This window comes from Daucus carota, chromosome 7 (genome assembly GCF_001625215.2).
Source record: "Daucus carota subsp. sativus chromosome 7, DH1 v3.0, whole genome shotgun sequence".
Lineage (NCBI taxonomy): Eukaryota > Viridiplantae > Streptophyta > Magnoliopsida > Apiales > Apiaceae > Daucus > Daucus carota.
In genome coordinates, this window is record NC_030387.2 from 22698428 (window position 1) to 22770516 (window position 72089).

The 72089-nt window shown below is 35.8% G+C and overlaps 4 protein-coding genes across 5 annotated transcripts; 2 read left to right on the top strand and 2 right to left on the bottom strand.

Moving 5' to 3' along the window:
• Nucleotides 1-5936: 5936 nt before the first annotated feature.
• On the top strand, nt 5937-16370 carry LOC135146736 (agamous-like MADS-box protein AGL27). The gene is made up of 7 exons (XM_017360202.2): nt 5937-6191; nt 11708-11786; nt 12490-12545; nt 12636-12747; nt 14719-14760; nt 15944-15985; nt 16071-16370. The coding sequence occupies exons 1-7, from the start codon at nt 6007-6009 to the stop codon at nt 16155-16157; spliced, it is 603 nt and encodes a 200-aa protein (XP_017215691.1). The 5' UTR covers nt 5937-6006; the 3' UTR covers nt 16158-16370.
• Nucleotides 16371-22519: 6149 nt separating this feature from the next.
• LOC108196005 (uncharacterized) lies at nt 22520-25809 on the top strand. 2 transcript variants are annotated; one of them, XR_010285587.1, is made up of 3 exons: nt 22520-23315; nt 24670-24782; nt 25409-25809. XR_010285587.1 is itself a non-coding variant. In XM_017363053.2 (2 exons), exons 1-2 carry the CDS (start codon nt 22955-22957, stop codon nt 25423-25425), a joined length of 378 nt encoding a protein of 125 aa, XP_017218542.1. In that variant the 5' UTR covers nt 22533-22954; the 3' UTR covers nt 25426-25809. The 2 variants fall into 2 exon arrangements, 1 of the variants encoding a protein (XP_017218542.1); XM_017363053.2 differs by lacking the exon at nt 24670-24782 and having other exon boundaries at nt 22533-23315.
• Nucleotides 25810-26233: 424 nt separating this feature from the next.
• On the bottom strand, nt 26234-26768 carry LOC108196008 (uncharacterized). Its single transcript, XM_017363055.2, has one exon. It carries the CDS (start codon nt 26588-26590, stop codon nt 26381-26383), a length of 210 nt encoding a protein of 69 aa, XP_017218544.1. The 5' UTR covers nt 26591-26768; the 3' UTR covers nt 26234-26380.
• A 673-nt stretch (nt 26769-27441) lies between these two features.
• LOC108196006 (nuclear transport factor 2B) lies at nt 27442-29545 on the bottom strand. Its single transcript, XM_017363054.2, has 2 exons — nt 29012-29545; nt 27442-27785 (listed from the first exon to the last, which is right to left on the bottom strand). Exons 1-2 carry the CDS (start codon nt 29303-29305, stop codon nt 27708-27710), a joined length of 372 nt encoding a protein of 123 aa, XP_017218543.1. The 5' UTR covers nt 29306-29545; the 3' UTR covers nt 27442-27707.
• Nucleotides 29546-72089: the final 42544 nt, after the last annotated feature.

Genomic DNA, 72089 nt, shown 5'->3' on the forward strand with positions numbered 1-72089 from the left:
AGACTTAAATATGACTTAAATAATGGTAAAAATAATAGTAAAAATTAAAGAGATATTAATATTATATTATATTTAAATAATGGTAAAAATAATGATAAAAATTAAAGAGACTTAAATTAGTGTTTAAATAAAATAATAGTAAAACTTAAAAAGATATTAATATTATATTATATTTGTCATTAGTATACCAAAAGATAGAAAGAAGTAGTAATAGATTGAGGCCCTAAATTTTCATGGGCCCTGTGCTGTTGCACTTGTTGCACTCCCTCAAAACCGGCCCTGCCTATACAGAGAATATACGAAGCTGTAATATTCCAAAATCTTTACGTGATTTTTGGGAAAGAAGGCCAAATCGTGATGTAAGTATTCATCTTCTCCATCTAAAGTATATATTCAAAAGCATGCAAAACATACCACTGAAGTTGTTGGGGTCTTGGGGATGATTATGAATATGTAGTCTTACCATTTTCATATGTACACATATAAGGCAGGTGGTAAGCTGGGTTTGCAGCACCCAACTGAAGGATGAAACAAGGCTGAGCGACGTAGAGGACAGCAAGTGATAAAATCATCAACTGGAGACTTAAAAGTAAGAGTACAGCAAGCTAATCATACTCCTGCCTCCTGGACTTCTTTATATTGCTTATCTGCAGCATGCACTTGACAACACACGTATTTTATTATATAATTGCACTATAGCTGAAATGGATTATGTGACCCATACTACATCTGGAGCTTGCCTAGCTCTCCATCTGTCCTCTGTCTCACACTCTCCCTCTCTTGGTCACGGGCGGATCCAGGGGGTCACCACGGGTTAGTTCTTGGCTAATCTTCAAAACAGAATTTATTTTAGGGTTGAGTTTAAAATAAGTGCTTCTTACTTAAAATAAATAAGTTGAGTAGATATTAGAAGCAAATTAAGACTTATAAGTGATTAAAGTGCCCCAGTAGAAGTTACTCCCTCCGTCCACCAGGTTCTTTACGTTACTTTTTAGCACGCATTTTAAGACCTCTATAAAGTATGGTTCCATAATGTCTTTTTTTTTTGAAAAAAATCCTAAAAAAAAGTTTGACGCTTAAACTTTTATTCAAAAAAAAATAAATTAAAAAAACATTATTGAACTATACTTTATAAGAGCCTCAAAATGCGTGCAAACAGTGAGCGTAAGCTTCCTGGTGGGACGGAGGGAGTACTTTTTAAGGAGTGATTTGGCAAATCTGAACTGAAAAGATGTAATTGTTTATTTTATTTGAATGATGTGAGTTGATAAGTTATCTGAATCCAAAATCAATAATATCATTTGACAAATATTTTTTGAAATATCTGAATGAGATTGATTTACACTTTTATCTTGTTAAATAAATAAAGTGTCTACATAAAATATTTCTGTAATCTAATAAATATCGTATTTAAAAATATTATTGAATTTAATTAATTTTGAGTTAATAAAAAACTAAACTAAATTAAACTATAATTTTTTTTGCTAGGATCAGAATATTTACCTAAATTAACATCTGATATTATAATATACCCAAAATTTCAAATTTTATGCTAATCTCCATGTTTTACAAATTTTTGATGTTAATATTAGTGGATTAGTTTTAAATATAATAATGATCTTTTTGTAAGTATACATTATTGTGAATTGCTATTTGCTTATGTTGCAAGGTTGTGTAAGCAAAAAGTTGCAGCTGCACCGCTGGCTGTGATTTTATAACTGCACGCTTAAGCAGTATCTGATTCATGCTGCCTACTTTGAGAATTAGACCCAAATAAAATGAACATCTGATGTAGGTCTGTCAATGGATCGGGTTTGGATCGGATCGATCTAAATCCATATCCATATCCATTTAATTTAACGGATTTGGATTCGAATCGGATCAGGATCGGATTTTTTTTAACCCAATCCATATCCATATCCATTCGGATCACGGATTTCGGATCGGATATCCAATCCATTTACTTACTACTTATATATATTTCTTATAAGACTTTAACATTACCTAAAATACAAATAAAACCGGTAAATAACAATGTTAAAATTTAAATTACAAAGTCAAACATTACATCTCAAATCTCAAAACAAATTACAAACTAAACTGTTTATAAATAAAATTTAAAAGGATCCGTAAGTTTTCAAACCAGTGACTCCAAGACCCAGGTCACTAAATATACTAGATGACTAGCAAAGACTGGGCCTGTGAATTTGTAGTTGGTCTTATATTCAAATAATCAGTTTGTAATGTATGTTGTGATTTGTAAAGACTATAATGTATAATATATATATATATATATATATATATATATATATATATATATATATTAAATATATATTTAACCGGATCGGGTTATAAACGGATCGGATCACACTAAATCCATATCCGGTCCATTTATTATCGGATTTTTTTTAATCGGATCGAATTTAGGATCAGATTTTTTTTTTACCAAATCCTTATCCGCTAAAATGACCTCGGATCGGTTCGGGTCGGATCGGATTTTCGCTCCATTGACAGGCCTAATATGGTGCGGTTAGGAGATCGCTCATTCAGCACTGGTAATAGCATTCACATCCGGCCCCTAATCCCCAACTCCAAAAACTTACTAAAAATAGTAATCACTCAAAAATCTTTACAAATTTTAAAAGTTTCTTCCATCCCATTCCCCATATTCAATCTCTATACTCGTAAAAGTATAAGATAAGACTTGATATTTAATAAAATAATAATGGAATGATTATGAAATGGAGGATGAATAGTGTATGAGGGATGAATAGTGAAACCCCAAATATGAGGATTTATTTTTAGTCCCCAAAACCAAACTCTATTTTGGGGTTGCGGATGTAGACAATATTTTTACAAAAGTTAGTAGATTTTTTTTAAATTATGATTTGGGGTTTCAAATGTGAATGCTCTAAGATTCAAACAAATGACCCTTAAATCTTAGATATTTCAAAATCCTAACTGAATCGCTCACTTCGGATTTTTTCAGATGAACCACAGTCCAAAGCCTTGGATAAAAGAGAGGAGCTAACACTTGGGTCTGGAACTCTTGTGTCATAGATGTAAATAACTATTTTTTTTTTGAAGAAAAAAAAACCTATTACCCGATACGTATCTTTTAAAGTCTAAAGCATAAATTAGCGAGTTCTTAATTACTTTTATTTATTGTGTGAAAATCTCATACCAGTCCTTTATAACAAGAGCGACAGTTGTACACAAGTGCAAATCTGGGGTGGAGCTTCCCTGCATGTATATGCAGTACACACATATTCAAATTGTTGCATTATGTACTCAACCATAACTTTCAATTGGCTATAATAGAGTGAAAAAAGTTTTCAGTTGGCAAAAACCTCCAACAAAACTACCGAAACGCATGCACTCATCTTCTCTATCTAACTTGCTCCTGCTCTCTCCCTCTCTAAAGTCTTTCAACTCCATGCCCACATTCTCAAATCAGACCTCCAAGTAATCCCTCTCATTTCCCCCAACTTAATCAACTTCTACTCCAAAACGCAGCTTCGCCTCAACCAAGGTTTTTCAAGAATCGCCTGTGAAATCATCAATTACGTGAAGCCTGTTGGGCCATAGTCCAGACTCCAGAGCCCCCCAGGAAATGAGATATAATTAGGGAATGAAGACAACTAGAGAAGGGGTTGGCCATATTGAGAAGAGAGGACATTGTAGTAGTAGAAGGTTAAGAGTGAGAAGACATTCCCACTCTTATCCCACCCAACAGAGCCCATGAGGGTTAATTCATGATTGTGTAAATTTAGTAAATCACTAAGGGGCAATTCCCTTGTGAGTTGCAACACTGATCGATCTTTCTAATAATTTAGCTTTAGAGGGCCACACATATTAGTTAAAGTAAAGAATAGTAAAATTTAGTTAAATGTATAATAATTTCATTCCTTTCACTATTCCATTCTTATCACCCTTAACTAGAGTTCAAACCCTGAAGCAACGCTTCATTCGTTATTATATCTATTTTTCATTCCTTATTATATTTGTTTTCTAACCCAAATCTTATCACATAAAATTTGCAGTCACTCATTTTATTCAAAGTTCTCCCTCATGCACTATACTATTTTCTTTTACTTATACTCATTCCATTCGATTCGATTCCATTCCATTCACCCCAACCAAACACAGCGCTAATATCCTGAATATCACGATTGAAAAAATGTACCCGAATACTATTTATTAACGCTACATAAAGTAGCGTTTGGGATATTCATCAAAACACTGCATCGTTCGTTTAACCTTCCGTTGAGATTAAAATAACAGAAGGCATTTTATGTAGCGTTTTGTTAGGATTGGAAAGAGCAGAACAATATATCGTGTAGCATTTTGCTAGGATTAAGCTACATAATCTACCGTCTTCATCTCAAATTGAAAATGCTAAATTGTTCGACGTTAATAACCTGTATTTGAGATCGTTTTTCACAACTCTTTTATTTCGCACATTATTTCCAAATTTTGTGAGATCCAAGTCCATTTTCAAAACTTGGTATACATCTCGCGCGCATGAGATTTCGAATTCGTTTAACTTGTAATTATAGACAGTTAAACCTCTTTAAAATAATAACGCTGGCACCAAAAAAAAAATTACTTTATCGAGTTTATTATTTTATTGAGAGTAAACATACACTATTTACATTATGTTGGGATTAAAAAAAATATTACCTTTAATGAGGAAATTACTTTAGCAATTATTATTTAATCGAGTTGTATTAATCGGGGTTCAACCGTAAATTTTGAGCGTCTAAACAAAATTAAGTGCCCATTTTGTGTGGCATGACTGCATGAGAGAAATTTTACGAAAAATGCTTCTGGAAACAACTAGTATAAAATATCTCCGGCACCACCCTTCCAAAGTATCTCTACTTTTCCTGAAAAGCCAGCACAAAGGTGCGAAGATCCAAGCAAAAAACCGGCATTATTTTTAAAAAAAAAAAATACTCCATCCGTCTCAATTTATACGTCCTTTTGAAAAAAAACAATATATATTAAAAAAATAGTTGGTTAGATATAATTTTATCTCATGTATCATTTATTAGTACATTGATAAAGGAGAATAGAGTTAAGTTTCAAAAAAATCACAATAAATATAGAAATTTAGTGCATTGAGAAATGAGAATAATATTGAGTTTCAAAAAAGTCATAATTAATATAGAGATAAATTTGTATTGAAAGAAGAGAGGGGCAAGTATATTTGGACAAAATTTTTTCTCAAAAAGAGACTTATAAAATGAGACGGAGGGAGTACTTTATCCCACTCATATAAAACAAATTATTATTTAATACGTATTTTATGATTTTGAATATATTTTATAACTTTCTTTTTAAAAAATTTATGAATAAAAATTTGAATATTAAATTTTATTTAAGAAATATATCAAACTAACTTATGGAACTATATATTGATTGAGTGTCAGAAATATTCATGTTTACTGGTGTGCGCGTATAAGCACGTGGTAAGTGCATAATTTTATAAATTTGATTATTTTTACTGGTCTCATACTTGACCCATACTTTAACGATTTTTCTAGTGTGTGCCCATAGACACATAATAAGCATAAAATTTGAAAGTTTTTCTATATTTTGATTGGCTTACACTCTTTTAATAATGATAATAATGATGGCCCCTTTGCATTCACACCAACCACCAATGAAAACATACCAAATTTATGAGTTTCAAACCCATAGGCACATAGTAGACAAACTCATACTTTAATAATGATGAATCCTCTGTTATAGAGTAACTTATACCATTACTACAACTAAAATTTCTCACACACGCTACACAAACCCTTAGTGTTATTGTCAATTTAATGATACTAGTAAGCAAATTCACCGCCCTGTTGATATACTGTAGCAGTTATCTCTGTTCATATCAATCGCCAAATTTTAATCTCAAACAAACCGACCATGTTAAAAACATATAATAAGTTGATATTTTTCGTTATCATCACCGGAGTTGGCTAGGGCGAGCTGAACGACACAAAAATGGGGAGAAAGAAGCTAGAAATCAAGCGAATCGAAGATAAGTGCAATCGACAAGTCACTTTCTCCAAGCGAAGAACTGGATTGCTCAAGAAAGCTAAACAGCTTTCTATTCTCTGTGACGCCCAAATCGGTGTTATTATTCGCTCCAACCGCGGCAAACTCTACGAATTCTCCCACGCCACCAGGTTATTTTCATCATCCTCTCTCTGTTTTAACAGTTTTTACTTTATTTTTCGTTCGAATTTTGTGTTTATATTTGCGCCTAGTTGATTCCAACGTACTGTTTTTCGATGTATTGAGTTGAATTGTTCCATTGTGTATATATATGTTATATATGTTGGTAGACCTGCATGGAGTTTTTTCAGATTTGATATATCATTTCTGTTAGGTCGTACTTGGCGCGATGTTCGAGTTTCCGCTCGTTTATCGGTTAGGTCAAGGATTTATATGTTTATGGATTCCATTTGAATTCCTTCGCTTAACATATTCATTGTACTTCTAAGTTGATGTTATTCATGGAGGATGAAGTACTCTGTATGATTGTACTTTGAATTGACACTTTGTAGGATATAAGATACTCTTATTGTATGTATAAATTGACATTTTGTAGTGTAGGATTATATACTTACTACTATTAACATAGAAATATATCAATTTGATCAAGTATTGACATGGGACCACTACTCCGAGCAATTTTTAGACTATGTGCCTGTTCGGCTGCCAAGACTTTTGTTTTTTACTTTTCTTGACCTGTTTGTATGAAAAGTCTGAAGTACCTATAAAAAACTGAGAATACTAACTTTTGTTTCAGGACTTTTACTTCTTTCACAAACAATTTAATCACTTATAAATCTTAATTTACTTCTCACCTCTAATTCACTTCTTTACTTAAGATAAAGAGCAATTTTTTTTCTGTTCAACCAAACGTCCCGTATATCAGAAAGTTGAAAGTTACTCGAGGCTATTCGATTGTGCCGTTTGGATTGGACCGATTCAAGTGTTTAGCCAAAGTATCAGATTGTACCACAAAACCCAATTTGAGTTGCTCTTGTTTAACCCGTTTATTTCAAGGTGCTTGACCAACGTAATTAGCTTTCCAAGGGCTTAAAACAATCCACACATGTGTTCATTTTATTTTTTTTGAGAAAGATATGTGTTCATTTCTTTAACCAATGATAATGAGTGATATTAAGCGCTTGATTGGCTACCCAGAAGCGGGATTTTTATAGTAAGAAGGTGAATTTTGATTTTCCTGGACCATTTATATGAAAAAACAATAGTACTTTGAAGAAGATTCAAAGGGAGAAGTAAAAAGTTGAATTCCATTCAATTTTTCCAGTAACACTCTTGCTTCTTTCGATTACCGATCATTCTAACTAAAATTATACAAATATTATTACCAATCATTCTAAAAAATATTATCTAAACACCTAAAGTAACTTACTGGTCACATTAAACCATAATCTTGTAATCCACTTAGTCAAACAGTTCCATAATGGTGGCTTACTTTTGTTTTCAATAATCACTTACTTTTCTAAACTATTTTAAGTTATTTCTTGTTGAGAATATTTTTTTTCTCGAAGACTCTATTACAGCTTTCAATTTATATTTCAATTATATGTTTATATTTTCATAATGTGATTGTGTACCAAATTTTCTATTCTAACTATCAATATGTTCCAATTATATGTTTATATATTCCTATTTCGTAATATGATTGTGTTTCAAATCTGATACCTACAAGTTTCATACAAAATAGTTAAATACACGGTAATTAAACTAAAATCAATAAATATATCAAAATGCCTTATAAAACTGTGGAAGTTACTTACTTCCAGCGTCCCAACAGGTTGTTTACTTTGTAATGTTTGAACGCATTTTGAGACTCGTATAAAGTATAGTTTCATAAAGTTTTATAATTTTTTATTTTTAAATAAAAATTTAAGCATCAAGCTTTTATTTAGGGAAATTTTTTTTTGGAAAAAATATTGTACTTTATACTTTATAAAAATCTCAAAATGCGTCCAAAAAAATAACCTAAAGAAACTGTTGGGGACAGAGGAAGTAACATTTTGTTTGAACATAAAAAATATGTGAGAAAGCGAAGATACTTTTGTTTAGAAGCATTTAGGACATATATTTTTATCTTAAATATTTTTCATTTAAAATCTTATTTATAGTTGCAGCATAATTTAATTATATATCCAAATTTTTCATCAAACGATAAATTCATTCTACAATTAGTTTATTTGACCCAAAGTACAAGTATAAAACAAAATATATAAGTTATTAATATTAAAATTTCATAACATACAACTTTAACAAAAACATTAAAGAGCTTAGTATTATTAAAACTGTCTGAGTTACCAGCAAGTGTATATTGTTTTGCTATATACAAAAGAATGATAATAATGTTGCTAAGACTTATGATTTTGTGCTGTAACAAGATTATTTTATAAAATGAGATAGTTTTGTAATAAGAAACTTACAAAAAATGATCTTCAAATATCAATGATTTTTTATGACATACTGTGGGACATGATGATTTACATTTGTTCACTTAGTAATTATGATGATTCAAAACAAGTTTCATTCCTCTCCTTATTTCCATTTACTCATAAAAGGTCAAAGAGTTGACCGTATATATTATTAGTCATTGTGAAATATTCGGCGTCAAGGACATTTGGAATTCCATCCACGAATTGGAATTATGATACATATAGATATAAATGGTCTAGGTTTTCGGTATTCACTTTATTTTTGAACGAGAGAGACCCTCCTTTTTCTGTTAGGATTGCAAATCCCGTATTTTACATATCGTCCTTTATTTATGATATTAGAAATTAGGACATCTTTATGTTTATTTTCATAGATGACATTATTAGTAATAGCTTGTCTTATATCTTGTAATGTTTAGTACAAAATAATTATAAAAATAAAGGAATTATGACGTTCAACAATTCATAGTGAACATAAATCAAATCCAGATAAGTTTAATTAATTTCATATTATTTACGAAATAAAACAAACTTCATGTAAGACATAATCACATATAAGCATTAAATTATCCAAATTGTAAATTTATATACAGTATTTCGACCATAACCATTTTTAGAAGTATAAATAACTCTATCACACAAAGTCCTTAATGACTTGAAGACACTAATGACTTCTGTTATGATGAACAAGTTCCTTGTCTATTGTCATTCATTCATATCTTACAAAAGGCTTTTAAGAACCAGTGAATAGAGACTAAGGCCCTTGTTTAACACTTTCAAAACCTTTATATAATTTTTAAATTATATATTACAGATATGATGAATCTTTCAAATTTGATACTCAAATTGGTTTTCTTTAAAATTGATCGAAATAAACACATAATAATAAATAATAATAGCGCTCCAATCTTGAATCAAATGAAAAATGACAGATAATTTTATTAAAAATTACTAGGTCATTTTAAGTTGGGTCATAGTGTCATGATAAACGAAAATTGTTGTAAAATTGCTATTAAGATGTCAGTAGATGTCTTCGTTTTTCGTAATACTATTCCCACATAGACAACTACTCTAATTATAGTAACACGAACAAAGTCGTGTCTTCATTCCAAATGGCCTCGAAACATGACCACCACACAATCATTCACACACATTCTACCATAGAAACAAAAGGAAAGAATAATAAAATCCACTAGTAAATACCATAAAAAAAAAGGATATTTATATGTATGCGTGTGTAACGCCCTTACATAAAAGATAATAATAAAAACACTATAATAATAATTCATATATCTTAAAGGGATGGTTATGATTAAAATCAACTAAGTTTGATATATAAGATCCTACATCAAATCTCATCTTTATAAGTGAAATGTTACGAGATCATGTATAGATTCCAACATAAAATTATACATACATTTTTTTTAACAATGAAATTTATACAAAATCATGTTACGACTAATCCAACTTTGTTATTAACTTCATGTTAGATTATAAAATTTTCAAAATAAGAGTCTTAACTATTTTCAAATTAGAATCTAAACGAAGTTTTAGGTTAGATTCTGTATATTCTTTACCCTTTGTTAAATTTTATGAAATACTATTATATAGAGTACTAATTGAAAATCAATATGTCTTGCTTATGTTCTACAATATTTTATATGTAAAATGTGTGAGTGTATGTATTCAATTAATATTCCATATATGACATATAATAATATTTTGTATGTAGAACATGTCGCAAGATATATAACTCTCCGGTTAGTGCTTCATTTAAAGTATTTTAAATTATAATAATTGTCAAGTAATTTTACTAATACAAAGAATATCATACTTACCTTGAAAATAATGAAATAGTTATATTTGAGAAGCATTTGAAAACACAACTAACAAAGTAAAATTTTGATAAGAATATGTGTGCGGGATTTTGGGGTGTTTCGAAGCCTTGCTCCCGATATCGTCGAGCTTAGGGTTTGGGAAAAACTTTAAACGCAGATATCTTTCCCATAAATGATAAATATTTTGCCCCCGGGTTGAAAATGTGAGAGAAGAAAAAAGATAAGAAAAGAAAATTCTAATATTTTCACATTGTCATTTCCACGTTATCGTGCTACTTAGATTTTTCGGAGTTTCAAAAAGAATAAAAAAGGTGGAAAAGTAAAATTCATAATATTTTGTAATTTAAAGTCTGTTTCTATTTGGGAATGATTAAGAGAGATAAGCTCACAAATTGTATATAAAATAAAATTTCTCTCAATCAAAAAATCTTCAACGCACATCATTGAAAAGGGGTTAATTATCAACTAGGTCACTTTTTACACTAGAAAATATCAAAACCGGATCACTCGAAAATTTTTGGTCTCATTTGAATCATTAAAGTCATAAAATGTATCAAGTAGATACCTCTAATATTTTTTCGAGAAGAAAACTTTATTTTTCATTGAGTTCCACACATTTTTCTTGGCTGCTAGTATAATCAAATGATGAAAGTTTATGAATTCTAGTATTTATGATAATATATTGAGATTTTAAGAAATTTATTTATTATTTATTTGATATAAATTAAACAAAATAATTTTAAAATTAAAAATAAATAGTAAATAAATTTTTTAAAATCTTAATATATTATCATAAATACTAGAATTCATAACCTTTCATTTGATTATACTAACAGCCAAAAAAGATGTGTGAAACTCAATGAAAAATAAAGTTTACTTCTCGAAAAGATATTAGAGGTATCTATTTGATATTTTTTATGACTTTAGTGATTCGAATTAGACCAAAAATTTCCGAGTGATCCACTTGATATTTTCTGGTGTAAAAGGTGACCTAATTGATGATTAACCCCATTGAAAAGTAATTAATTTCTCGTCTTGTATCTTTTCTTTTTCCACTTAAAACTCTCGAGCACAAAGGCCCTTGTCGTGCCCACCAAGTCTATCATTTCACCAATGAGTATCTAAATAAGAGCGATTTTATTCTACTCACTTAATCTTTCAACAGAAACAGAATAAGAAATTGGCTACGACTACAATGTAACAATGTGATTGTAGTAATAGAAAAAATAATGATGAAAAAGCATATATTTGATAGAGAATTGGGTCTTCTTATATATGCTCGTTCAGTTTGAAGATAGAAGATATCTAAAAATAGGCTTCATATATTACATGATACTAACATTTATTTAATAACGTTATTTACAGCTTGAATGAAGTTCTTCAAAAATATCATGATGTCACTGATATTGAGGATAGAGAAACCATCGGAATCTTTGAGCCTAAGGTAATAATATTCTCATGCTTCATGTTCAATATTTTTTATGACAACTTATTTTTTCATGCATTATTAGATGTACAAATAGAATACTTGCATATCATTTATATAAAATTTTCTTTTTTGTTAGAAAAGTTGAAGATTCGATTTTTTTGAAAAAACTAAAATTATTATGTATAAGTGTTTATTTTAAAATTTTGGGATGGGAGAGTATAAGTTACTTAGGATGTTGTCTTGTTAGGTTGTCCATAATCTAATTATTCAACAAAACCACCCCCGAAAGATGAAATATCTTTGAAAGATTGTTGGTTATACTTGGCCATGAACTGAACTACAATTTCCGGAGTTCTCGATGTCGATGTGAGACCGAGATGTTATATAGAATGCACTTTATTGATCTATATACCTACTGGGACGGAAATGGTGGGGGATGATTGGTGGTTACTACTAAATGATGTATTTTGTTTAGATGAATGTCATAATTAATCCAATTATACTCCATTGATACAATTTATTTGATCACACCGCCCAAAAATCTAACATGGTTTTAACCTTTTATGACCATATTGAACTTTTAATCTATAGGGGTGATGTTTTCAAGTCTAAGTGTGAAATTTATCTGATTGGTATATATAGTAGTTTAAGGTATCCTTCAACTGGAACGTTATTTAGAAAAATCTATGTTAATGCTGTGATGGTTTTTTGTGGATAGAGCTCAAAATATGCAGGGAAGCAGGCAGATGAAAATCTCTTGCCAAGAGTTCAAAGGCAAGTGCTCTCTCCTGTATGAATGTTAACCAACATGTTACTTGTGGATTGTATTGTGATACACCTTACTTAAGTCTCAATTTTGACTAGGTACCTAGCTGAGCTTGATTTCGACCAGCTCCATGTGCCTGACCTGGTGCAACTAGAGAAAGAACTAGAAAGTGCACTGGTACAAACAAAAGCAGCAAAGATCCTTGTCAATGTATGAACGTCTACCCTTTATATTTTATTTAATTGGCAGTAAACGTCTTAAATGCCTAATTCAACATTTATACATTTATCGTTTGAAAAAAAGCCAATTCTGGCCAAAATGATGAATCGTGTGTTGTCTTTGGACAACTGGAGACTACAGAATAAGTTTGTGACAATGTTATTGCTGCTGCTAGCTTCTTAGCGGTAAGAAAATAGCTCTAGTGTCTGAACGGAACAGCTTCCATGCTCATTTGTAGTCCTTAGTCAGGCCTAATACTGGTGTGGAAGTCTGTGTTAAAGTGTGATGAGGTAGTAGCCAGCTGACCCTGGTTTATAATAAAGCCTTAGATGTGTTGGAATGGTCTATATACTATTACTATATATAGTGGGGAATAGCTGCGATTGTATAAGGGGTCGTTTGGTTCATGGGTATGAGGAATCAGGTATGGGGTTTGTCCATTTCAAACTCATACCTGGTGTTTGGTTGGAAAAAATAAAATTTGAAACCCATACCTTAAACCCCCAAGGTATGGATTTTTGATTCCCAAGTCGGGAGGTGGGTATGAGATAGGGGTATCAGATTCATTCATTTTTTATTTTTTTTGTCTCTGTTTTAGTAATGAAAACATTTGATACAAAATTAAATCAATGATGCAAAAATATATAAATATAATAATTTTATTAATATTTTTAATTAATATAAATTAATAACTTATTCTTTTACAAAAATTGTATATATTGATTCCAGCACTCAACCAAACACATGATATCAGATATGATACCTCAAACTCATACCAACTTAACCCGATTCCTCATTCCAACCCCATACCACTCCTCGAACCAAACGACCCCTAATATGTATTCATGATGTTTATGGTGTTTGAGGATTTTTAAATCTGAACATATTAACATTTCTCCTTATAATTTCTCCTATCTTCTCTTTAAAATCTCTGAATTGGAGTTGTATTAGTTTTTATTCTATTTTATTCTTTGAGACAAATTCTCTTGTCCATAGTTCCATCTCCTTTGACAGTAAAGGGACAGAAGTGTACTTTGTTTATGCTAGTATGTCCTATGTTCAAAGCATGGTGATTCTCGCTTGCTCTGAAAACCTAACTACAAACGATTGCCTACATAAAACAATTTGGTTAAGAATTATGTTGACTATATGTTATTCAGCTCTCCAGTTCAAACTTAAACATTGAGCCTCCGAGACAGTTTTTCCTCTTCTGCAATAACAACGCATTATTTGCACCCAAAAAGACATGCTGATATGTTAAGACTTCTTATACCAGGATTGTGAAATCAAACTTTAAATTGGTGAGATTTCGGAGCTCATAGCATAGCAATAGTTTTTACTTCTATTTTTAGCATGTTCTTATCTAGAACAGGGCATTCCTACTTTCAAGAACTATATGATTTTCAGATACTAAGCTTAAAATATGGAAGTCCTTTAAGGTAAACAGGATACCTGAAATTCAGTAGAGACTTGTTGCGGGGTATGTTCGGTTTTTGATGCCCCCACACTGCCAGTCGGATTTGGCCACGGTACACAGACATTCAGATTCACTCCCATGTCTGCCACTCTCTTGACGAATTCTATTAACTTATATTGCGGATGATTCTTTTCTGGGTGATTAGTTCGCGAAACACCTTAATGCCCTTCAGAGATCATATGCTATACCTATACTATGAGAATCATAGTGAGTATACCTGCTGGGACCAACAGAGACTATGCCAGTGAATCGCTAAATTATTCACTAAATTGGCCTCTCTTGTTTATTCTATGGACATGTCTACTTAATTAATAGAATGATTTGAAACTAATTCTGTTCATAGTACGTATCTGTATAAGTTTATATGACTGCCTAGAGTATGTGCTTGCAAGCTCAAGATTTATAGATGCATATACTACTGTATACCATCTTGTTTTAATATGTACTAGGTCCACTATATTCATTTTATTTTCCTTATTTGGCAGACGCAGCAGATGATGAAACCAGTAACAACTCTCCAAGAAAAGGTACCCCTCGTTTAAACATTTTTATGTCAACTACTACGAGATTCGTGTTTATACTACTGTATAAAGGTTTCTTAACTATATGTCCCAACCTTCTTGTCATGCAACATATATAAGAAGCCAAAAATTGTACAGTGTCGCACCTGAACAAATTTCATTTTGTTAATTTCAAATTAGTTTACAAATTAGTAGGCTGTCTCCACTAACCTTGTGGACTTATGGTCGATCAATCATATCTTTACCAATGTCTACAGCCCTTGAACTTGGACTGCTAAAATCAATATGGAACTTCTATACTGTTGCCTACATAGACTATACATTTAACTAAAGTATAATATTAATATATTGTGTCGATGATTATTTTTAACCTGAAGTGGATTCTGTCAGATAACATTTATAACAATCGGGCTAAGTTATACTATTTTTCACTAATTCTTAAAATCTAAAAAGTTGAATATACCTATATGCAAATCAATTATTCTAAAATTTTTAAAAACTGGATATACATAAATAAACAAGATTAGCACAGACTGCAATTCTTTTTATATAATATATGTGATGTAATTTTATGTTTCAAGTAGGGTTTGATTTTTCCTGACAAAAAAAAAAGTAGGGTTTGATTTTTGAATTTATTCAGATTGCATTGTATTTCCATAGTCCCTGAACCAGAATCCTATGTTTTTGGTCTTTATACTTTCAATCTGGTTTTGTATCTATTCGGTTTTGCATTAAATTTCAAATTGTTATGTTGGATAACCAGAACCAAAATTCATTGTGTGTGGTCCTTCGATTGTCAATTTGATTTGGATATAATTTTAATTGATCAGTTCGAGGGTTTGAGTGGTGTTTACTTACTAAATTCCCAATCGAATTGACCAACTACCATTCTTATATATCAAGCATACATAGCATATGTAACAAGATCATAACGTTAACAGAAATAAGTTTAGATTGCATCTGGGAACATTTAATTCATTTCAAATGACATGATTTGAGGTGTCTTTTCAAATTTTCAGTTTTATACTAGTATTTGAATGACCGTGTTTCAAATGAATTCAAATCCAACTTTTTTTTGTGTATCCAAACATGCCATTTGATCAATTTCAGGATTCAAATGAAATCCAAGTTCCCAAACACGTCTTTAAAAAATTGTAATGACTTGTTGCTTTTGCTTACCTATGTGCAGAAAAAGTTGCTGAGAGAAGAAAATGAGCTCCTGGCGCAGCAGGTAGTACCAGCGCAAATATATTTCCTACGCATCATTTTACAGTGGAGGCGCACCATTAATGATTTTCTAACTTGTTGGCAAACAGATAGCTGCAATGGCAAAGGAAAACACAGCTGCCAAGGACAAGACCGGGGAGGCTGCAAATAATGAGACGCTCATGTTGCTTTGTTAGATCTCTGCTCAAAATGTCCGATACAACCAAAGCATTTCACAACTGTTGTTTCTAAATCCGAGCGCTTTGTTTCTCTGGTCTCTCTAATGTTTACTTGTGTGTGTTGGTTTCAATTAATAAACTGTGTAAACTGTGTGCTGTGTGTTCTGTTTTTGCATTTCTCAGAAATTACTTTCATAATCCTCCAATAGTTTTTTAAGGTTTTTTCCTTCATACTGTTTTTCCTGGAAATTTCCTTCAGTCCTGGTAGAGTGATAGTAACCTAACTAGGAAAATGCGGAGAAAATTCCAGCAAGGTTAGGCGACGTAGAGGACAGCAAAGGAGTGAGTCATGTACACGAGATAGGAAGCATGAGTACGGGTGCAGGCACGGGATGCGCAGTACAGTAATACAGGAATTCGATAAATTTAAAAATATGGAGATTCGGGTGTGGGGATTCAGCAAATGTAAATATATTTATAATACTGGCTAGCTTGTTTTCCTGCATGCACTTGACACTGCACCCACCGGTTTCTGTAAAATTGAATGGGCCACGTGATACACACGTGACATGACATCTGGAGCTTGTATAGCTCTCTCCATATGTCCTTGTTCATCGCAGACTAGGCCCGGCAATTTGACACGTAACACGCTAAAACGAAACGAAACGACACGAAAAAAATGGATATGAGTTTTGATTTTTGATACACGAAAGTACACGAATATAAAATTACACGAAAAATTTCGTGTCGTATATGAGTTTTCATTTTGGGTACACGAAATACTTGTACATATTTTTTATTATAAATATGTTATAATATATTATATATATAATTGTGTAAAATATATATATTTATATGTATATGTAAATATATATTAGAAATACATCAACAAATTTGTAGAGAATTGTATGCAAATATATATATATATATATATATATATATATATATATATATATATATATATATAGGGGAGGGTTCTGGTACAAACTTACAAACTTTTTTGTTCAACAGATATATAACTTGAGTTCAACATTTTTTTAAGATATTTTGTTGAACATCGATTAAAATTGTGTTGGAGAAGTACATAAACTAATTTTTCAATGTAAGAACTAAGTTAAACGTATTATATAACTAATATTTATCTTTCTAGACCCTACCCAAACCCCAGAGGTATAGATTAAGCATCTCTATAAAAATATTCAACACAATGATAATTAATGTTCTACACCTGATGTTGAACCCCAGTTACAAATGTGTTGAATGCACGATTTATCTGAGCGATATTTTTAAAATTGTGATGGTTTTTCAATAATTTTCAACATAGATATTTTCTATAACTAAGGATTAACAGGTTGGGAGAATAAAAAAAATTCAAAAAAAAAGTTTGTAAGTTTGTAACTTAAAAAAGTTTTTATTTGATCTTATCCCTATATATATATATATATATATATATATATATATATATATATATCATTTATATTTAGTAAAATTATACAGGAAAATATATATTAAAACTAATTTTTGATTAAAATTATATTAATATTTTTATATATAATATACACGAAAAGTACACGAAAAATACACGAACGATTCGGATCGGATACGGGTTTCAAATTAGATACACGAAATCAATAACGAACGGATACGAATTTCACTTTCGAGTACACGAAATACGAAAATATACGAAACGAAACGATTGCCACCTCTATTGCATTGCAGACTCACTCGGGTGAATTTCACCTGGTATCCTCGTAGCAGTAACGCTGTACTGATCCAGCATTTGATAACCAAAAACTTGTATTATTATTAAATATTAAATATATGTAGAATAAATATCAGAAATTAATAATGTATAAGACCATTCATATAATTTATTGTTAAATATTATTAAAAAAATAGAGATGCTTGTATTTACAAAATTTATTTTATTATTAAATTTATACTTCTTTTTAGGTCTGCTTAAATCTTCAAACGGCTAGATCCGCACTTGCTAGTGATATTTGGAACATGATGATAAGAAGAATAAATAAAGTATTTGTTTTGATTCGATGTAGTTGTTGTTTCACTTGACTTAAAAAAAGTCTTTTTATTAATTTTGAGTGAAGAGTTACTTAAAAATGAAAATAATTTTTAATCTATATATTTGAATAAATTTTTGATAAAACAGTTAGGATTTACAATTACATAAACATTAATTAAAAAGTTAGCTTATAATTTTTTTACCCACACAACAGTAAGCTGATTCGCTGAATAAGCACCCAAACTGGCACATATTATGCAAAATTTGTACTCCCTCCGTCTCATTTTAACTGCTTTTGACTTTTTTACACGTATTTTAAGATGTTAAAAAATCACATGTAGACATAATTAATCTTTATAAAATTTATATCAAATAAAAGTTTAGAATCCAAACTTTAATTTGATATAAGAATTAAATATTTTTATTGAGTGTAGATACTATTTTTTTACACCTCAATATACGTGTTAAAAAGTCAAACATCAGTTAAAATGGGACAGAGAGAGTATTTTGTTTTACTTATTTTGGTATTTATTAAAAGTTCAAAAACAAAAATATGAGTGAAAGTAAAATTACATTAACTAATTAATTTACAATTACATAAACATTAATTAAAAAGTTAGCTTATAATTTTTTTACCCACACAACAGTAAGCTGATTCGCTGAATAAGCACCCAAACTGGCACATATTATGCAAAATTTGTATTTTGTTTTACTTATTTTGGTATTTATTAAAAGTTCAAAAACAAAAATATGAGTGAAAGTAAAATTACATTAACTAATTAATATTTTCCATTTAGAACTCGAGAGTCGAGAGCAGTGTGCTGGGCTGGGGTGATAACTACTGGGCTGGTCCGCTGGTCCATTGTATTTGGTCCCTGATTCTGACTTTTAGCCCTTTACTAGCATACAGTAGTTCAAAAAGTCTCTGTTTTAACGGGTTAACTGCCTTTTATTTATTTTTTTTGATAAATGAATTAATTTAATAATAAAAGGTCTTCCTGACAACAAAATAATAATAATAAGTCTTACGACATCCACATAAAGCGTCGCGTCGAATAAAAAACCACAGAAACAATTACCGATTAATTCATTTTTCTTAAACATAAAATCACGTGATTTGGTAAAGATGATATATACACAAACTTCGTTACTTTCGCTTCTGTCATAACTAGTTTGAGTTATCGACTGAGTTATCCCCTAACAACTTTTATTACTAAATCAAACACCATACTCACACAAATGGTGAGAAAATAACAAAACTAACATAAACGGTGAGACAACAAAAACCAAAACCACAACCTAGCAAGCTTAAATCTGCAAATGCGTAAATGAAATATTAGCTAAATCAAGACAATCCTTAGATCTGGGAAATAAGCCCACAAAAACAAGATAACCCGGACCACTTTCGAGAACAAAATCACTAGGAAGAACGAGAAATGTGTAACCCCGTGAAATTGATATCTGATAACTAATTAGTTACTCCCTTCGTCCCAATGAATTATATACATTGGGATCGGACACGGAGACCAAGAAAAAGTGTATGAAATGAGTAATGTTAGATGGAAAGTGGGTACAGTGGTGGGACCCACATATTTTTTAATAATAGATTTGAGATAGTGGAGTAAAGTAGTGGTTGTAATAGTGTTTTTATTATTATATAATGGAGATGGAGAATGTAGTGGGTGTAGTAATGTTTTATATTATAAAAAGTTGCTATTTTGATGATGGGACATTCTAAAAAAGAAACTGTATAGAATTGATCGGGACGGAAAGAGTATTACTTATTCTATTAATTCATACCTTGCAATCTTGCATCTCTATTCCCGTTTTTTGACGCCACGTTTTTTACAAACCCAAAAATCTTGGACACTGCCTAAAATGGGCCGAGATCCGTCGGGGCACAGAACTAAACAAGTCTTTTGGGTTGGCCTTGACGCAATACATCCTCATACAGTCATAAAATGAGAGGAATATAATCGTGCAAAAATGGCATACTGGTTGCTTTCTAGTTTACGAGAGTGACAATCACCTAATACAAAGTGCAATCACTTGCTGGCACAAATAATATCAAGATTCCAAATAATAGACTAGAGCTTCAATGTCCCCACGTCAAAGCTCACTTTTCAACTTTTAAACAAAAAGTTTAATTGGGGGCCTTCGCTTTTGCTTGTCATTTCCCCCTCACAAAATTGTACTCTTAAGATATATGTTGCCATGTTGCTACTACATAAAAAAGACAGCTTGTCAATAACAAGTGAATGTTGTCCAATCATGTATCACTTGTTTTTTTTGGTAATTCATAAAAGAAGTTTGAAATTGATGATTTGAAGTGCACATAAATTTACATATAAAAATTCGTAGTTACTAAACTCGCCAATTAAATGAACTAAATGTCTGATTAATTATTACAAGATAGTTTGTCTATGCTGCAACTGCAAGGCACCCAGGACTCCGACAAGACAAGGATTCCGTATAATTTTACTATCATATATATTCAACTGTCTATTACAATATATAAGATATTGTAAAAACTCAATCTTAAAAGAAAAATAATCAATGGACCAATGTCAATTTTCTTTTTAAAAATTTAATGTCAAATTTTAATATAATAATACTTAAATTTGAATTAGTAATATGAAATTTTGCATTATATTTTCACCCGTAGTTCGCACAAATTCAAAATTTTTAATAAGATCAAATTGATTACTTGTTTATTTTTCGAACTCCGACACAAGAGAAAATAAATGATAATTCTTACATTCTTACAATAAAGGGCAAATTGAGGGCTCGAGTAGAGGCTAACATGGATGCATGCAAATATTAAAAAAAAATTGTAGTTTAATTTGAATCTAATATAAATATGAATAATTTATCACAAAAAATTTGAAATTTGTTTACATAATGTCGGATCCGTCCTCGCTGCATGCAGATTGCGGTGTACACATATTTAGGGGTTGTATGATAAAATAAGCACTTCTTAATTAAAATAAAAAAGTGGTTTAGAAGTTAAAAATCAGTTAAGATTTAAAAGTGATTAAAGTGTTTGGAAAAAAATTTGAATTTCTAAAACAAAAACTAACCTTCCTATATTTTTATAAGTATTTCTTGATTTTTTACGCAAACAATAAAAATAAATACTTCTAACTTATAAGCTCATAAGTCGGATTTTCAAATAATAAACAAACACACACTCGTAGTCTTCCTTCGAACTTGTCTTTTTTGACTAATATAACATAGTAATATTATAATCTATACGAGTTCTGAAATTTGAGGAAATTGAATAATGTGAATGAAAAGAAGTGGATAAAATTGTGCGGTCATCGCTATCGGAAGTAGATAAGACGGAGATCATGTGGCCCACGCTGACTCCTAACAGCAAAACTAATTACTGGAAGCCATCCCCTTAATTTATTTCCTAGCGTATATTCAATTATGGTATTCAATAAGTGGCTTGAAGATAAGAGCACCTCCATTCGTACACGCATTATCGTGCTGTATCATTATTAGTCTTCCTTCCTTGAAACTTGCTTGTAACAACTTCAACAAAATGGGCAAGTGAAAATGAAATTTCGGTACAAACAGATAGACAAAAATATTCATCCGTTCCTCGAATCTCTTGTAATTTTTCAAGATAACACATATTTTAGGATATATATAAAATATAATGCTCTATGATTTATAATTTGTGCAATACATTATATATTTTAATAATTAATAATATTTTATATGAGTCTAAATTAATAATTTAGTTTAAATTGTTGACTAGACTTGCTTAAATTTTTAATAGTATAGATGACGAAATATAAAAAACTTAATCTAACAATTGTAATTAATTTGATTTATGCGATCCAACGTTTACTATTCCGGACTTCAAAACAACGATCGAATTTTTAAATGTTTAGTTTTGACAAATAACAATATATTATAAAATTTGAGCAAAATTAGAACATCTTCAAATATATGGACTAAAATGATAAAACATTGATTATGTAAAATTCATTGAATTTGTAAGTTTTTGTACCCGTTATTATGTTTGAGTATATTTTAAAAATATCATATTTTTCTAGAAAAAAATATTATTTCAAATTGTTGGAAATGAATATAACATTTTAAAAAGATAAGAGATTATGTGAAATCTCGATACGAATTTCTAATAGCTCGACGGGTATAATTAATCGACTATATATTTAGAACAAGAAGCCACGAATTGCTAATCTTTCACGTATCTTTGTACTATATGTGTATATAAACAATTTTTGTTTTTAATATTTTTAAAATACTCACCTTTAACGATTTATCAATGAAATCACCATAACTATGACCACTTCATCACATGGAATCATATTCTTTACATTTAATAAATTTAGAAGTATGCTCAGAAAGTCGTCGCAAAAATACGAACGCAGTATTTACGTTCCAAGCATCTTTATATGAAATGCCGCGGTGTTTCTTTTACCTCCGGAAATCAGTTTCATTTGTATTACAATTCAACTCAATCTGCGTAACCTAACCATCCCCACATGCAACACGAAATTTAAATAAATATTCGAATCAAACCCCCCAGTTGTCATACAACAACTAGTTGAATTCAAATTAAATCCTCTCTTCGTTTAACTGTTTTATTAAATCATCGTCATCTTCATCACCGCCGAGTTTATCCGTTTGCCTCGATTTCAACAATTTTATCCTCCCCACCGACTAATTCTCTCGCTTTATTCGCGTATAAATTAATTCATCACCTCCTTGCTTATTTGTTTCTTCGATTTCATTAAATTTAGCGATTTTTGTTTTAATTATGATGACGAGACAAGATCAACAATCTAGGGTTTTCCATGAGCTGTCGGCTCTCATCCTCAACATCCTGCGATCTCCGCCGACTCCGATTCACTTCTCCGATCACTCTCCGGCGAGTCCGCGGCGGCCGTCGCTGCCGCAGCTGACGCCGGCGGGATTCGCGTCGCTGCTGCTGGGGATATCGTTGGCGATGATGCTGTGTGGCTCGGTGACGTTTTTTATCGGCTTTTTGTTGATGCCGTGGGTGATTGGATTGGTTTTGGTGTTTTATTTCGTCGGAATTGTGTCGAGTTTGTCGATGATCGGTCGTGCTATTCTTTGCTACACTTTGTCGCCTCCTTCGCCTCGAAAAGATGTTCCCGGTACATTTTCGGCTTGATAATTTGTTGTTTCGATTCGATTAATTTTATGTGTTTAATATATTGAATGTGGATTTGTGTGAATTATGTGATTACGTTTCATGAATCATGACAATAGTATTTGTGTTCCTGCTAATTTGAATGTTTTAGATAGAGTTAACGGAGAATATTCGAGTTGTGTTAGCTAATTGCCAGATTTGTTGGATTGTAATACATGGCCATGCTAGACATGTCGTGTGCTTGCAATTTGAATGTGGATTTATATTTTATATGAAGCGTAACTGCAGAAGGTCACAATTAGCTGGTGATTGTTTAATGCTTGAGCTGATTTCAGTGTTTTGCGTAGAGCTTGTGTAGAATTTTTTGTTCAGTTGCTAGTGCAACTGTTTTGTTGTCTACATTTATGTCGGCACCGTTTTGGTAGCTAAACTTGTGGCTTCTGGGAGTTTGTATATATGCAAGATATATGTTGGTTGTATTACATTTATGATGGCTTACTGCTTAGCTTAATTATGGTATTGCCTTGTTATTAGGTTCTAGTTTCTTAACTTTACTAGAGCCGGATTAATACGACCAAATCTTATTCAGTGCTAAAATTGGCTCTATAGCTCTACTGTGAACCAGATATAGAAATGGTTAATACATTGCAGAGCCACATACAAATGGATCAAAGATAGATGTTGGCTGCTAAGGAGGAAAACGGAGTATTTAGGTTCTGTTCTAGCAACAAAATCAGTTTAAAATGGAGTACAGCCTGAGTTCTGTTATAGCAAGAAAAATTACTTTTTTCTACAGTTCTTTTAACTTGTGTGTTCTAAAATCTCCATAATTATTTGAGTCAAACCAAACTATACCAACCATAGTCTCGCCTTTCTGTTTATGATTGTGGTCTACAGGAGGGAACAGACAACATAACACATTTCCTATTCCCATATTAAAATTGATAATATACTTTACATGCATGTGTAGCTCATAGCAAACCTCTACCCCATTTTAAAGTTTAAACTAATTGTCTACGAGATTTCACCTAAATTACTTTGTCAACTGTAATTTACTTAAAGAGGACCAAAAATAAACTCTTTAACCAGATGAATGTTGGAGATGATATTTCAGACAATTTCGGAGGTAAGTTTATGAGTTTGAGGATATCTGCATGTATAGTTTTTGAGACGTCCTGAAAATATGTAGATTCACTTGATGCATATCAATTTAAAAAAGATCAACTACTGCTAGTCATGTCAGTGCAACAAATTTGAACTTGAGCTTGTCCTTTTGTATGTTTCATTCTGTCCTTTTCAATTTGGTTACTCCATTCACTCCACAAGCCAACTGGCTCTTTCATGAACTTCACCTACAGGTCTATGGAATGGTTACCAACAAGACTAGAGGGTCTGTGGTTGATTCAAAATTGCCCGGATCTAGTTTGCATATCTATTTATGATATTAATCACTAAGGTGAAGAAATGCATGGTAAGTCAGACAGCAATAAAATGATAATTCACAATTCTCTATGTTACTAGTAGAGGTGTTCACAGAATAGATTAGAAATTTGAGTGTATATTGTCGTCATTATCATCGACGAAGAGTGGCTCCTTACACTGTATAAAAAAGAACTGTGCTTGCCTTCTCGAAGTTTTGTTCCTTGTTTTCCCCTCAAAATCTGGATAGATTTTGCCTACGACACAGAGTTGCTCATGTTTTCCTATGACATACCAGTACATGGTAATATGAGCCGAATCCTTCATGTTATTTGGGTTTTGGCAATCCATAGAATTTGATGCTGTCAGACATGTAATGGATTAGACCTTCTGAGTTCTGTAACTGACGGTTGGGGATGTAGCCTTCATAAATATTAATGGGTGATCCATATAGACAAAGCCTGCACCTCAAATCAGGGGATTATTATATGCTTGTTACTTGAGCTGTTAGTTTGTCAAAATCCTTTTTACCTTGGTTACTTGTGTTTTGTATGTGATATTCAATGAATCATTGGTCAATCTTTTTTGTTCTATTTTTTGCAAGTTTAAGGCACTTGCTAGCTAGCACTTCACTCCAACTCCAGTTTCTAATAAATTCTTCCCCTGTTATCTTTACAGCCTGGAAACTCCTGTGAAGAAGCAGATAGTAGGACCACGCCTGTGGGACGATGATCGAGCAGCACAAACTATCTTTTGCTACGTGCTGCTAGTAGAATTTGCCGAATACTGTAAAGTGTAGTATCGGAGGTAATATGGTTGCACCTCCGGATGATACAAAACCAGGACGTGTGGATATATCTTCTCTAGGCGTGAAAGAAGTAGCAGGAAAGTCTTCTACCTGTTTCCAGTTGTTACTATTTTACCCGAATCTACGTTTGCTGATTTCTTTCATCTTCGAAAGTTGTATAATTTTCCTTCTTACAATCATCAATAGAACTTACTATGTTGAAGTACTATATTGAGATTCCAGACACAGAAACAAAACGACATGGTGAAGCTCTCAGCAAAACTCTGGAGTCCTGATGTGTATAGACACTCTATAAAATTTGCGGAGAGGATGAATTCACAGATTATGAGCATGTTTGCTTCGGTCTAAAACTCGGTCTTTACATATTTTTGATTTTAAGCCAAAAATATCATTTGTAATAATGAGAAGTAGGTTCAAAGATAACTAACTAACTTGAAATCATCTTAAAATCATAAACTTTAAGATAAATTAATTTGAGGTTTTTTCAGTGACTTATTTTTTTCTTATATTATAAGGATCATTTTTACCCGGCTCAGTCAGGCGGCCTCTATATCAATGCTCTATAGAAATCGATGTGTTGTGGGAGATCTTTTTCATCGTTAATATACGTATATAACTGCATCAGATCACATAAAAAAATGTTGTGTTTAGATCTCACTTGCATAAGAAAAAAAGCAATGAAATTACAAAAAACAGAAATGAAAGTAGCCTTAGTTGAAACTGAAATAAACGAATACAATCATCACTCAAAGCTGCTGCACTGATTTAACACGATCGTCCATTACACAAACACAACAAAAACACAATAACAAAGTGAAAACAGAGGGGAGCCTTAAGGAGGCCTAGTCGGTGTGAATGTGAATCCCGATGGCAATGAGAAGGATGGTGATGATACCGAAGTATATGATGGTGTGCACCAGAATCGCGAGGCCGCTGGTGTGCATGTTTCCAAACTCCACCACTCTGCCTCTCCCAGGCAGCTGAAACAACAGTCCTGGAGACAACAGCACGAACAGTATCACCGCTATCAACACCGGTCCCCAATCTGCCATCTCGCTGTGTCTCTAAAATTCAATCTCTCTCGCCCTTTTCTCTCTCTCTCTCTCTCTCTCAGTCTCGATCTCTCTGGCTGTTGTGTTATTTATAAAGATGGGTTGAGATAGGAGCTGAAGTAAAGAATAAAAGGGGTAGCTTGAGTGAGGGAGTTGGACACGGTACATAGTCACACGCAAGACATCTAACAGGTGTAAAGACTGGGAGATAGATAAGTGTACTGTAGTTTACTCTCTCTCTTACATGTGCCTTGCCACGTGGCTTCCTCCTCTCTAACTCTCCTCTTCTATCATGATCATCCTTTGATCTTATCCAATATAAGATGGACATGCATAATATTTTAAATTTTTTATTTCTAACTTCCAAGTAATGTCAGTTTATCTCTGTGAAGCTTCAGTTTACAATTGTCCATAGACTATGTTATACTCTCTTGTACAAAAGGAAAAAAAAAAAAAAAAAACCGCCGAAAGTGAATCGTAGGTAGCGTAACGTAACCTGTTGTTTTATACCACAAATTATTTTCCATCTTTTAAAAAATATTACTTTCGGAGACGACATATAAAAATGGAAAAGAAATTGATACCGTGACTATCGTTCCTTTCTTGTCAGAGCAACTAAATTCTCATTGCAGTTTTCTTTTCATAAACCATCCCACTGAAAAATATTGCCAGTGAAAAATCACAACTCCTCAACTTATCAAGTGATCAGCACCAGAAACAAACACTGATATATATCACTATGCAGTCAAATATTCTCCTAGTGTTTCTTTCTAATTGTATCTGCTCAGTTTTTATTTTGTTTTTGTATTGTTTGCAGACTTGCAGTCCTGGATAACTTGGCTCGCACAGAATCTACTGAATTTGCATATTATATCACTATTTTCCATATATGACATTACAGGGATAAACCACAAATCATTGAATCAAAAGGATAAAAATCTCTGGAGTGTATGAAGACAACTCAGGAGAGTACAACCACAATAATCATCACGAAAAAAAACTGAAATCTTCACCAGTTCTCAGTTTTTTAGTTATTAGAGTACGTAATAAAACAGAATCTGATCACAAATATTAAACTGAATACGAGTCCACTCTCTGAAATCTTGTCCAGCTAGCTTCAACCATGTATCGACCGGTATATGTCATTCAACACATAATAGCTTCCCTCTGCTGCAGTAGGCATCAAAAGGAACACCTGCGAGAAAATAAAGATGAATAAATTCCCAGTTATAACCAGAAAAAATAATCATTTTACAAGATAGATTAGTAAAAAGACATCAGAATATTTAGCAAAAAAAAAGACATCAGAATAAGAAAAAAAGTTCTCTTGAACTATGCTGATTAGTGGAAAAACTGAGGCAGAATAACAGGCTATTACAGATTCAAGAGCATCTTCCAGAGCTATAATTTTAAGCAATATGCACAAAAATTCACTCCAACAGAGTCGTATTCATTTCCTAAACGTTAAGATTCATTTTCCATTCCTCATAAATAAGTAATCCCAAACTCATTCCTCATTTGATTTTTAGTGATTAAATATTCAACTCTCACCTTTTGTAGACTCTTTCCCACATTTTGTTTTTATCTTTTTGTTAAATGAATTTAAGTTTAATATTATAATAATAATAGGAAACATAAATATGGATTGTCATTCGAGTTGTCAATCAATACTGATTCTTTATTTTTTAAAAATTGAATTGTTTATCATATATTTAAAAATCCCTGGACACTAATATTTTACAACTTAAAACATTAGAATCTAGTATCCCATCTATCCATGTACGAAAACCGTAGAATTCGATTGAGAACACGTAGTCAAGTGAAAAATACCTCAAGAGTCAAGACCATAAAATACCTCGAAATCGACTAGTAATCAGTACTCTGTCTCTGTCTGTTTTTTATTATTTGACGTTTTAACTTTTGACATACATTTTTAAGTTTTTTGACCGGTTAGTTAAAAATATTATTTTTTAACTTTTTTTCTGAATAAAAATATATAATTAAAATTTTAACTCACAAAAAAAACCAATCAAAAATAATATTTTTAACTATCCAATCAAAACACTTAAAAAAATGTACCAAAGATCAAAACAGCATATAATAAAAAAATTACCACATAAAACACCTCAAGCAATTATTAATAAAATAATTAGCACAATTAAAATCATTACTCCCTCTGTTTTTTTTATATGACGCTTTGACTTTTGGCACACACTTTTAAGTGTTTTGACCAGTTAGTTAAGAATATTATTTTTTAATTTTTTTTTTCTGAATAATAATATATAACAAAACTTTTATTCAGAAAAAAAAATTCAAAAAATAATATTTTTAACTATCCGGTCAAAACATTTAAAAGTGTGTGACAAAAGTCATATAAAAAACATAGCGAGTAGCAGATCAGGAAGAGGGAGAGAGAGGGACCTGACTAAACCTACTAGGAGCATACTCTTCGATCTCCACACTCCCATCGACAGAAACAAGGATACCACCAGCAGGACCAGAAGACTGGCCATCAATAGTACCGATTCTATGTTTAAACTTCTGCGGGAGAGAAGTAAGCTTAGCAACGATATTGACGGAGCCTTGAATCTCCTCACCTTCAAAAGTCAACCTCGAAGCTTCCTTATACAAACTCCCCAGATTCGAACGATTATCGAATGTAAAGTAGTAGTGATCCACAAACGCCCTCGCCACTGCATCTGCATCTGCATCCATCTCGCTTATACACACAGCTGCTCTTCTCTGTTCTCTGTATATTATCTCTATTTATCAATCGGGTAGCGGTCCCGTGAGCCATAAAATTGTTCTCTGTATGTTATCTGTCAATCGGGTAGCAGTCCCTGTAAGCCAGCTCTGTATAATATCTCTATGTATCGGTCGGGTAGCTGAGCCATTAAATAGGGTGGCTGCCTGGCTGGGGTAGCTGAGCCATTAAATTGCTCTTTGTCTGTCAACCGGGTAGTGGTTAGTGCGAGTCATTAAATAACTCAAAGATCCTAGACCGTTGGACAAATATCCAACGACCGGTATTATAACAAATTTTTAATATATCTAGGGACGAGAAAATTACTCCATCGAGTGCTTTTTAAGCGTCGGACGCCACTCGTCTAGCGGTTATCGGTTAGCACTACACATATTATAAAAAGTATTATAATCACGTCCGTCGGATTAGTGAGTTGTTTAATGGAACTCACGGATCCTGGACCATTGGATAAATATCCAATGACTAGAATTATAACAAATTTTTAAATGTTTACCGATGAGGAAAATGACTCTGTTGAGCGCTTTTTAAGCGCTGGACGTCACCCGTCTAGAAGTTTGTTTACCGATGAGGAAAATGACTCTGTTGAGCGCTTTTTAAGCGCTGGACGTCACCCGTCTAGAAGTTAAAAAGCACTACACGCATTAAAATAATTATTATAATTCTATTCGCTGAATTTGTGAGTTATTTAACGAAATTTACACATCTAGACCGTTTAATAAAATATTCAGCGATCAAGACTATAATAAATTTTTTAATATGTATGCGAGGGACCGTTGTCCTTCATCAAAGACCTAGCTCTCTGGATCTGGACCGAGAATCTTCTCCTCCGGACCCCAGTACTCTAATTATAATTTATGAACTAAATAGTGTTAGACAAAATTCTGATGAATTTTGAATGAAATGATGTCAAAGAGTATTAACTTTATCTTTATCTAACTGAGTTGTCATTTATATATTACTAATAATATCTTCATTTTATGTCATCAATAATATAAATATAGCTTTAAATATATAATACTTCCTCCGTTTCAAAATGTATGACGCTTTGACTTTTTACACACATATCAAAGTGTTTTGACCAAGCACCTAGAATCATCATTTCTTTTAAAAAAATTTATATTTTAAAATTTTGACTATATACTTTTATTTAAAAAATTAAAATTTTAAAAACAATAAATATAAGTATATGGTCAAAAAAATTTTAAACTACGTATACATTTTGAAACAGAGAGAGTACTTGAGATAGACATGTCGTTTGCTTGCAATTTTAATGTGGATTTATGTGTTATATGATTAGCAGAAGCTTGCAATTAACTGGTGATTGTTTAATGCTTGAGCTGACTTCAGTGTTTCGGGTAGAGCTTGTGTAGAATTTTTAAGTTCAGTTGCTAGTGCAAGTGGTTTGTTGTCTGCATCTCTGTCGGCACAGTTTTGGTAGCTAAATTTGTGAAGCTTCAGTTCACAATTGTCCATAAACTAGGTGGGTATTTGTGTACGGCTTAAAAGCTGGTTTGTGACTTTATAAGTTAGAACTACTTATTCTTACTATTTGTGTAAAAAGTCAAGAAACAATTATAAAAAGTTAGGAATGCTAGATTTTGTTTCTGGATATTTACCTATTTCCCAAACACTTTATTCACTTAGAGCATCTCCAATCATCAAAAACTTTTAGCTAAAATATGAGTTGGCATACCAAAAACAAAAAATTTAGCCAACGTCTCTAAAAACTCATACTCCAACCACACTCAGCAATTATCTATAATTTTAGTCAACCTCCTATGGATAACTAAATTTGTCGAACGTCTATAGATTTGTAAGAAAATCTGTAGGAAAATTGCACATCATTTATTACCGTATTGAACTGATATATTCTGTTTTAACAATCTAAAATATTAATAACATACTATCTTTAAATTATAGCCAACCAATATAGCCAATATCATTAAAGTAAAATGTCCTACAAGTTCAGCAAATTTTACATAATGCCTTACAGATCCAACGATTATAGCCAACGCTGTTGGAGATGCTCTTATAAGTCTTAATTTGCTTCTAAAATCTACTTCATTTTTTTATTTTAAACAAGAAACACATATTTTAAACTCACTCAAACGGCCCTATGTTATTCTCTGTTATACAAAAGGAAGAAATATCCACCGAAAGTGAATCGTAGGTAGCGTAACGTAACCTGTTGTTTTATACCACAAATCATTTTTCATCTTTTTAAAAATATTACTTTCGTAGACGACATTAAAAAAAAAAAAGGAAAAGAAATTGATACCGTGACTATCGTTCCTTTCTTGTCAGAGCAACTAAATTCTCATTGCAGTTTTCTTTTCATAAACCATCCCACTGAAAAATATTGCCAGTGAAAAATCACAACTCCTCAACTTATCAAGTGATCAGCACCAGAAACAAACACTGATATAAATCACTATACAATCAAATGTTCTCCTTGTGTTTCTCTCTAATTGTATTTGCTGAGTTGTTTTTTTTATTGTTTGTAGTAGGTGTCGGGTTATAACTTATAACCCAATCAGGTTAGTTTTATAAAATTTGAACCCACCAAAAACCTTGTTAAAATGGCTTGATCGGGTTGGTCGATTTATTCGGGTTGATTATAAAATAAAATTTGGTGTAACATATATATGTATTTGTTGATTAGTGATAAAATAATTTAAGAGTTAGAATAATCAAAAATCACGTGCAACTTAATTTAGTACTCCCTCCGTTGTTTTTTTTTTGTTGTTTTTGTTTTTAAAGAAAGGTACTCCCTCCGTTTTGAAATATAAGTCGTTTGATTTTTTTGCACGTTTTTTAAGTCTTTTGACCGTACGCTTAAAATCATTGTTTTTGAAATTTTCTTTTTTTGAATAATAATATCAATCATATATTTTTATTCAAAAATAATGATTTTTATCGTGCGGTCAAAAGATTTAGAAATACGTGAAAAAAGTCAAACGGGTTATATATCAAAATAGATGGAGTATGCAATTATAGAATCAATCACCACGTATATACATCATAATATACTACAATCTAAAAAACTAAATTACGTTACAAATAAATAGAACATCACTATATTATATATTATTTATAATTTCAATATTAATATTAAAAAATTGTGACTTTTATAACTTTTAAGTTAATTAGTAAACTAATAGTATGACTTATTAGTGCATAATATATGTCGGGTTGGAATGAGTTAAAATTATTAAAGCCCTAACCCAACCCATTTAATTCGATTTTTTTATTGTTTAGTCCATTTGAAGTTCGGTTTAATAATATCGGGTTGGGTCGGCTAAAAATAGGGATAGGTTGAGTCGGTTTTGTAATATTATGGGCACCCCTAGTTTGTAGGCCGGGATAACTTGGCTAGCACACGAATCTTCTGAATTGGCATATGATATCACTATTTTCCATATATGAGATTATAGGGACAAACCACAAATCAGTGAATGAAAAAGATAACAATCTCTGGAGTGTATGAAGACAACTCAAGAGGGTACAACCACAATAATCATCACGAAAAAAAACTGAAATCTTCACCAGTTCTCAGTTTTTTAGTTATTAGTTTTTTAGTTATTAGACAACAAACTGAAAGTTTGTTGTAACTTTCTAGTGTTCCTCCATTTCTAGCCTTCCAGTATTTTTAATTGACTTATTTCATTTTTTAAACTTTCGACATCTTCCAGTACCTTTATTACTTTTAATTTTGTTTCTCTTAATTCTTTCTTTTGAATTTTATATTTATTTTTATAAAATTTATATTTATTTAACCATTCTGTGTTAGTTTTACTTCTTAGCTTAAGATTTTCCTTTTTTAATTCTTCTAATTCTTCTAATTCATCTTGTTTATTTATTTTTTCTACTGTTTTATTTTCATTTTTTATGGGTTCATACTTTTTTCTTTCTCTTTCCATAATTTCCTTTCCGTGTTTTTTAAGAAAGGTGATTACACTATGTTCTTGTATAGACATTTTTTTTTTCTTCAGAATTTTCCTTTTTTATGGAGTTCGGCTAAACTATTTATTGCCCTCTTAACTCCTGTTGACATCTGAGGTTTTGATTTACTTATATCCATAAGTATAGGGCTTTTAATACTACTTCCTATTATATTTATAGGTACTACTTCTGGTTTTTCTTCATTTTCCAATATTTCTTCCTTTTGTTCTAAACAATTTTGAATTGCTGTTAACTTTCCTAGTATTTGTTTAAAGGTAGGTACTTCGGATACATTCCATAAAGCTGTTATTTCCTCTCTAATAATCTGTCTACTTTTTTCTTGGTTTTCCTCTATTTTTGTTAATATTGTTTTCAATCCTTCTTTTACAAATATTTCATTCCAAATATCTTTTATTCTTTCCTCTGAGTTACTCATTTTTATATATTCGCTTACTCCTTCTCCTTCAACGATCCAAATTTTTTCATTCTTAGGTTTGTTTATATGTTCTTTTAACTGTTTTATTTGGTCTTCTAACTGTCTTTTTTCTTCTAAATATTCTAAGTATTTTTCTTGAGATAATATTAATGTTTCTGTTATTATATTATTTATAATTGTCAATTCTTTTTCTTTGTTATTTAATTCTTTTTCGATATTCATATTCTTTCTATAAATCGTAATTTATTCTGATCATTTATCTCTATTCCTTCGTTTGTTATATTATACTGAATTTTATTAAGAAAATCCATTCCTAATAATAGTTGATAACTAACATCATATTCGATTACTCCTAGGGTTAAATTATATTCTAAATCTTGGATTTTTATCCTTAGTTTTATAGCCTTTGTTACTATTGATTCCCTTGAGTTATTTGGTTCGTTTATTATTTGTGGTTCTATCTCTTCGCATTTATTTATATCAACTTCCGTTATATGTAATAAACTCGTAGTTGCTCCCGTATTAATTTCTGTTATTATCTCTTTTGCAAATATTCCATTAAATAATATTGTCTTAATTCTTAATTTATCTGATTCGTAGCAAGGTGTTTTAATTAGATTTATTTTTCTAGATAAACTCATACTCCTAATTAAATTTTGATCCTTTCTAAAGCTTAACCTAGAGCCTTCCAGTATTGGTTTAATTCTTGGGGTTTGTATTATTTGTGGTTCTTGGGGTTCGTTTATTATTTGTGGTTCTATCTCTTCGCATTTATTTATATCAACTTCCGTTATATGTAATAAACTCGTAGTTGCTCCCGTATTAATTTCTGTTATTATCTCTTTTGCAAATATTCCATTAAATAATATTGTCTTAATTCTTAATTTATCTGATTCGTAGCAAGGTATTTTAATTAGATTTATTTTTCTAGATAAACTCATACTCCTAATTAAATTTTGATCCTTTCTAAAGCTTAACCTAGAGCCTTCCAGTATTGGTTTAATTCTTGGGGTTTGTATTATTTGTCTATTATTAAAATCTATGTTTATCTCCTCTGGGATTGTTATTCTAGATTCCTCTTTATGTTCTATTCTCTCCAATATGTCTTCATATAATTTCCGAACTATTGTACATAATTCTGTTTGTTTCTTTACATGATGATTTCCAGTTATAGCGTATACCATTTTTGTTTCTATACTAATCACTTTACTTCCCTTTGGCATATTTATTCCATCTAATTTATAATATAGAGTTAAGGCCCTTTCTTTATTTTCATCTTTTAATGATATACTAAAATCAAGTTGTATTATAAATTTTAATTTTTGATATATTAAATTTCCTTTTACTACAGCTACTAATGCATCCTGTATATTTCCTAATATTCTATCATCTAATATATATATTTGTATAGGGGTATCAATATTCTTTTGAAAATATGCCTTTATAGTGAATTCTATTGCTCCAAAATAAATATTTTTTAGTTTACTAGCTTCTTTATGCGATAATTTTGATAATTCAAGTTTTATTAAGTCATCAGTTATTAAATTTATTTTTGCTCGCCCATTTATTGTATTTATGTCTATTACGTTTTCATGTTTTTGTGCTATATACCTTATTTGTTTATTTCTTTCAAAATAGTTTGTCTTAAAAATCTTTTTTTATTGTTAATTCCTCTGTCTCACTTTGAATTCTTTTATATGTTTCTGATTTAAAACTTAATGTCTGGGATGTTCCACTTTCGTATTCATCCATTTGGTAATAGTCTTTTTCCGTTATTTCTTCTTTTTTGTCCATTAATAAAAATAAATATATGTCTTCTTATTAATCTCCTTTATATGTTTATTTATAGTTTCTTTTACTAAATCTGTATTTTGTCTATCTATTTCTTTACCTAACTCTGGATAAGTTTTATACGATTGACTATTTACAATTTCATTTAAATAATCTAGCATTTTCATATTATTTGTAATTATTTTATATCTCAGTTTTATTTCATTTTTTATATATTTTTTATATACAAAATAAGATTTTACTGCTTCGTTATTCATTTTCTTTTTAAATCTTCAATGATTTTATATTGTTCGCTTAATACTTCTCTATATTCTTTTTCAGATGTTACTCGTCCTGTTCTTTCTATGAAATTTTGTTTTCTTAATTCTAAATTATCTTCTTGTATCAATCTTATTTGTTCATCTCTTTGTTCTAACATTTCCCTCAATGTTCGTATTGTACTTTCTTTTTGCTCAATAATACTTAAACTTATCCTACAAGTTTCTATATGTTGATTTATATCTTTATTATAAGTTGGTGTCTTATTTGCTATTTTTTGAATTAACTTAATTTCATCTTCCATCTAATTACATAGACTTTTTTCAAGAGTTTTCTTACACATCTTCTTAGTTTCTATTTTATCTGTTTTAAATAATATTAAAAGATTAGATATTATTTTAGATTTTAATCCATTATTTATTATTCTTTTTATCTTACTAGGGGGTCTCATTATATATGCTTATACATTTCTTCTAAAACTGTTTTTGAATATCCTTTAAATTCTGGTAGAGATTTCCAACTTTCTAGTGTTCCTCCATTTCTAATATATGATGTGGGGATTACTTCCTTAGGTAATACTCTTAAAAGAGATTTTATTTCATTATCTACTGATAAACAATTTCTAAGATAAAAATCTTTATAACCTATTCTTATGATTTCAAATCTTCTTATAGCATAAAGTATTAAACCTTTATCTCCAGAAGATATAACTCTATTGCTTAAATTATGACAATAATCATAATAATCAGAAATACTCATTTCTTGTAAGTTATCATTATAATCCTGAAATCTTATTCTTGTCTTATCGCAACTCATATTATCTCTTTTGCCTTTTGCTGGCTCTGATACCAAAATACCGAGAGGATAAAGGGGATCGTTTCTTATATCTAATAAACCCTAAAGAGGGTAGGCAATTAGAACTTACAACAAAAACAATCATGTTTTAAATAAAATCTACAATCTATAACTTCTAAACATTTTTCATCAATATCATGCATAACATGAATTATAGATATCATATAAAAATCCTATCTTATTTATCAAAATAAATCATACTATTTAAACAGATTGGCTCACCGGAGTCCCTGATCTCTGCTATGCCCTTTTATGACCTCCCGTCTAACAGGCTCTGCAACCAGGTTGCTCGACAGATATCCACCATCTCTGCTTTAAATGATATAACTTATAATGACAAATAGATAATATTTGTATATGATATCTTATTGATGAACATGTTTTTCTGTTGTAGATTGTAGGAGAAGAGGTTTAGTTTGCCATAAGAAGAGTAAGTGTAGAGAAATTTAAGATGTATTTCAAGAACTGATGATTTTCAATGTTACAATAAGGTCTCTTATATAGAGATCCCGGTTTTTATTACAGCCATACAATAACCTTTCAATAATGTATTACAATAATGATACATGAATTATTTTCTGAGTGCAGTCTTTTCTATCTTTTTTTAGATTCCTGCTATCTCACTTTCTTCAAAAGCTTACAGATTTCCTGTCAACTCATATCTTCTCATATCTCCTTAAGCTTTTCCTGCCACGTTCTCTTATCCGCTACTAATTTTCTTATCTGCTACTGATTTTCTTGTTTCTTTGCCATATCTTCTGCTTCTGCACTGATATCCCTTTTTTTTTTTAAGTCATGGAAATTTTGATATGTTGTAAAAATAGTTTCTACAGTCACCAATATGTATCTTGGGCCGTAAAATCATCAACTAATAAGATACAATCACCAAACTCATATTGGGTTGTAAAAATATTTTTATTATATTACAGTCACCAATTTCATATTGGGTTGTAATAATATTTGCTAATATTCTACAGTCACCAATTTCATATTGGGCTGTAAAGACATCTTTATTATACTACAGTCACCAATTTCATATTGGGCTGTAAAACATTTTAATTAAGTATGGTCACCAAACTAAAAGTTTGGGCCATACAAATATTCTCACATTTTATTCAAAAGGATTAGAACATCCTTCTTCTTTTGATGGGCTTTGCAGTGTTACTATCGTCTTCCTCCTTTGGCCTGGTGTCATTTCCTTGTAAAGTTCCCTTGTCTTCATGGAATGATTGTATTTTCCTTCTGTAACTCTTTTATACATTGTTGTTAACTCGGTTGTATCTGTTTTCAAAACATCATTATTATAATATAATGTTAGTATTTCTTCAACATCTCCTCCCATCCTGGTACCCAATACACATGCTTTCCTTCCTCTAATAAAATCTTCCAGTTTGGACTTTAGAACTGCTATTCCGATTGCTCTTTTGTTACATATCCAATCTTCAAATTCTTCTAGAGTACATGGCATGGGGGCTTTTAAACTAGTATTATCACCTTCTATTGCTGTGTTTCTGCCATATTTGAATATTTGACATATTAGTATTGGCTTCCCTGTCAAATCGGTACAGGCATCGAATACCTGAACTCCATAGATTCCTCATGGTCCATATGATTGCATCATAGCCTGAACACTTTCTGCTATCAAGGATGGTAACATTGATATACTAGTTAATGTTTCATCAACCATTATCTTGTCAATGAAACCATACATTAATAAGCTCTTAACCAAACTTGGATCTGCATTTTCCTTGAAAATATACCTTGGATATTTGCTAAACTTTCCATTTCTTAATATAGTGGAGTTTGATTTGTAATCATAAAATTTGGTTATTTTTTCAAAAGCTTCTATGTAATCCTTGGGATATTTAATTCTATCGGTCAGGTTGATAGAACTTAAGGATTTTGGTATTTCTGGTAAGGTTTGGGTAATAGTGTTTATAACTGGTGTGGAGGCTAATCGGGATACAAGAGTTTGAGGGGATTCTATTTTTTGAATTTTCAGGGCTTCTTCGAGATTTTTGGCAAGAATTTCTATTTCATGATTTAAATCTGATATTTTCTGGTTTTTCCTCTTGATTTCTGCTATTATTCCTTCCACCTGTCGATTCATATTATCCCTGTCCATTTTCTCTGTAAGAAAATCTGCAAGAACATTTTTAGTCCCTGATATATTTTTAATAACAAAATCATAACAGCTAAAAAATGCTTGCCAATTTCTTCTTTTATTTAATTCTGGTAAAGGGTCTATTTTATTAAATATAAATGATCTCACTTGAGTGTTATCTGTTCTTACAATAAATTTTACAGGTAATAAATGGTAATGAAACCTTTTTATACCTAATTTAACAGCTAGCAATTCCTTTTCATTAATATGATAATTTTTCTCATTTGGTTTCCATGTTCCAGCTCCATATCCACATATTAAAGGGTTTTCTTTATCAATATCATCTTTTTCAAAAGCTACTAATACTGCTCCCCATCCTATATCACTAGCATCTGTAAATAATTCTAATTGGTCAGTATCTTTGGGTAGTCTTAGTTTTGGCAAATTTTCTACTTTAGTTTTTAATAATTTTATAGTATTAGTATGTTCCTCAGTCCATTCAAAAATTTTATTTTTCTTTATTAAATCTTGAAGGGGTTTTCTTAGTTTTGGTAAGTCCTTTATATAGTCTGAAGCATAATTTATTATTCCAAGAAACTGTTGTACTTCTTTCTTATTTTCTAATGTTTCTTTAAAAAATTTTATTTTTGTTGATATATGATCTTATAACTGCACTCCTTCGGAATCTATAATATATCCTAAATATTCTATTTTATTTTTAAATACTTCTGATTTCCTTTCTGATAATAGAATTCCATGTTTCCTAATAGTTTTAATAAAATCTTCTAGATGTTTTATATGATCTGTTAGACTGTCACTAAATATTAATATATCATCTATATATACTAAACAAAAATCATTCATTTCTCTAAATATTTTATCCATTCTTCTCTGAAAAATTTGAGGGGCTGTTCTTAATCCAAAGGGTAATACCATCCATTCATAATGTCCTTGTGGTACACTGAATGCAGTTAAACATCTGGATTCTTCCGTCAATTTAATCTGCCAATATCCACTCTTACAATCAAATTTACTAAACCATCTTTTATTACTTGTTTTATTAATTAAATTCCTTTTGTATGGTAGGAAATATCCATCAAATATTGTCTTTTTATTTAATTCTCTATAATCAATTACTATTCTAGCTTTTCCTCTTTTTGTTTCATTATGATTTCTTACCAAAAAAGCTGGGCTACTATGTGGGCTTTTGCTTTCCTTTATTAGTCCTAAAGTTAACAGTTCCTTTATTTGAATTTCTAATTCCTTCTGATCTGTTGGACTATATCTAATTGGTCGGTTCCTTATTATCTCATTGGGATCTATTAATTTTATCTCGGCATATATTTTTTCCTTTTCCCATAATTCATTGGATGCTCTCCAAAATTTATTTTTAATGCTTCTAGATACTTTTGTTTCAATAGTTCTAGATTAGTTTGTCGTTCAGTTCTTATATTATTAATACTAATTGATTTTACAGGTACTATTCTTTTTAGTACTATCCATTTTCCACATGGAGTTAATAGACTTATTGTTTCTTGTTTTATTACTTGGGTTTTAAAAGAATCTAAAAAATTATTTCCTAGTATCATTTGTTGCTTCATATTATTTTCCTGATAAACTATAGGTAATTTAAACCTAGTTTTATCTAATATAAACTTCACATTTTCTGCTATTATATCTAACTCTTTCATATGTTCATTAAATCCTGTTACTCTAATCCTATGTGTTTTTGTTCTTTTCCATTTATGTTGAATAAAAACCTCTTTTTTAGCTAAACAAATATCTGCTCCACTATCTATAAACATCTTTTGTTTTATATATTTTGAAGGCTTATATTCTACATCTGCTTCGACATATATAGCTACCATCTTAGAATTTGATCACAAATATTAAACTGAATACGAGTCCACTCTCTGAAATCTTGTCCAGCTAGCTTCAAGCGTAATTCATCCGGAATATGTCATGCAACCAGTGTTATAGAAATCGGGAATCGAACCTAATCGATTGAGCTACCGATTCAAGGATTAATCGGAAATCGGGGATTAATCGGAAAGATTAATCGGAGTTAAAATCGGGTTTATTTTAATATTAAAATATTATTTAATATTTAATTATTATTATATTAGCTATTTAGTAACTAATATATTTACTATATTCATAAACTCTATAATTATTCATATTTAAAGTAATATAGTATTTTAATTTTAATAATTTATCACATATACTTCGATTATGAAATATATATAAAGATTAATCGGATTTCAAAAATCAGATCGGTAGCCGACCTTGCAGGATATTTATCGAGGATTTATCGATTAAATCGGGGATTTTTGGAACACTGCATGCAACACATAATAGCTTCCCTGTGGTGTAGGCATCAAATAGAACATCTGCGAAAAAATAAAGATGAATAAATTCTCAATTATAACCAGAAAAAATAATCAATTTACGAGAGAGATTAGTAAAAAGACATCAGAATAAGAAAAACACTTTAATTATTTATATACTTTAATTTACTGAAGGGAGGATTTCAGGAGCCACCAACCAACCACTGTGACAACTGCTTCATTTGTTGAAAAGTCCATCTGCTTTAGTAAAGAATGAAGAAATGCTGAGTAAATTCATTACAAATCCACGGCATTCCAGGGGAGTATTCCTTTTTTAACTAATATTATATAATTATATTAATATATTTTAAATATCTATCATATTTGTTCATTGAGGACAATGAACCACTTTAGTGTGGGGATGGTTTCTCAATGATTAAAAAAATCAAAAAAAATATATATTATAAAATTTAAAAAAAAAATAGAAAATTAGGAAATTCATGTTAGTTGCATTTTGTTGTGCCATAAAATCTCCCTGGGCTTATTTTATAGCCCATCATATTATTTGGGCTTCACCTGGGCTTATTGGAATCATTTGGTTAAGAATAATGGGCTTCACCATGGCTGGGTGGATCATTGAAGGTGTACAAGAAGGTGTACGGACTTACACTGGAAGCATAATGAAGGCTGCCATCAGAATGGGGTTGCACCTGAAGGCGCTTTAGGGGTTACCGCTGCTAGGGGTTTCCGCTAAGTGCATCCTGGCTTGCAGTTATGGGGCTGCAGCTAGGGGATGCCGTTGGCAGGGCTTCCGCCGCCCGGCAGAATGGCAGGCAGACTCCAAACAGGACTCTTCTTCCTTGTTTCTAGGAGGACGAATTGGAGACATATTAGGAGTATATCAGCTGCTATTTATCCACGAATTAAAGGATAATCATGCTTATTTGGAGATAATTACAACATATATACATAACTAGCGCAAATATTCGGATATATATTGAAGATGAAGGCTTCAAGTGATCTACTTGGAGTGGGACACCGCTGGATAACTACTGAAAGGAGGCTGTTTTATCCTAAACTAGAGGGGATAAGAGCTTATCTCTTCAGAGTCCTAAATCAAGAACTACATGGGCTTGATCCCTATAAATATAGGGTATGTAGGCACCTTGCAAAGGGACGAGAATCATATTCACGAGTTCTACACTCTAAAGAGAGGCACGTGTAACCTTTGTGACATATATTTCCGGGCAATTGCAGGACGGAATTCCATAATTCCGGCCTCGTTGTTTGGTTCTTTGCAAGCTCAGCCCTTAAACACACTTGTTTCTCATTCGTTTCGTTAGTTTATGTCAACGGTAGCCCCTAAGAGCTAGCCGTGATTTTCGTAATTGTAACAGATATCCCTATAATTGTGCTATACGGTTCTGGGGGTGTTGTATCAATTCCTCTCACAACACTTTTTGGCGCTAGAAGGAGGGGATTACTGATCTTAGAGAGGAGAGATGTCAGAAATTCCCGAAAATACTGAAAACCCCAAGACGCCGGAAGGCGCTACGCAGGATGAAAGTGATCTTCCAAGCGGAGAACTGACCCGCGAGGAGATGAAGGCAAAAATGAAGAGAATGAGTAGGAGGATTGCCTCCTTGAAAAGAAAGTCAGCAAGGTCGAAAAGGGCTAGCAAGGTGACTCCCACCAAGCTAGATTTCGGTGCAGAAGACGACAGGAAAGAAGGTGGCAACCCTGAGAAAGAAGCTAACCCCGAAATGGATGATAGAGAGCACTCACAGGCTGCTAGTGTGTTCGACCGCCTTGGGAGGAAACTGACCGAGCAAGACTTGCGGCACAGGCTTGGCAACAAGGCCCCTAACGGGGATGGACCTGAAGGCTCGCAACATAGGGCTCCTCCCAGTCAGCGACATGAGAAGCCCGTGTCTGAAGCTCGGTCAAAGGATAAAAACCAAAGGCCGTCAAAGGTTATCTCCGTTCATGACGATGAGGAAAGCTCAGGGTCGCACAATGATAATGAAGTGAGCAAGAAGAAAGACCAACCCCTGGATGATGACTACGAGGTTGCACTCAATGATGGGGATGATAAGTGCAAGATGGAAGAACTACTGGAAGCCCTAAAGAAGGTGAAAGCCGATAAGAAGTCGAAAGCCGAGCTTACCGTGAAGTCACCCTTTACTAAGAAGGTTAGGGAGTCACCCCTACCTCGTATCTACAGGGGGGTTGGCGACCTGCGATTTAACGGAACCACGGATCCCGTGGAGTATCTTAGCCGGTTTGACACTGAGATGGAGGTCTACCAGATTCCGGACCTCACAAAATGTCGCTTGTTGGCTGCAACCCTCAGGGACGACGCTCATCACTGGTTCAAGAGGCTTCCCGCTGATTCCATCAGCTCTTGGAGGAAAATGTGCGAGCTGTTTGTGGGACAATTCAGGGCTTCCGTCACTTACGCCCCACCTGCCAACACCTTGGCCAACATTAAACAAAAGGAACACGAGACATTGTGAGAATATTTCAAGCGCTTCAACGCAGAGGTACCCCGGGTTAGGCCAACTTCAAAGGAAACCCTGAAGAATTTCTTGATAGCGGGGGTAAGGCCTGGAACAGACTTTTGGAAGGAGTTGCAAGGGCGGGAGCCTGAAACCCTAGCTGACTTCTTTGCTAGGGCTGAACCCCATAAAGTGATCGAGGAATCCCTGGCTAAGTTGAAGAAGGAGTCAAAGTCTGAAAGCCGTAGCAGCTGGAAAAACAAGAGGGATAGGTCTTACAGCCCGGATAGGAGGAACACCTACAAGAGGAATCCCTACGTAAGGCCTGCTGGTGAAAAACCCTCGAGCCGAGACGGCAAGACCTCACCCATTACCGTGAACACAACCAGCACGCAGGGCTTCGACAAGTCAAGGTTGACAATGAGAAAGGCAAGAGAAGCGAGGTACCACGAATACACGCCACTAACGGCTTCTATAGATCACATTTTTGAGGTCGGAGACAAGGCGAGACTCTTCCGGAAGCCCTTTCGAAGTGGACCCCCTGGAAAGAAAGACCAGGGAAAATATTGTGCTTTCCACGATTTGAACGGACATGACACGGCGGAATGTATTCATCTTAAAGATCACATAGAGGATCTTATCAGAACAGGATACCTGACGGAGTTTGTAGCCCAAGAGGCTAAGAAATATAAGGAAAAGAAAGCTGAAAGGACAAATAACCAGGAAGCCAACCGTAACACCCGTGCTGGTAGTGTACGAATGATCATCGGAGGGCCCTTCGTGGGAGGCCAGGGACGCAGTGCTATGAAGAGATATGTACGGGAAGCCCGAGGGCCGCCCTTAACCAATGTGTGCCATCTGTCTGAAAGGCCTCCCAAAATGTTCAAAGGGGAGACCATGGACATTACCTTCACTGAGGGGGATGCGCGCGCGGTACACCATCCTCATAGCGATGCCCTGGTGGTAACAGCCGTGATCGGAAATGTCAATGTACACAGGCTTCTCGTCGATAACGGAAGCTCTGTCAATATCTTGGCCTACAGTGCGTACCAAAGAATGAAAATGGCGGATAAGGATATGATGGCTTGCTATAATGAGTTGTATGGTTTCACGGGGAATGCTGTCCAGATTGTTGGAAGGGTAAGACTCCCTATCACCCTTGGAGTGGAACCCCGAGCTGTCACTCAGGTTGCAGAGTTCATGGTAGTGAACGAAGACATCTCCTATAACGGGATCCTGGGCAGACCTATTTTAAGGGACATGCGGATTGTAACCTCAATATACCACCTATCCATGAAGTTCCCAACCCCCAATGGGGTAGGATGTGTACGAGGATGTCAAGCTGACTCCCGGGAATGTTATAGCAAGGCTTTGAGGTCCGCAGTAAAAGCCTGTAAAGAAGCCCAACAAATGGATGAAGATATCCCGGAGAGCTGTCACAAGCAGGTGGATATAGAAGAGAAACCTGAAACCAAGGCTCAGGGAAGGGTTTTAATAAAGTTTGTGAAAGCAACCTGCAACATGGTGATTATCGTGCAACATCCGGGGGAAGATCCTTATCTAGAAGCCTCGCATGCCGTGCATGAAGGGCTTGCACCCACGGATGCACTCCCAACAAAGAATATTGATACAACTGAAACCCTGGTTGAAGGGGTTGTGGAAGATGCTACTGACAGTGACTTTGAAGGGGATGGTCAAAAACAGCCCCAAAATAAAAAGCAAGAAAGTGGGTGCGAGGCACCTTGTGACTTCAATAGTGCTATGGTAACCTATCAACTCGGAAACCGAACACGGCTTCCCGTTCATGAAATCCTGGGTACGCAACCCCAAGAGGGTGGCAACAAAGAGGTTACCGTTGAGATCGACCTCGACCCAAGGATGCCGGAAACCCAGGTGAAGACTGGAGCAGCCGGGGATACCCTGTCCATCTTGGTGGATGAGTCCGACCCCACTAAAGAACTAAAAATTGGGGAACAGTTGGGACCGGACCTAAGGGAAACCCTGACCGCATTCTTAAAGAATAATCTGGACGTCTTCGCTTGGAACCATTCGGATATGATCGGGATTCACCCAGAAGTCATGTGCCACCACCTCAATATTGACCCAGATAGGAAGGGAGTCAGACAGAAGAGAAGACCAATTAGCGGGGAAAGGGCTACCGCTCTTCAAGAAGAGGTAGACCGACTATTGAAGGCAGGCCTAGTGAAAGAAGCTTTTTACCCCACGTGGCTAGCAAACCCAGTGTTGGTGAAAAAACCTAACGGAAAGTGGAGAACTTGCATAGACTTTACTGATCTGAACAAGGCTTGCCCTAAGGACAGCTTCCCGCTCCCTCGAATTGACCAATTGGTGGATTCCACTGCAGGGCATGCACTGTTAAGCTTCATGGACGCCTACTCGGGCTACAATCAGATCCCCATGTTCGAGCCGGATCAGGAGCACACTTCCTTCATCACCGACAGGGGGCTTTATTGCTATATAGGCATGCCGTTTGGGTTACTAAATGCTGGGGCTACATATCAGAGGCTGGTCAATAAGATGTTTAAAGATCAGATTGGAAGAACTATGGAAGTGTATGTAGATGACATGTTAGTAAAATCAAAGGAAGCTTACGATCATGTTACACACTTATCGGAGATGTTCGACATACTGAGGGATTACAGGATGAAGTTGAACCCCCAAAAATGCGTGTTCGGGGTTGAATCCGGCAAGTTCTTGGGCTTCATTGTCAATCACAGGGGAATCGAAGCTAACCCTGCGAAGATCAAGGCCTTAATTGAAATGAGGTCGCCTAGGAACGTAAAGGAGGTGCAATGCCTTACAGGCCGGGTCGCCGCCCTAAACCGGTTTATCTCAAAATCCTCAGACAAATGTAGAGAATTTTTTGCAGCCATAAAAAAGGGGCAAAAATTTGAATGGACGACAGAATGTGAGGCTGCTTTCCTGAAGCTGAAAGAGCAACTTGGAAGCCCGCCCCTGTTGGCCAAGCCAACGGAGGGTGAAGCCTTGATCCTTTACCTAGGGGTTTCCGAGTTCTCAATTAGCGCCGTCCTGATCAAGGAGGAAGAGCAAGCCCAACAGCCAGTATACTATGTGAGCAAGAGATTACTTGATGCTGAAACCCGCTACTCAAACATGGAGAAGTTAGCCTATGCACTGATTTTGGCTTCCCGCAAATTAAGGCCTTACTTTCAGGCTCACAAAATTGAAGTACGAACATCCTTCCCTCTCAGACAGGTCTTGCATAAGCCGGAAGCCTCGGGAAGAATCATGAAATGGGCAGTCGAGCTGGGCCAGTTTGACATAGAGTACAAGCCTAGAACCGCAATAAAGGGGCAAGCGCTAGCTGACTTCATCTTGGAATTTCCACCCACTTTTGAAGTCGAAGGGATGGAATGCATACCTGAACCCCAGTCTCCAGTAGCCATACCTGAGAATTGTTCCCCTTGGTGGAACCTGTACGTCGATGGGGCCGTAAATGGAAATGGGGCCGGGGCTGGTATTGTCTTAGTCAGTCCGGAAGGCCATAAGCTGCAAAGCTCCATTCATTTCGACTTCAATGCCACTAACAACGACGCGGAGTATGAAGCCCTAATAGCTGGCCTGAAGCTGGCCCTGGAAATGAGAGTGGAAAATATGAATGTTTACAGTGATTCTATGCTGGTAGTCTGGCACATCCGAGGAGGCTTCCAAGCTAGGGGTCCCCGCACCGATCTCTATATGCGGTATGCCCAGGAACTAATCGGGAAATTCAGGGAAATCAAGCTAGAGCAAATACCAAGGTCCGAGAATGCAGATGCCGATGCCTTAGCCAAATTAGGCTCTCAGAGGGATGCACACATGCTCGGGGTGATCCCCCTCGAAATCCAGTATCAGCCTAGCATCCCCAAAATTGAAGTCATGGATGTTGAAGCTGATGAGACTAACCTCTGGACAACCCCAATCCATGAATACATAGCCAACGGAGCCCTGCCTACAGACAAGGACGAGGCCAGGAAATTGAGGTACAAGGCAGCCCAGTATGTAATTTATGATGGAATCCTTTACAAAAGGGGATTCAATCGGCCCCTCCTCAGGTGTGTCGCTGGGATAAGATGTGAATACATTATGCGCGAGGTGCATGAGGGGATCTGTGGGAATCACTCGGGGGGTGCCTCCCTCGCTCACAAAATCCTCCGTCAAGGCTACTACTGGCCTACCCTCCACAAGGATGCTCATGCCTTCGCCAGGGCCTGTGACAGTTGCCAAAGGTTCTCTAATACAAACAAGAGCCCCGCGGTACCCCTGAAGACCCTGACAAGCCCCTGGCCGTTTGCTGTTTGGGGTATAGATCTGATTGGTGAATTACCAAAAGGGAAAGGAGGGGTGAAATATGCAGTCGTGGCTGTAGATTACTTTACTAAATGGGCTGAAGCTGAACCCCTAGCTTCCATCACTGCAAGGAAGTTGGTGGACTTCGTTTGTCGCGCGATCGTCTGTCGTTACGGGGTTCCCTACAAGCTCATATCAGACAATGGGAAACAGTTTGACAGCAATGAAATGATGAATTTCTGTGAAAACCTTGGCATAAAGAAAGGCTTCTCCGCGGTGTGCCATCCTCAGAGCAACGGTCAAACGGAGGCCGTAAACAAAATTATTAAGCACACCCTGAAAGCCAAACTAGAAGAGAAAAAGGGATGCTGGCCGGAGGAACTTCCCATGGTGTTGTGGTCTTACAACACCACCCCAAGGTCAACCACCGGCGAAACCCCGTTCACCCTAACATACGGGTGTGAAGCCATGGTTCCCGTGGAAGTTGGAGCAGGATCTTTTCGAAGGGATAACTACGACCCTGAGAATAATGAAGTCAACCACAGGCTCTACTTAGATCTGATTGAAGAAGTACGAGATACGGCTCAGTTAAAACTTGCTGCATATCAACAAAGGACCCGTAAATACTTCGATAAGAAAGTTAGGGCTCGACCCCTCAAAACGGGAGACCTAGTTCTCAGAAAAATGATGCCTAACATGAGGGTTCCCGCTCATGGGGCCTTCGGTGCAAAGTGGGAAGGACCATATATCATCAAAACAGTGCTTTGGGAAGGTACCTATCACCTCACGGACATGGATGGAAGACTCATACCACGGGCATGGAACGCCCAACACTTAAAGAGGTATTACCAGTAGCTTCACCCGGGTAGTATTTCTGTAGGCTTCGGCTTAAGGGTCAGGAAATAAAGGCGATTTATTAGTTGTAATCGCCATGCTTTTAGGAGAATTATCAGGCTACTATTTGCTTTATTTGCTAGGACGCTCGGGGGGTAGTGTCGTTACACCCCCCAATATTATGCTACGTCAATTTTTACCATGTGATTCAATAAAATTTCAAGGCTTTCCGTTATGAAAATGTTGTGTATGCTTGCTTGCCTACCATGATTGTTAATTGAATACTTCATGTATGTTTTAAAAAAAAAAAAAAAATTTATTTAAGGCTTCAGTTGCATCTAGTTCTCCACCATAATTAAAATTATGCTAAAGAACTCGGGGGGTAGTAGGCATATCATTAACATTACTCATTTGGCTTAAAATTCAAATAAATTTGGAAATCGAAAATGCTAAATACACTAAAACTCGTAAGCACAACTTGATAACTTGGCTACACCGGTGGGAAGGAAAGCTTTTCAAGCTTTCAAGGTTTCAAGCCTATCAAGGCTTTCAAGGCTAAAGCTTTTCAAGCTTTCAAGGTTTCAAGCCTATCAAGGCTTTCAAGGCTAAAGCTTTTCAAGCTTTCAAGGTTTCAAGCCTATCAAGGCTTTCAAGGCTAAAGCTTTTCAAGCTTTCAAGGTTTCAAGCCTATCAAGGCTTTCAAGGCTAAAGCTTTTCAAGCTTTCAAGGTTTCAAGCCTATCAAGGCTTTCAAGGCTAAAGCTTTTCAAGCTTTCAAGGTTTCAAGCCTATCAAGGCTTTCAAGGCTAAAGCTTTTCAAGCTTTCAAGGTTTCAAGCCTATCAAGGCTTTCAAGGCTAAAGCTTTTCAAGCTTTCAAGGTTTCAAGCCTATCAAGGCTTTCAAGGCTAAAGCTTTTCAAGCTTTCAAGGTTTCAAGCCTATCAAGGCTTTCAAGGCTAAAGCTTTTCAAGCTTTCAAGGTTTCAAGCCTATCAAGGCTTTCAAGGCTAAAGCTTTTCAAGCTTTCAAGGTTTCAAGCCTATCAAGGCTTTCAAGGCTAAAGCTTTTCAAGCTTTCAAGGTTTCAAGCCTATCAAGGCTTTCAAGGCTAAAGCTTTTCAAGCTTTCAAGGTTTCAAGCCTATCAAGGCTTTCAAGGCTAAAGCTTTTCAAGCTTTCAAGGTTTCAAGCCTATCAAGGCTTTCAAGGCCAAAGCTTTTCAAGCTTTCAAGGTTTCAAGCCTATCAAGGCTTTCAAGGCTAAAGCTTTTCAAGCTTTCAAGGTTTTAAGCCTATCAAGGCTTTCAAGGCAAAAGCTTTTCAAGCTTTCATGGTGTTGGGCTTGCGGTAGCCCTTCAAGGTTTAAAGCCCATCGAGGCTTTCAAGGCCGAAGGCTTACCGCAGCTTTCGAGTTTAAAGCCTATCCAGGCTCATAAGGCTTACTTGGTGAAGTTATTACAAGGCCAACTTTGTGGGATCACTAAAAAGCTCACTTCGTGGGATTACTTCGGAACTTATTTGGAAGAATTATTACAAGGCCTACGTTGTAAAATTATCTCAAAACTTATATTTGGAGACTACTCTAAAGGCTTACACCCAATGGTATCCCTAGAGTCTTACACATGTGAGATCAAATTCAATTGTGCCTAAATGGGTTATTGCAAGGGGAGACTAAGTGCTTTCATATACGACATTGGGGAGTTAACACAGACATACACATCAGTATACATTTACAAAGCCAGGAATCAACTTTGAAGAACAAGACCCCAGGGGTCGCAACCCCCCATAAGGTGGACAATGTGTACACTTTCAGTACAAGGGTTATCCCCTATATTCATCCCTTCTACCTGCATGGAAAAGTTAGGCAACCAACACAAAAATATCCAAGGGAATGCAGAAAAATCATACAAGACAAGTAATGGAGGAACAGTGCAGCTGTTATAAAAATAATAAAATTCAAGGGAAAATTCCTCCCCACACCAACAGGGGGAGGTCCCTTGAAGCGGTAAATATCTGGCGGAGCATTCTGAGGTGCCCGCACCCTCATCCAAAAAAATATCAATTCGTGACGACAAGCGCCACGCACAAATTCGGATTAACAAAGAAAATAAATAAAAGTTTGATTAGCAAGGAGGAGGGAAGATCAGGAAGCAGGAGAGGAGGAGCCCTTCTCGTCAGCAGGGAGGATGTCTTGCGGAGCCAGGGTGGTCGCTAGGGTTGTAGCTGGAACCCCTTCCGGGGGTGTCACCTCAGTTCCCGCAGAGATTGGCTCCACGGGCTTCGGCTCGTCTTCAGCCACACCCCTTTTCTCAATACCACCCCCGGAGAAACCTTGGGAAGTCGCCGGAACCTTCTCCTGGCCAGAAGCATCTTCGCCCTTCGCCTCCTCCAGAGCTACCGCAGCATCAGGCCCCAACTTAGCCCAATCATTGTCGGGGAAGAAGCGGTAGGCCGATTTCACGCAGTCCTTGACCCCTGCGGCAACTCCGGCCTCGAAAACGGCGGCCTCCCGCTCCTTCCTCGTCGCCTTTGCAGCAACGGCAGCCTCCTGCAGCTCCTTCACCTGGCCCTCCAACCTCTTCACCATCTTCCCCAGGCCATCTGTCTCCTCCTCCAAGGAACGCCTCACGGCGTCCTCCTTCCTCCTCTCCTCACGGACTTTGGCTTCGGCCTCCTTCAGCTCCTGGTTGGCCTTCCGAACAAGATCTCTGTCTTTAACAGCGGAAGCCAGGTCCGCCTTAGCCTGCTTCAAATCCGCCCTCATCTTCTCATTGACCCGGGCTGTGTCGGCAACATGCTCCCCCATCTTCAGATCGAGGAACAGGCTCTTAGCGTTGGCCACCACCTTGTCACGGGTGGCCTCGGCTATTGAAAGCCTGTCCCACTCCCGGACGGTAGCCTCGGGGACCTGGTCGGAGAGCATCCGCTGAAAGAGCTGAGTCTTTTGAGAAGAGGAGGAAGCGGGAGAGCTGCGGGCCAGGGTTAACCTGGGCTTCTTGCTCGTACGGCCTTCAGCTGAAGACCCCGCCTCAGCAGTCTTGGAGGGGTCCCGCTTGCGACCCCAGGAGGAGGTCTTCTTTTGCTCCAGAGAGGGGGAAGGGAGCTGGGAAAGTGGCTTTACAGAGATGGGAGCCTGAGAATCGGAGGCTTCCCCGAACAGATCCTCGTATTTAGTGGAGCGCTTGATGAATTTGGGAATGTTGGCAGCCATATCTGTGGAAAGAGACAAGGAGAAACAATTAGACAATATTCAGGCATATATGGGAATATGGGAAGATACAAGCATAGCAGATGGCATAAAAATCATAAAGCATGCAGGAAGGGAATTTATAAAGCCAATATCATGTAAGGTGCAAGTAAAGAGGAAACCTGGGCTTCCCGTCGCCTCCACATCTGCACCCCCCTCGTCAACGGGGGATGCATCTACCACCGTAGTGGAAAAACCGAGCCTCTCCAGATTTTCTGGAGTAAGTAGGCTGGAGCCATCACCTAGCCCGGTGGATAGCCCCAGCACATGCTTGGCCCTCTCAAGGGACTCTCCCGCCAGAGGAGTCTGCACTGGCATATCTACAACAAGTACAAGCGTAAGGAAACTAAACGGGAACCCTAAAGGGCTAAACTGGACAATGGATTAAGGAAAAGCTGGCTTACTGGGGGAGAGATTGAAGTCCTTCCTGTAGACTGGGCAGTCATAGCAGTAAAGGAAGAGCTTCTGCCAGTCCGACATCGACTGGCGGTTACCCTTGATGCCCTTCTTGTGGTGGGTGTTCCAGGCAGTGAGGTAGAAGAACCCTGGGGTCCTGCCAGTAAGTTTCAGCTGGAAGAACCAGCCTAACTCCAAAGCAGACATCCTCACCCCATGGTGGATGTCATAGAGGATGTAGAGGCAGACCGCCATGCGGTAGGAGTTGGGGGTGAGCTGCATGGGGGAGACCTCATAGAAGTCCAAGACCTCCAGGATGAAAGGATGGAGGGGAAGAGACAAACCCAGCCTGAAGAACTGGGCGGAAAGCACGGCTTTGGGGTAGCCAGTGCCTGGCTTGAGGGTGTCGAAGCGGTGACACCTCTCTCCTGGCTTCGGGATCCCCAAGGTGCAGCCAGGGTTGCAGGACTCCAATAGGGACTGCAGCCGAACAGGAGTCATGATGGAGTCCATATGCTCGCAGGCCAGGACTACAGCTGGAGGCTCGATCACCTCCACGGAAGCCTCAGCCTCCCGCTCAGCCTCCTCGGGGCTCCCCTCGAGGGCTTCAGCAGCAGGGTCCAGCGGGAGGCCCGAGGTCCCATCCGCCTTACTGGACTCAGAGGTGGTCCAGTTGAGCTCCTTCACCACCAAATTGCGCCTGGAGCGGGTTCTGGAGCTAACCCCTAAACTGGGCCGGGCAGGTTGAAGGTCCTGGCTAAAGGAGGATCCCGTGTCAACCGCAACAACGGGAGCCTTGCTGGTGGCAGACTGAGAAGAGTGTGAGGACATGGATCCTTGAGACATCTACAATAGGAAAGGATGGGTTAACGAAAGGACACAGTAAGATGAGGAAAGGTCGAGAGGAAGAAAAACAGAAAGGGAGAAGGAGAAAGGGTTTGCGGAAGACTGGGCTGCAAGGGTGGAGCCCTACGGGTGTGAAGGAGGAATGAAAAGGCTTCAGTTGGAGCCCTGAGGTGTAAGAGGACTACATCCCCCACAGGAAGTAGCACAGGCCACGGAGGACGGTTCACCTTCTTCGGGAAGCCCAACAAGGGACACGGAGCGGGAAGTCTAATCCTAACCCTAATCTCAACCACAACAATCAACGCCCAATCACAACCCTAAGATACCAGCTAAACAAGTATAGCAAACAAATCACACAAACAATACATTCACAGCAGACAAAGGGCACAAAAACTGGGGTTCGATTGTGAAAGAGGGGTTCCCCCTGGAGGCAATTGGGAACCTAGGGTTTACAATCTAGGGTTACGATTATGGCCTCAAAGCGATGCGACAACACAAAGGGCGATAACCCAATTGGGGAACAATCGGGGCCTAATTGGGGTCAATTAAAACCAGTGGTGTGTGTATATTTAAAGGATAAGTGTACATGTTTCACTAAAACTGGCATGCAGGGCAAGTTAGCGGTTCAATTGGGCATAATAACATCAAGCAAGGCAAATGTGGGTGTGTGCACGCATACCGAGGTGAACAATCAAGAGGAAAAGAGGCAGACAGGCATGGATCATACAAGCATCTAGTCATAAACATGGATAAATGTAACGAAAAGGAAAGCTGGGGGTCGAGAAACATACCTTTGGTTGAAAGTCGGAGAAAAGCCGAAGGGTCGCCGGAAGAAGTAAACTAGCGTCTGGAGTGCCTTGAGTGTGAGAGAAGTGTAAGAGGGAAGATGTGAGAGTTAAAAGTAAAAAATAAAACAAGGCTTCGAAGGCATGAATTTATAGTAGTGGTAAGTGGGAGACACACGCGCCAGGTGGCACGATTGGATTGGAAAGGCGTGAAGATAGCCTTGATGATGCACGGCTTCCCGAGGAGAAGCTAGGCAGGTGAAGAGGGAGAGTTTAGCTGGAACTCTACAACTAGCCACATTATTAGGAGTTCAGTTGGGTTTTAAATTAATTTGAATTCAAATTAAACCCCTAGATAATTGAGATCAGCCTTATCATAAGCTGACATGACACACGCGGGAAACTGGAAAGATGGAGCAAAAAATCGTGGAATTTCAGTGACATTTGGGGAGTAATTTTAATTATCTTTGGGAATAAATATTCAAGGCTTGCGGTGGTTGTACTCAATTAATATAGTTGGTTTTATAATTATGTGTGGGAATTACGTCTGAATTATTTCTTGTTTCTTACACCGGGCTACGCCCACGTAAGCTTAGAAATAATTTACGATTAATTTCTGACATAAGTTAAGGGCTTGCAGCTGGATGATTGAGGGTTACCGTTCTTAGGTTCCTCTCGTATTTAATACTTCAAGGAACCGGGGGGTAGTTGTTGTGCCATAAAATCTCCCTGGGCTTATTTTATAGCCCATCATATTATTTGGGCTTCACCTGGGCTTATTGGAATCATTTGGTTAAGAATAATGGGCTTCACCATGGCTGGGTGGATCATTGAAGGTGTACAAGAAGGTGTACGGACTTACACTGGAAGCATAATGAAGGCTGCCATCAGAATGGGGTTGCACCTGAAGGCGCTTTAGGGGTTACCGCTGCTAGGGGTTTCCGCTAAGTGCATCCTGGCTTGCAGTTATGGGGCTGCAGCTAGGGGATGCCGTTGGCAGGGCTTCCGCCGCCCGGCAGAATGGCAGGCAGACTCCAAACAGGACTCTTCTTCCTTGTTTCTAGGAGGACGAATTGGAGACATATTAGGAGTATATCAGCTGCTATTTATCCACGAATTAAAGGATAATCATGCTTATTTGGAGATAATTACAACATATATACATAACTAGCGCAAATATTCGGATATATATTGAAGATGAAGGCTTCAAGTGATCTACTTGGAGTGGGACACCGCTGGATAACTACTGAAAGGAGGCTGTTTTATCCTAAACTAGAGGGGATAAGAGCTTATCTCTTCAGAGTCCTAAATCAAGAACTACATGGGCTTGATCCCTATAAATATAGGGTATGTAGGCACCTTGCAAAGGGACGAGAATCATATTCACGAGTTCTACACTCTAAAGAGAGGCACGTGTAACCTTTGTGACATATATTTCCGGGCAATTGCAGGACGGAATTCCATAATTCCGGCCTCGTTGTTTGGTTCTTTGCAAGCTCAGCCCTTAAACACACTTGTTTCTCATTCGTTTCGTTAGTTTATGTCAACGGTAGCCCCTAAGAGCTAGCCGTGATTTTCGTAATTGTAACAGATATCCCTATAATTGTGCTATACGGTTCTGGGGGTGTTGTATCAATTCCTCTCACAACACATTTAAATTAGAGCATGTAGTTATTAATTTTGTATGCATTTTTTTTTAGTAGTTTTTTTATTTTTTTTAATTTCATTTAGCTTGCATATTTCATGAAAGTAAATAATACCAAGTTAATTTCTCGTGATAATTTTATTTGCATAATTTCTTGGCTAGTAGTCTTGATCATATGTGATGTCTTGCATGCTTGGAAATTGTTTGTGCGGAAATTTTAAATACACTATAAAATGCTCTAGAGACAAGACTTAGACTAACTTAATTCTTGAGTTTTATCTATGAGTCGAGTGTAGAATTTTGACTATTCCCTTTTGAGCTTAGAGTACGTAATTCTTAAGTTTGGGGGAGTTTTGGGATGTATATGCCTTTCTAAAAAGAAAAAAAAAAGAAAAAAAATAAATATTGCAAATAAAGTATCGAGTACTCCTTTGAGATCAACGGGTGGTAAATCTTGAAAAGGACGATCCATGTACTTGTGCTGGTATTAAGTGCAAATGTACTAGAAATAAATTTTCTTGGTGACTTTTCATAACCCTTGATTACTGGAGAATTACTTGACTTATAAATAAAAAGAAAAAAAAAGAGAAAAAAAAGAGCTAGCAAAGTCTTATGGTGGTCGTAACTCACTTACCCTGAGAAGCGTCCCGACCTTAGACCGAGCATGAAAAAAAAATCGAAAAAAATTGGAAAAAATAAGAGAGGCATAGAAGTTCTTTTGCGACCCTGAGCAGTAGTTGACTCTAATGTAACGAAGTGTTTAAGCATTATTCTGATTAACGACTCATGGTTAAGACTCTGTTGAAGTTTGTTGGTCTCTGTTTTATTTCACTAGAGAGCATGTTGAGCACACACGATGCACTCCTCCGTACTTGCAGTGGAAGAGTTGCTTGACTAATGTGTGAGATAGATGAATGCCTTGATTGTTGCATATTCTGAGGATATATATTGACGAGGTTGATGCTTTCATGATTTGTTTTTAGACATATTCATTTAGTTTGCATTCATATTAGTTGCATGTTTGAGACTTGGTAGAAAATAATGAATTTTGTGGGTAGATTCACTATAAACCCTCACGAGTCAAAACTCGTCCTACTAGGGCTGCCTAGGGGTTTAACGGCTTGTTGCATACGCTCAATGCAATCGTGTCATCTACGAAAATGGTGTTAGTTAGTTAGGACTTAGATTTTATTTCGCTTATTTGCCCGAGGACGTGCAAAAGCTTAGTGTGGGGATGTTTGATAGAATATATTTTTATATATATTCTATATGATTTTATTCTCATATTTAATTATATTTTGCACTGATTTGGATATTTATTTAATATATTTTAATGTTTTATTGTAGGAAATAAAGAATTCCAAGTTGAGAAGGATTTGGAGATAAATTAGCTATTTTGGAGCTAATTTCTATTAAAATTCGGATTTATTGGGTTCTACCCGATTCCTGCATTGTTTGAGCCATAACTTGAGTTCTGGATGTCGGATTTGGACGATCTTACAGCCCACGCGAAGCTCTTGTAATTTCCTTTAATTTAGAAGTGGCCCAGCAAGCAAAGTCCAACTGCAAAAGCCCGAAAACAGAGCAGCAAATTCAGTGACGAATTTTGAGAGAGAATCCTTGTTGGTTTTGGAGTTCTATTTTGTATATTGATTTAAAATATTAGAAAGACTTTTATTATAGAAAGAGGATCAGATTTTATTATTAGAAAATTACCATTAGAATAGACATTAGTTACATACGCTACTTTTACAGAGGGTTAGGTTTTTCTTCTCTTCTCTTCATACGTTGTTCTAGACATTATTTTCTCCATTAATAGAAGCTTTGAGGTATTTCTTGATCATCTCTTGTTTACTTGTTAATGTTTTATATGGCTCTCTTTATTACTTTTGTTGCTTTAGTCGCTAGTATGTGTGAGTAGTTCCATTCTAGGACAGAAGGGGAGCCATGTTTGCACCATTATAATGCTTTATTTTCATTAATGGTTTAATGGGTAATGTGTAATTCTAGTCTATATGTCTTAATGTTTGATCTGTGTAATTGGCCAATATCATAGATTGATTGTATGCAAATAAGAGTACAAGATCGAGAGATGTACTTACTAGAGGCACACATAAGATTGGCGGGACTGAAATTGAGTGCGAGAGCATCAATGGATTCCTAAGAGTGTTAATGCTTGAGAGAGATTAACAATTGCTCTAATTACATGACTTGTTGAATTATTATGTGAATGGCTGTTTTGGTGTAAGCATGGTGAACCTGAATTGTCCTAGACTTTAGTTAATTGATATTAATCATCTTCATATTGCATTACTTAGTTAGTATAAAATCTTAAATATTCGTTTGTCTTGTGAAACAATTTGTGATAATCGGATTAAGATTCTTGAAACTTGTCTCCCTGTGGATTCGACCCGTACTTGCTAGTCTCTGTTTACAACAGGCACCGTGCACTTGCGGTAGATATAAATTTACACATCAGTGGATCACAACAAACTTTCTAACTAACTCCGATGACGTGGCTCGTGATGACATGGCACACTCCACACATCCATATTATTCAACAGCCCCCGTCAAGTTGGGAGATGGAGACTGTGAAGGCAACATGCCCAACTTGGACAGTAGCAAAGTAAACTGTGGAGAAGGAGCAACTTTGGTAAAAACATCTGCTATTTGAGACCGTGTAGGAAGATAAGTAAGTTGCAGCAATCCTTCAAGCACCTTATCACGAGTGAAATGGCAATCCAGCTCAATGTGTTTGGTACGTTCGTGAAAAACCGGATTCTTGGCAATGTATAATGCAGACTGGTTGTCACAGTTCAATTCAACAGGTTTAAGATTGGTGACACCTAGTTCTTCCAACAGACGAACCACCCAAGCAACTTCAGAAGCAGCTGCAGCCATGGCTCGATATTCAGCCTCTGCAGATGACTTAGAAACAATATGTTGTTTCTTAGACTTCCAAGTAACTGGAGAGTTGCCAAACAACAGCACGTATCCAGTAACTGACCTACGAGAATCAACACAAGATGCCCAATCAGCATCTAAAAATGCCTGCAGCTTTAACTGATCTGCAGCTTGCAAAAGAATCCCTTGAGTGACAGTGTTTGCCAAGTAACTAAGCGTGTGCTGTAATGCAGAGAAATGAGGAGTTCTAGGTGCATGCATATACTGACTGAGAGTCTGTACTGTACAAGAAAGATCAGGACGCGTATTTGTAAGGTAGTTTAGCTTTCCAACTAACGACCTATATAACTCTGGATTAGTTATAAGGTCTCCTTCACTATGACTTAGTTTCAGATGAACTGGAAGAGGTGTACAGGCACGCTGAGAGATATCAAAATCAGCTTCCACAAGTAATTCTCTAGCAAACTTTTGTTGAGACAAAACAATTCCTTCAGGTGTGTATGAAACCTCAAGCCCAAGAAAGTAATGTAACTGTCCCAAATCCTTAATTCCAAAAAGAGAATCCATATGAGACTTAAGCTGTGAGATAGCTTCATTATTATCACCTGTCAGTATAATATCATCAACGTACACAGCAGCAATGCAAATCTGATTTCCAGTGACTTTGTAGAATAAACTGTAATGATTTTTTGATTGAATAAAATCTTGTTCAACCAGCTCTTCAACCAGTTTGGCATGCCATTCTCTGGATGCTTGTTTTAATCCATAAATGGATTTCTTAAGTCGACACACATAATTGTGTGGATTTGGAATACCTTCAGGAACACGCATATACACTTCCTCTTTTAGTTGTCCATGTAGAAATGCATTATTTACATCTAACTGATGTAATTTCCAATGCTTGCTCGCAGCCAATGCTAAGATAATACGGACTATTCCCATCTTAACTACAGGAGAGAAGGTTTCTTCATAGTCTACACCAAATCTTTGATTATATCCTTTGGCTACAAGACGAGCCTTGCATCTTTCCAAACTCCCATCAGACTTTAGCTTGACTTTAAACACCCATCTTGAGCCAATTGCTTTCTTCCCAGGAGGAAGGGGCACAAGTTCCCATGTGTTGTTTTTGTTGAGTGCATCAATTTCATTCTGCATAGCCTTAAGCCAGAGGGGATTAGCTGCAGCCTCTTGATAAGATGTTGGCTCAGTAATGGTACATTTGTGAAATAGAGATGAAGGGGTTTGAACAAGATTACACCAATGTTTGGCTGGTACTAAATGAGTAGAATTAGCAAGATAACATTTATATGAAGAAAGATGCCCTGGTGGTTGGGAAACTCTACTGGACCTTCTCAAGGTTTGAGGCTGAGGTGGAACATTAGTGCTGAGATCATGAACATTAGAAGCAGACATGTCAGCTTGGTCTGATGAATTATGGGACATGTCAGACATATCAGCTTGGTCTGATGGATTGGCTTGACGTGTGGTTGCATGATTTGTATCAAATACTGGATAATCATCAAAGGAATCACACATTGTGACAGAAGGAAGATATATGTCTGTGGGAAATAAAGTTGGCTTGGTATGAGTATGAAAGGGAAAATGTGTTTCATGAAATATCACATCCCTGGAGACAAACAATTGTTTGTCATTAAGACTCAAAACTTTGTAACCCCCTTTTGAGTAACAGAACAGCCCAGAAACACACAAGCCACAGCTCTCGAATCAAATTTAACTCTATGATCAGTGCTAGTAGAAGCAAAACATAGACAGCCAAAAACTTTTAAATGATCCAGAGAAGGAACTGTACCATGCAATCTGAAGAATGGAGTATCATTGTTGATGCTCTACAGTGGTACTCTATTAATGAGGTAAGCTGCACATAAGATACAGTCACTCCAAAACCTTGCTGGAACTTTAGATTGCAAATACAGAGCCCTTGCAGCTTCTAGCAAATGTCTGTGTTTACGTTCCTCAACTCCATTTTGTTGTGGAGTGTGGCTGCAGCTTGTTTGATGTACTATACCTTTGTGTAGCAATAAGTTTCTCATAAGACCCTGACACAGTTCTGGAGCATTATCAGATCTTATCACCTGTACTTTCTTCTTAAATTGAGTCTCAACATATTCTAAAAAATCTGTCATAACTTGCACACAATCTGTTCTGTGTTTCAAAAGATGAATCCAGGTAAATCTACTGAAATCATCCACAATTGTTAAAAACTGATTGCAACCAGTATGAGATTTAACTTGATAAGGTCCCCAAACATCAATATGTATTAATTGGAAAGGTGATACAGATTTGATTGAACTATGAGGGAAAGAAGCCCTTGTTTTTCTAGACATAGGACAAATTTGACATATGAAACTATGAGATGAATTTTGTACATTAGCTAACTCTGGAATCTTTGTTAACCTTGGAAATGGTATATGTGCAAGTCTGAGATGCCAAACAGAGAGGTCTTCCTTGATGGAAAGCAAACTGGACTTTACTGGTACTGAATTGAACTGATCTGCAGTGCTATATAAGCTGCCTTGGATTCTACCAAGAAGAATTTGCTTCCCTTTCTGCAAATGGTCCTGTATAATGCAATTAGTATCATTGAAAACCAAAGAACAGTTTAAGTCCTTGCATAATCTTTGGACATAGAGTAAATTGTAATGAAAAGCAGGAACATGTAGCACATTGTGTAGAATAAGATCATTTGTGATCTTAACAGATCCAATGTGTGCTATAGGAACCTGTCTACCATCAGGTATTAAAATGAATTCATTTGAAGCAGTAACAGGTTTATAAGTGAGAAAGACACTGAGGTCTGAGCAAATATGATCTGTGGCTCCACTGTCAATCAGCCAACCATTTTGAGATGGATTGTTGGCCAAAAGACATAGCTTACCAGCAAGCATGGCATGATCCTGAGTTTCTGCAGTAGGAGTAGAGTTAGGCTTATTAAGAAGTGCCATTAGCTGCTGATATTGAGCCATGGAAATAGGAGGAGAATTATCTGTGTTGTGATCAGTATTGCTCACAGACTGAGTATGAGTAGCAGCAGCAGCTACTTTCTTGTCTTTGAACTTAAAGTTGGGAGGATAACCATGGATCTTGAAGCATCTTTCCTGTTAGGTCCAGATACGATTGTAGAAGGGGGGGGGGTTGAATACAATCGTCACAAAATAATCGCGGCGGAATAAATCTGATTGGAATGTAACTTGTTAATCAGATTAAGATTAATTAATATAACAATGTTTTAAGTCGTTATATAATTAATATGGTTCGTTTTAATGTCCACTAGTTCGTAGAATAAATTTGACAGAAAGTATTCTAACTCGGTGGAACAAAACAACCGAATGATCAAAGCACAGTAAACTGCGGTTTTAACGAATAGCAAGTTTAGCACAACTTGAAAGCTTTTACAATACTTTGAACAAGAAGAAATGAATGAGGGAGAGCCATATTTATAGGCAAAACCCTTGAACTAGTAAGACAATGGTGGCAAAGACAATCCCTAGCTTGCTAAGACAATTTGGCACTTTGTCTTGCTATTTTAGAGCTTGTAAGACAATTAAATTAATTGTCTACAACTAGTAAGACAATGAAATCCGTGGGCAAGACAATCTAGGGGTCGGTAAGACAATTGAGAAGTGCGGTAAGACAATCTGGGAGATTGTCTTACTGTTCTACAATCGGCAAGACAATCACAAGGATTGTCTTGCAAGCTACCAAGGCAAGACAATGCATAAATCGGTAAGACAATCACAAGGATTGTCTTCCCGTGTCAAGGAGGGGGATAAATGCGGTAAGACAATCTAGGAGATTGTCTTGCCGTGTTGTGAGAAGGCAACAGTCGGTAAGACAATCCTTTGGATTGTCTTACCTTGCTTAAAACAGCAAGACAATCCACTGGATTGTCTTACCTTGCTTGTTTTAGCAAGACAATGCCTTGGATTGTCTTTCCTTGTAGTTTAACACTTAGACAATCAATTAGATTGTCTTTCCTTCTTGTTTTTCAACTAGACAATCAAATAGATTGTCTTTCCTTGTGTAATTCAAGTAGACAATCCATTTTCCCTTTAATTAATTAACCAATTAATATTCACTTAATTATTTTAAATGCATAGATTCATAAATTAAATTAATTCGAGATAGAATTAATTTAATAAATAAATTACACATCCAATATAATTATTTTGAGAAGTGAAATAATTAATTAGATAATTAATTATCCTTTTCCTTCTTCAGCAGAGTCTTCAGTCTTCTTTAAATAATTAAGATCTTCGACTTGATTGAACGACCACCTTCTCTTGACTCAGAATATTTAACCGGATGAGCTGATACACAAATGTACTGTCTGGTTCATCTGTAACTAGCTGAATTAAATATTCCTTGTCAATTAAACAATTAGGCAGTGGCTTGTTCGTCGATTCTTCGTCTTCTTAGTTCAACTTCATTTGTTGACACAATATGGAATCTTCTGAATAAATAAAGTATTTAAACTTTATACCTTCTGATCTTCTGGACGTGCTACAAAAGATTATTTGTACACTGAGGCTTGATCATATTAATGAACTTCTTCCAGTGGTTTGCAGCAGCATCCTGAAATTCTTCTGACATAAAATCTTCAATAAATCATTTGACGTTCTTCGTACGGATTCCAGATAACAGTACTTGCTATTTACTTGCTTTCTTATCAGAGTTGAGTTGATTCCTCTTAATTACAAATAGGCTTAACATATGCCTTTCAATCTCCCCCTATTTGTTTGTTAACATAACATGCAAATTATCGAGAGGATAACTCAACTAACTGATAAGACAAAGGATTAAACATTGAAAGATAAATAGCAAAAGTTTCTGGTATTCATTAAACATTTACCAGATTCAAACATAATAAGATAGATTACAAAAGGGGTGTTCCTTTGGAACAGATATTACAATACCCTATAATCTATAGATCAACTTCTCCTTCTTCAGAATCTGAATTGTGAAGAATAGGAGTTGAAGGTTCTTCCCTGGATGGCTTTTCTGCAGTAGTGGCTTCACCACGTTTCATCCTTTCGTTAGCCAGAGCCAGTTGATGCATTACTTCCAGATCCACTGGGTCCTCCTGAAAGTCAGCAGGCTGAGTCTTTGTGACTTGCTTCATCTTCCTTGTATATTTGGAAATACCATTCCGAAGACAGTAGTCAGCTATAACTTTATCAGCATCAGCCTTCTCTTTCGAAGCGAATCCCTTGGTTCTAAGGAGAGTAGATGCAAGGATCAGTTGGTTCACCGGGTACTTTGGGAATGATTCATCATTCAGATACACAGTATTTATGACGTCGTCATTGATGAACTTCAAACAATAAGGTTTCTTGACAATCTGAGGACTATTGAATTCAGCATGTTCCATCAGCTTGTCTCGAAGGAGTTCATTCAAATTAGAGCTTCTTTTAACTTTGTTACGAAGCACCCAGAGCTCAGTTACTGTAAATGACTTTAAGAATTCAACTGAGAGTCTGAATGTCCCGTTTCTCCTTGTGTATATGATGAGTTCCCATTGATCTAGCAGATTCCTAACTGCCACAGTAATGTACCACAACTCAAGAGATAGAGCATGCATAAATAAATCCTCATCAGGGTTTACCTCCCTTAGATCATAGATCAAAGACATGAACTTCTTGTCGTCGAAGGGTTCCCTTTGAGGTCCATTGATGATTCTCCGTGCAATGTCCCAACTCTTACCAACTTTGTGCTTAATATCAAGATTCTTCTGCACACAGGCAGCATCATAGATTTTCTGCTTTTCCTTCTTGATTTCTTCTTCAGTAATCAGCTTGTCTTCTAGGAGCTTCTGAAAGTCCCTGAGCTTTCGCTTCCTAGCTTCATTTTCCATCTTGAACTTTTTCACCAACTCTTCATGTTCAAGATCTACAGCCTCCTCTTCTGTCTGGAACAGATAAGCTTCATCAAATACACCCTCTTCTTGATTCTGACAGTAAGTGGCATCAAACACATCATCATCATCCATTTCCTTAGGAAAGGCATCATAATTGTCTTCCTGTTGATGCATGGGTTGCTTGCCTTTAGACTTTTCAGATTCTCTGCCAGGTGCAGAATCAGAAGTGTTGGTGTTTGTGTTCCCTTTATTGCTCTGATTGGAGCTGTTTCCTTTGTCTTCTCCTCCCTTGCCTCTATTCTCCCCCTTAGTTGAGGGATCCTCTCTGGAGGTTGGATCATCAGACTTGGGGTTACTGAGAAGTTGATCCAGTTTACTGTCGATTTCATCAAATTTAGACATATAGAGCTCATGGTTGGATCTCATCTCGACAGTTAAACTCTGGATATCAGCTCTAAGCTCATCCCTGTAAGTACTGGATGGCTCCTCCTCTACTTTCTTCTCTAAGGTGACCAGTTGTGCACCTTTCAACCTTTCATTCTCCGCAATCATTCTTGCAAGTTTAGCTTGTAACCTTGCAATCTGTTCCTCAAAAAGAGCTGTGTTAGTGTGTGCACTCACCTCACGTACACTCAAAGCTGTTTCACTAGCCTCTCGTGCATGTGTATCGCTCGGTGTTTGCCTTTCATCACTCGAGTCACTCATAGCTCCAGAAGTACCTGTATATACTACCAATGTTCCCTGAGATGGGTTCAAAGGTAGTGGAGGAACAAATTATCCTCCGGATGCCATTGACGGCAGATGTACTTGCACATTGCCAAGCAGCTCCTGATCATTAAAGAAAGAATGATCAGCAAATTTTTCATACATAGTAAATTGGTTTTGAAAAACTGTGCTCTCAGAAAGTGTAGTAACCTGTGTATTGGCTTGATTTTGCACTAGAGTGAGTGCTAGATCAGTGCTTGACTCTGTACAGATTACCGTGGCTGGACGGTCAACTTCAATGGGATCACTCTGTTGAGAGAATGACTCCAGAGACTGTATTGCCATTTCAGTGTCCAAGCCCTTTTGAGAAGGCGAGGATGAGGCTGCAGTTGTCTTAGAGGTTTCCACCCTTTGCTTCTTTAGAGAAGACAGAGCTGCGGGTTCAGACACAAAAGCACTCCCACTCCTTTTCCGGGCTACTTTACGAACAGGTTTCGTAGTAGTGATGTTTGTTGTGTTTGGAGAAGAGAGAGTTTGTTGCAAAGAAACATCAGCGGGGATATGAACCTGTGTGTTGTCAGGTTCATTGCTGGCAGGCTGACAAAACAAGTCAAAGTTACAACCATAATCAGATATATCAACATTAAAGTTAGATGAGAAGTCAGTAAGTACCTGAGCTACCTGTAAGTTATCTCTGAATTCCTGAAGTCCAGGGTTGACAGCAGAGTCTGATGGTAGTGGTTGTGAGGTTGATTGTGTTTGTGGAGAGTATTGTGTTTGAGTGAGGGGTATTATAGGTTCAGATGAAGATGGATGATTTTCAAAGAAGTTGAATTGTAGAGGCTCATCTTCAACTGAAGGGATTTCTTGTTGGTGGTGGATAGGTGATTGAGTAGGTGATTGTTGAGGTGATGGTTGAGGAGATTGTTGTTGTTGTGGTTGAAGTAGCTGTTGCAGGGGTTGCTGTTGATGCTGGTGAGGTTGTTGTTGTTGAAGGGGTTCAGGTTGAGCCACATTAAACTGAAGAGGTGCCAACGGGGCGTTGAACATCTCTGACATGAATGGAGTGACTACAAGTGGAACAGAAAGGTGCTTCTTAGATTTAGCGAGCTTATTCACCAACTTAGTACTGGCCTTCTTGACCAAAGCTCGTTCACTGTTGAAGTAGAAGTTCTTATCAGCTTCCGTCATCTTGTCATTCAGAAGCAGCATAAGAAACCGAGGGTAGAAGCATTCAACTTTATCATTGTTCTCCACTGATCGACTCATCAGTGGCCCCATTTTCCTCAGAATCTCCTTCAGGATTATCTTGCCAAAATCAATTGGACGATTATAAGCAATGCAAAGTCCAAAAACCTGAAGGATGTTGGAGATGTTGTGGAAGTTTCTGCGATCTGTAGGAGAGAACACCTTAGCCAAGGTGTCAAAGAAAATCTCCCACTCAGGCTTCAAATGACCCTTAGACATCTTGGGCAGATTGATATCTCCTTGGTACTGTATGGTCTGAAAGAACTGTACCAACTCTGGTTCTTCAGGAACTTCAGCAAAGTTGCCCCTAGGAAAACCCAAAACACGATTAACATCATCAGATGTAATCAAAATACTCCTTCGGCCGTTCACATCACCAAGCCTTATATCTCCGATCATCCTGTACTCTTCTAGCAGTGTAGAATTCAGCGCGGTTGAGTAGAAGTCGTAGAGAGGCTGTATCTGTAACTCAGCAGATGCGGTGAGGGCAGTACTGGCGATGCATTGTTCATTCAGAAATCTCACCCAGTGCTTGAACCGGCTCGGGCAAACCTCAGGATCCAGATAAGCATTGTAATTGGTCTCTTGGATTACAAATTTTCCAGCCATTAGTATAATTATGAAATGAATTAAGCGAGAATTTATCAAAATAAACGATACTTCTCAAATTTCTCGCAAATTTCACTTAATAATTAATTAACAATTAATTAATTAATTAATAATTCGAAATATTGATTTAATCTCGAATTAAAATTTAATTAATTTAACGGTGTGAAAATTCAATCCAACTTAAACCAAAACTCCAAAATCAGTCCAATAACTTCAACAAAATCCACAAAATTCGAAACCCTCCGAAAACTCAAGAACACGAAAGAGGGTTTGAATGAAACTAAGCAAAATCCACAACCAAACTCGGCAAATCTTGATAAAACTCAGACAAACGAATGCTTTAAACACTATAACTCAGTCCAAATCAGCGATTTTAAAACCCAACTCGGCTAAATTAGGTCGAGAATCTCGGTAAAATCGGGCAGCGTTTCGTCTTGTAGAGGCGTTAATGGAAGTAACCAGCAAGTTTATTACACAAAACTTGAAAAACTTGAACGAAATCAGCAAGTTTTTCGAGCAAAACTTGAAAAAGCGAGAGAATGTGTGTGTATATGCGTGTGTAAGTGAAGAGGATGAATGAACAGGGGAGTAAGACAATCGAATGTATTGTCTTGGCAATTCAAATCTCGGTAAGACAATCCTTCGGATTGTCTTGCCGAGAAACTGAAGAGAGGGGAGTGAAATTCTCGGTAAGACAATCGTAAAGATTGTCTTGCCGAGAGTAGCTTATAAGAGAAGCCACAGAACTCGGTAAGACAATCAATTTGATTGTCTTGCCGAGTTAATTACTCAGCAAAAGAAAAAAAATAAAATTGAAAATCGGTAAGACAATCGTATGGATTGTCTTGCCGCATGAAAAATAACAGAAAAGACATTTAAAACGTGAAAAATTCGGTAAGACAATTGAAGTAATTGTCTTGCCGAGTTTTTCTTAATAAAAACAAACGAAAAATATATATAAAAGGTGATTTTTGATTTATTTTTGAAATAAAATGTTTTGCACATTAAATCAAAAATCTAAAATAAAAACAATATTAAATATTACACATATATTTTGTAAAATTCAACTTTAATTAAATATAAATACTTATGAACTTAACTTTAATTCATAAAAATGAATTACCTTAAATTCAAATATTTATGCTTAATTAATTTTGAAAAATACAAAATAAATACAAATAATTATCTAAATGCAGAGAGAATAATACAGGGGAGTAAGCAGGCATTTAGAAAATTTACAGATAAATATATAGACATGCATAATTACACAGATAATTATCAAATAATATACAGACAATCATATAAAATCTAATAAAATACCTATATTTACACAGAAAATTCACAAAATTATATAAAAACATATAAAGCATATTCAAAATATATACAATGAGAATCATGTCATATTTAACATCCCTAGCTCACAAACCAACTTAGAGAAAGTGGATTCATCAAGTGGTTTAGTGAAAATGTCAGCAATTTGATCAGTCGTGGGTACAAAATGTAACACCACTGTACCATTCATGACATGTTCTCGAATAAAATGATACCTGATATCTATGTGCTTGGTTCTGGAATGTTGAACCGGATTGTTGGAAATGGCTATGGCACTTGTGTTGTCACAAAATATTGGAATTTTGTCGACAGAAATCCCATAATCATTCAATTGGTTTCTGATCCACAGTATCTGAGCACAGCAGCTTCCAGCAGCTATGTACTCAGCTTCAGCAGTAGAAGTAGACACTGAATGCTGCTTCTTGCTATACCAGGAAACCAACCGACGTCCTAGAAATTGACAGCTTCCAGACGTACTTTTCCTATCAATCCTGCATCCTGCATAATCAGAATCTGTATAGCCGGTTAAGTCAAAACCAGTATTCTTAGGGTACCAAATACCTAAACCAGGTGTACCCTTAAGATATCTAAAGATTCTTTTGACGGCTATAAGATGTGATTCTTTAGGATCAGCTTGGAACCTAGCACACAAACATGTTGCAAACATAATATCTGGTCTACTAGCAGTGAGATAGAGTAAAGAGCCAATCATACCTCGATAGCTTGAGATATCAACTTTCTTACCAGATTTATCCTGGTCAAGCTTTGTGGCAGTGGCCATGGGTGTCTTCGCCGGAGAAGAGTCTTCTAGATTGTACTTTCGCAGAAGATCTCTGACATACTTTGACTGGCAAATGAAGATGCCATCTTCCTTTTGGCTTACTTGAAGACCAAGAAAGTAGGACAGCTCACCCATCATACTCATTTCATAATTGCTCTGCATTAACTTAGCAAACCTCTTGCACAAGTTATCGTTAGTAGAACCAAATATAATATCATCAACATATATTTGAACAAATATCATATTATTATCATGCAATTTGTAAAAGAGAGTTTTGTCTATGACACCTCTAGTGAAATTGTTTTCAATTAAAAACTCAGAGAGAGTGTCATACCATGTCCTTGGTGACTGCTTGAGCCCATAGACAGCTTTGAATAAGAAGTAAACAAAATCAGCAAATTCTGGATTTTCAAAGCCAGGGGGCTGTTCCAGATATACTTCTTCTTCTAACTTTCCATTCAGAAATGCACTCTTCACATCCATCTGATAAACTTTGAAGTTGGAATGTGCAGCAAATGCAAGGAATATTCTGATGGCTTCAAGACGAGCAACTGGAGCATAGGTTTCATCATAATCAATTCCTTCTTCTTGGGAATAACCTTTTGCGACCAGTCTGGCTTTGTTTCTTACAACAATGCCATCACCATCTAACTTGTTACGGAAGACCCATCTAGCTCCAATTGTAGACTTTCCTTTTGGTCTTGGAACCAGGGCCCAGACTTCTTGTCTCTCAAATTGATTGAGTTCTTCTTGCATGGCAAGAACCCAATCAGGATCAGCAAGTGCTTCATCTATTTTCTTTGGTTCTAATTGTGATAGAAAACCAGAGAATAGACATTCATTTGTCGTAGCACTTCTAGTTCTTACACCAACATCAGGATCACCAATTATAAGATCAAAGGGATGATCTCTGCTCCAAATCCTTTCCCTTGGAAGTTGTGTCCTAGATGATTCAGCTGTATTGTCATTAGGCTGATGTGCATGACTAGTTGATCCACCAGCTCCCCCTGAGTTGTTGCCAGGTTGACTTGATGATCCACCACTAGCATCAGTGGAATCTCCAGCATTATTGCCATTTCCTCCACCATTGCCTGGATCATTATCATTATTGATGACATCACCTGTTGCAACCTCAGGTGGCACATCATCATCTGAATCAGAATCTGGATAGTTGTCAAACTTCAGAGACTCAGATGGATCAGCAGATTGTAAACTTGGTAGTTTAGTGTCATCAAATGTTACATTGACACTAACTTTCACTGACAGAGTATCAATTACAAAAACTCTATAAGCATTATTAGTATAGCCAACAAAAATTGCTTCAGATGCCTTTGGTTCAAACTTGTTCAAGTTCTCTTCACCATCCTTGAGAACATAACACTTGGCTCCAAAGACATGAAGATGTTTGACATAAGGTTTCTTGTTGTTATACAGATGAAATGGAGTTTTCATATGATCCTTGTTGATCAAAGTTCTATTCTGGGTATAGCAGGCAGTAGACACAGCTTCAGCCCAAAAGTACAGAGGAAGCTTTGCTTCAGCAATCATTGTCCTTGCAGCTTCAATCAATGTACGATTCTTTCTTTCGACGACTCCATTCTGCTGAGGAGTCCTTGGAGCTGAATACTGCCTTCTTATTCCCTTTTCAGAGTAAAAGTTGATTAGAGTTTGATTCTTGAATTCTGTGCCATTATCTGATCTTACAGCTTTGACTGGCACACCTTTATCCAATTCAACTAACTTTATATGATCAATCACTGTCAACGGAGTTTCATCCTTAGAAGCAAGGAAGTAGACCCAAGTAAATTTCGAGAAGTCATCCACAATAACCAAGGCATATCTTCCTCCATCAATGGATGCAACATTCACAGGGCCAAACAAATCCATATGCAATAAATGAAGTGGATCTGTAATGGTATTGATGGTCTTGCCTTTGTGAGATGCTCTCTTCGCTTTTCCTTTCTGACAAGCTTCACAGAGATCATCAGTTGAGAATTCCAGGGAAGGCAAACCTCTCACTAGATCTCTCTTGACTAGAGAGTTCATGGTTTTGAAGTTGAGGTGTGAGAGCTTCTTATGCCATAACCAACTATCTTCAGCAGACGCTTTAGCGTAGAAACAATGAACTTCGTTTCCTGGTCCTGAAGACAAATCAGCTACGTATATATTGCCTTTCCTTACGCCACATAGTGAAGGACGCTTATCCTTGATATGTTTGATGATACATATCTCCTTTTCAAAGTGAACATAATATCCTTTGTCACAAAACTGACTGACACTCAGGAGATTATGTTGAAGTCCTTCAACTAAAGCAACATCCTCTATGATGATTCTTCCAATTTTGTACTTGCCATATCCCACAGTACGACCTTTGCTATTATCAGCAAAACTGACTGTAGGGCCAGCTCCTTCTCTTATGTCTTCCAGCAGGGATTTATTGCCAGTCATGTGCATTGACGCTCCACTGTCAAGCACCCAGGTAACACGAACAATTCCACTGGCACCCTGCAAAAGACAACTTGATTAAACATTCTTTGGGACCCACACTTGATTGGGTCCAGCAAACTTAAAGAACTGATTTCTATCAGGTGTAACAACAGAGCCTCTTGGACTGATACTTGGTTCTGATTTGACTGAACTTACTTCCTTAACAACAGCCTTATAAACCTTGGTTTTAGGCTTTGGAACATAAGTCTCCTTCCTAACACGAGTAGGACTAGCAGTCTTTGATCTAGCATGCTTGTTGTTTGTGTGTTGTCTAGGTGATGTGTTTTCATTTTTAGCATGCAAATTTTTAAAATAAGCAGACATCAAATTGAAAGCACAAGTCATACAATTATCAACACTACAAGATTTATGACATGCATCAAAAGCAGAAACAACAGGAGTATCCGTCATAGTAGTAGGAACATCAACAGATTCTACTCTAACCTTGTTAACAGATTTAAAGTTCTCAGTAGAATGACATCTATTGTCTCTGTTCTTACTATTCACAAAGTTATTAGGCTTGT

Coding starts and splice junctions, on each gene's coding strand:
- LOC135146736 (XM_017360202.2), top strand. CDS start 6,007: ATGGGGAGAAAGAAGCTAGAAATCAAGCGAATCGAAGATAAGTGCAAT. Junction 12,546..12,635: donor CTCTTGCCAAGAGTTCAAAG/GCAAGTGCTCTC, acceptor AATTTTGACTAG/GTACCTAGCTGAGCTTGATT. Junction 14,761..15,943: donor TAACAACTCTCCAAGAAAAG/GTACCCCTCGTT, acceptor ACCTATGTGCAG/AAAAAGTTGCTGAGAGAAGA.
- LOC108196005 (XM_017363053.2), top strand. CDS start 22,955: ATGATGACGAGACAAGATCAACAATCTAGGGTTTTCCATGAGCTGTCG.
- LOC108196008 (XM_017363055.2), bottom strand. CDS start 26,590: ATGGCAGATTGGGGACCGGTGTTGATAGCGGTGATACTGTTCGTGCTG.
- LOC108196006 (XM_017363054.2), bottom strand. CDS start 29,305: ATGGATGCAGATGCAGATGCAGTGGCGAGGGCGTTTGTGGATCACTAC. Junction 27,786..29,011: donor CTCCTAGTAGGTTTAGTCAG/GTCCCTCTCTCT, acceptor ATTTTCTCGCAG/GTGTTCCTTTTGATGCCTAC.